This window comes from Trachurus trachurus, assembly GCF_905171665.1.
Source record: "Trachurus trachurus genome assembly, chromosome: 21".
Taxonomy (NCBI): Eukaryota; Metazoa; Chordata; class Actinopteri; order Carangiformes; family Carangidae; genus Trachurus; species Trachurus trachurus.
The window spans coordinates 28410554-28482642 of record NC_139899.1 but is presented as its reverse complement, the minus strand read 5'-3'; the positions used below and the strand labels follow the sequence as shown (position 1 = coordinate 28482642).

Sequence of the window (72089 nt, the reverse complement as noted above, 5' to 3'; positions counted from 1 at the left end):
CGCTGCACATGGAAAAATCATGCCAGCAGTATAACCCTCCACCCCCCCCACCCCCCGTCTGTCCGGCCCACTCATTTGAGCTCCATTCATCTGCATCAACACCTCCTCCGACGACAAAACGCATGAATCAAAGAAACAACCAGTCAGGGATCCTCTCCAACATTTGTGCACATTTCACATTGGAGCTCACTCACGGCTGTTAAGTGGCTGACGACTCAATTACTGAAAAGAGTGGGTTGTGAGTGTGTTTTTTATTCTTTTTTTTTTGTGTGTGTGTGTGTGTGTGTGTGTGTGTGTGTGTGTGTGTGTGTGTTTGCTGGCCTTGACATCAAGTGCTCATTCCTCCATCAGCTGGCAGCCGTTTCTGAACACTGAGCAGGGTTTCCCGCAGCGCTTTCCTGTTAAGGCGGCCGCCTTAACAACAAAGAGCTGCCGCCTAAACTAACGTCTTAAAAAAATAAAAATGTAGCGATATTCACAGCACACACACACGACGGTCACATTAACGCGCGCCGCCACGTCTGCTCATAGCGCAGCAACAATGCAGCAGCGTCAGGCCGTCACTGAAACGCTCCGTGGAACCGAGACATGACACGGCGCGCCCGGTGTAAAAGTTCTCAGCCCCGGTGACCGCGGCGCTGACGATTGGGGGTGAGTCGCGAGCGTCATGGTCTTGGTAGAGCACGGCTGCTGCAGCGACCCTCCGACAGTCCCATCGCTGCGTGTCAATCCCCCCTCTCACTTTCTCTCCGCGCCCCCGTCTCTCTCCAGCTGCCCTTTCAAAATAAATGCATAAAAAGCCAGAGAAAAAAACAAAGTAGGGGAAACACTGCTTTGTTTTCTCTGTCTTTTTATGGTTTAGTAATTCTTTCATTGGTGTAGTAGCAGCGTTCAGTTACCACGAGTGTAGTTGTGACCTGTTGTGATCATAGATGGCATGGCATATGTTTTTTCCGAAGTCCCTTCGAAAAGTCCCAAGACCAGCCAAACTCCTAAAAAAAGCGTGATTTATAGTTCATAACATGGTACTTTTGGCATATGGCACCAGGGCCGTTGCTAGGAATCCTTGGCCCCCTGAAAGTATACTAAAGTGGGACCCTGCCCCCTGACTTTTCCACTTTTACGTATCTATTATCATTTCTTATTTAGCCTACTTTGTTTTGATGCTAATGCAGCATTACTATGAGTATCAGTCAGGGTCTTATGCAGAATAATTCAGTCATACAAAGATTAGACTACTGGGGTTTTTGTGGGCCCTACTGGGCGCTGGGCCCCTATAATGATCATCACCTTTCTCCCCTATACAACGGCCCTGTATGGCACTACAGGACCAGTTAAATATAAAACACAATTTTATACAATATACTGTATATAAGTAGGGGGTCCCCGCTCCATCTCTCCATCAGTTTGGGGGTCCTTGGCCTGGAATTCGTTGAAGACCCCTGCTCTACACACCACAGAGAAGCGCATAACAGCAGCGCGCATGGTGAAAGCGAAACTTAATACGGCACACCCTCCCCTCGCCAATCAATCGATCCGCTCGCGCGCGCACACCCCCCCCCCCCGCCAACAGGACAGACACCACCTTAACTAACACATTTTCTGGGGGAAACACTGCTGAGGATTATTTAATACGTTTTTCAGATGAAGTGAGTTTGACTAAAAGCTTCCAGCTCTCAGGGTCTCTGCAGAGGAAACCTTTGAATTCAGACGAATATGAGGCACAATGTTTTTTTTTATTTTTTATTTTGCTTCACAGAACTGCACTTGCAAGATTTTTTTTGGTCCTTTTGTCAAAAATACAACAGAGGAGAAGCTGATGTTCAGTTTACAGTCGAACAACGTGCTCTCTGGTTGGCTGGATTTTCCATTCGGGCTGCCGTACAAAGACACTCTATAAAGCAAGACCCTTGCTATATGTATAAAAGAATAATTATAAGGCTACGAAAAGCAAACAAATGTTATTTTATAGCGATTATACACTTATATGTTCATGGGTAGTAGCTATATTCAGATTTTGCCAATAAACCTTGACAATTATTACACACTGGACCTGTAAGTCATTGGGGGCAGAGCAGAGACAATGCTCAGCGACAGTAATAAAGCAGGTAAATTCATCGGATCGCTTTGTTTTCACCAGCTGAACCAGCTTACTCTCGGTTCATCCAATGCTTTTGATTCTCTAAGCCAGGCATGGGCTAACTAAGTTCGCCAAATATTGGTACAAAATTATCCAAATTATTACAAAGACCGCAAACTTTCATGCACTGGCAAGAAAAAGAGGGAAAACAACACCACTGCTCCCACTGTAAGCTTTCTTTTACCTTTAGGTATTTGGCTTTTCCATGTAATTAATCTTAGTTCACACAAACACGATCCATCTATCTCAAAAAGTTGGTCCACCCCCTGCGTTAGGCTGTTTCACAATAAAAGTCCCTCCTTCTTTCACCAGTTAAAGGAAGCAGCAGCAGTGTGAAATGTACAGTTAAGTCAGTGTGAACAGAACAGAAACACTGAGCCGGATATTATATATTAATTAGATAAAATATATGAATACAAACCTTTCTATAATGCTGGTAGCTAATATTCGTAGGTGTGGGGTAAGAAACTGTGAAGGTTAACACTGACAGAAATATTAATCTGCTGTCGCCTAATGACTGTTTAATTATCCCACACAATTGATCTGTGTGCTGATGTACATTAAATACAGAAGTGGAGACTTCAGAGTGAAGCTGTTGATGGTCACTTGTCGCGAAAAGTAGAAGAACCATTTTTATCTTTATATATTTACCTCATTACATGAAAATGTGGTCACATTTAATATGAACAGCTGATACTGTAACATATAATGCTTATGACGGATAATAAAAAACTCATGACAGGTCTCCTTTAAAATCACAGCTGTACAGACATACAGTATACTTCATATCTTGGTCACCAGAGTATTTTATGATAATATTTTATTACCTGTCGTCTCATCAGGTTAGTAGGCTACAGATGTTTCCGAGCAGCGACGCTCACTCAGGCTGATGACATTCAGCCTGTGAATGTCTCGGCCTCATGGGAAACGGTATTCACTGAAAAGGTTGCTACAGCATTAACATGGTGGAAGATCACTCCCATAGGAAACACCGGAAAGTGAGTCAGCCTCTTTTCTAACATCAGATTTAATTGATTTGTAAAAAATCTCAACTGAATTTTTTGTGCGGTTTCTATGGCTCATAAAAAAAATACTGACTGTTAATACTAAAAATCCAGATCTGAGAAACGATCTGGGAAAGGAAATATGATTTTTTTTCTTAAGACCTTTGCAAGAAAAGAGCTGCCGATGCTGTGACGTATGCACATCCAATAATATGATTGATGTGGAGTATTGATCAGCCTATGGGCTTTCTCTGGGGAGATGAGTCAATGTCCAGTTTCAATCTGAGCTCCCACAATGCATCTGGATCTGATCTATTGGATTGATTAGAAGCCAGTGTGATAATTGTTCTATATTCTTAACCGTCACACTTTGCCAATAGTGATCAGAAACATTGTGGAGATGAAGTTGTTGACTCCTCCAGGGCTAAGTAGCTATAGTTCCTGCTGGTTAATTAACTCACAGACTGTCACCGCTTCAGCTGTTTATCCCACGCTCAGCTTTGACCGAAAGGGGACAAGGTGAATCATCGAGAATCAATCTATTGATCGGCTTCGTCTTACGTCGTGGGCCCCTGACATTTGCTGTCCCCAATTATATGGCAGCCTGTGCCTTTAATGTGCCAGTAACAGCTGATATGAACTTCAGCTGACTGTAGGTCACCACGAAGGAGGCAATTAACTGGTAAAGGACAGTGATATAATGTCACAACAGCTACGAGCGCAACGATAAAATGAAATCTATAGCCTAATAAACTGGATTTATCTTCCAATGTCGCCAAAGATCAATTTGATTGATCAACATGGTTTTAATGTGTTGTGTTATTGACTTTATGTGCTTCTGCTTTGACTCTATCCATCTTTTTTCCGAACGCCAAAAACGTAAGCCGGTTTTGCTCTTCCGGTAGAATTTTGTGTTTGCGTTTCCATGGTTTCGGTAGTCGCGGTAGCTAAATGCATGCGTTTTTTTTTTCTTTCAATTAAAATCTGTAAAACGCATGGATCATCACACCTGCTTTTAACAATGGATATCACACAAATTGACATCCGTGTTAAAAGCCAGCGTTAATAGATCCATGCGTTTACCGCAACTATGACAACGACTGAAAACCATGGAAACGTACAAAGCCGGCAAAACCGATAGATCACATTCGGAAACTTGTGGATATAAAGTCAAAATTCAAATGTTGGCTACTAAAAAAACTAGAGTGATAGCCTACAACAAAAGCAGACAATCGTTAGCCTACCTACAGTTAAGCTAACATAGCTATGTTACTGTAGCTAACGTAACCATGGCAACACAATGTAGTTGTGTCCTATGGGCTAGTACTCTCACCATCACAAATAGTTATCATCTAACCTCAAACCAACAACCTCTGTCGTCAATCCTCACCCAGCAAGTCCTCCAATCTTGACAACCACAGCTGCACCATAGGGGGCAGTAATGAGCCGAAAAGCACTGTTTGCCTACCACCAAATAACAATAGAAGAAGTGTGTTTTTTTTCCAGGAGCTATAGCCACTGGTGTGAATTTATTAAAGGTTTTTTTTAACACTGCCGGGAAAAAAAGGATCATTATATCCACCATAACAGCTTTACTACAACTCATTTTTCATTTCCTGTGTAAAAAAAAGGAGTTATACCAGAGCCTCAATATTAGAAGTTCTCTGGTTATACTGAATTATACTTAAGAACTGATCAGTTCTTTTTCATGCCCTTCATAACTAATCTCTATGACTCATTCTATTGTAATAGTGACAATTATACAGTCATGTGAACTTCTCAATTTTAATCTGTAATATAGCTGTTGTATTTTAATGAAGCTGCTGAGGAAAGCTTGGCCTACTGTAATATTTAATTTAAAGAACTTGGTGATTTTTCACAGTGGATCCATTCATAATAATGTGAAACAGTGAGATGCTGTATATTCTAATATAAAAGCTCAGACTTTTACATCAGCTTCATTCAGATTTAAAACACCCAAAATTAGCTACTGTATGTGTGTGTTGTGTGTTCCTATAGATGTGAAGGTAAAACAACGGCGTGATCTCATTAATCTTAATCTGGAGCACTCTCTTGAAATCATCCCAGATGGCCGACTCGTGTGGGTGGATGTGGGAGCTGTCGGGGAGGAAGAGGAGGCACTGAAGGACACTAATATATGAAGGACGGCTTTGATCCTACGAGGTAAATCCCTCTCTGATGCCACTGAGCCACTCGTCTCTCCACACACGCCTGACTGTTAATGAGAAAACACACGGCGAGTTCCTCAGTGTGATGACGAGGAGGAGGAGGAGGAGGAGGAGGAAGGAGTTTAGCTGTTTGTTCAAACTGAGAATGAATGTGCTTTATGCAAAAAGAGTCAAACTAGGAAAATATGACTTTATTTAAAGACTTTTATTTCAGTTTGTGCAGGTCTGAGGTGCATCTTTTTCTGATAAAGGGCCATAAATAAATAAATGTGTGGTTGTTGTGCCACAGAAATGACCTGATAATGGTGAGTTTATCTAATAATCAGTGAGGATAAATGAGAAAAGTATATACTGTATATAAAAGGTTGAGGTATGACTGTTTATTTGAGTTAAAGGGATAGTTCAACATTTTGGCAACTGGCCCATTGCCATAATCGCTATAGTCATAGCAGTATAGGTTTGTTACCTTTAATTGTCGGTGCAAGCTATTTTTAGAACGGCGGAGCAGAGCCGTGAGCTGCTCAGAGCTACACTACGGAGGCTCATGGGATTTCTTGGTTTCCCTCATCAAACTCATCAAATACACAATCCAACAACTCCACAACGCTCTGGTGGACAAGTTGTGACCTGCACATTCACCACGCTATGAGATAATAACAGAACGTTACCAGACAGAGTTGTTTTAGAGGGAAATTCATGCAAAACCGCTGATGCGTGTTGCATTCAGGGACAGTTTTTCAGCAAACAGTCTCTGTATTTACCTCGTGAACGGCTCCGTTTCGTAACGTTCTGTTATTATCTCATAGCGTGGTGAATGTGCAGGTCACAACTTGTCCACCAGAGCGTTGTGGAGTTGTTGGATTGTGTATTTGGAAAACCAAGAAATCCCATTAGCCTCCGTAGTGTAGCTCTGAGCTGCTCGCCACTCCGCTCCGCCATTCTAAAAATAGCTTCCACCAACAATTAAAGGCAACAAACCTACTGCTATGACTATAGGGATTATGGAAATGGGCCAATTTGCCAAAATGTTGAACTACCCCTTTAATTTAATGAAAATATTTACAGTGTTTACACTGTTATTTACATATTTATGTTTCTATTTATAACCATCTTTACATATTTACCAGGGTTAGAGTCACATTGCTTCAAGTGTGATCCAAACTATCACATCATGAATCCTCACATCACAAATATAAAACTAAACAACTGAAATAGGATCATAACAAATGCAAAAAAATGTCTGCATATTAAAGCTGCTATATTCAATGTTTTTTTAATGACAGTGAATGAAATGTCAAAGTAATGTATCTCTATTAAGCTTTATGTTGAGTTACAGTTTCCTACACCTTCCATGACCTTCTTTCACACTTTTTTTTTGCAGGTTTTCCATGACGTATGTGTGTGTGTGTGTTTTTTTTACAGTGTCACATGTATGAAGCATGCACCACAGCTGTTCCTAATTCCAGATGTGCGTCCTTTTCCTGCTGACCTCAGCAGCCGCTGAATAATTAAAAAATGTTCACTTCAATTATTTAAGTTTTAATTTTAAAAGAAAAAATGTATGAATTGGATTTAAAATATTCAAATGCATTAGAGCGGCAGAGATGAAGCTGTTTGGATTATAAGAGGAGGAGGAAGGTTGGAGGCAGGTGGAGCGGGCGACCATCGATACCTGCGCGCTGTACACACACACACACACACACACACACACACACACACACACACACACACACACACACACACACACACACACACACACACACACACACACACACACACACACACACACACACACGTTACACTCTGTTATAAGCTGTGTAATAATGGTCTGTCAGTCACGGACTCCTCTGGTTTCTCACCTGTAACTCCACCTGTCCTCCCCTCCACCTGTGTGAAGGTGTTAAAGTTCAGACGCGATCGAGCTGCTCGACGTGAAAATGAAGCGAGACGAGCAGATGCAGATGTTTCACTGTGACATTAACATCTGGGCAGAGACACATGAGGTCATGGCTCCCACATGGAAATGTCGCAAAGACCTTTGTGCTCACAACTATTTGACATTCAAATCAGTCATTTGCCATTTTTCCAAACGATGATCCCCAGTGAACACACACACATGCACACACACACCAGCTGTGGTACAAAGAAAGAATACAACTGATATTTTATATGTTTGTATTGAGCATTTTATCCGGATGTGTGTAGAGATTGAGATCAATAATCTTGAGAGGGTGGATATTGGATAAACGTAATAAGAAGATAATAACCCTTGGACAAACAACGTCAAATTACAAACAAGACACGATTAAAACAGGAACAAACAGAAAATGTATTCTGACTCTAGAAACTATTAAAAGGTTTCACATAATTCACTCTAACTGATTGTAAATGTCTTGTATGTGTTTGAACCTACAACAGGGTATATTTGATATTTTGAATATGGGTTTGCTTATATAATTTATACATTTTTAAATGAGATAACAAAACAATTCCCAATTATCAATTCCTCTGATGTAGGCTATTTCTGATTCTGGCTCTGAAACCAATCTTCAGCTTATTAAATATTTAATTTCATATTTAATTTCATGATTCTGAATGTTTTTTCTTATTTTTGTTTATTATAATGTATGTTCATTGTCTTCTGTATCTACTGATTCCTTGTGTTTTATATATCTTATAATGTCTGTGCTCTAAATTGAAATTTAGCTGAAAATGAGCAGCTAAAATGACAAATGTTAAGATTCAGTTAGAAAAACGTCACTGTGTTGAAATATTCTTCACTGAATTGAAACCTGAGGCTTTATCATTTATAATTTAACCAAAACTTGAGCTTTAATGTAGGGTTTTACAACTTTTTACATTTCATTTTAGAGGAGTTTTGTACTTTTTGGAGGATTTTAAATTGATGAAAATCTACATATAAAGAGAGAGAGGGGGTGAGCGTGGGTTGCTGTACTTTTTGTTGATCGCTATATTTTTGCCCTTTTTCGTTGTTTTAGTTGATCACTGGGATTACTTTGCTTTAGTTTGTACACTTTATTATGAGTTAACCTATTTTGTTTGGTTAATAAACACTGTGATCTTTAGTTCTGAATCTCAGTGAGTTTCTTTTTGATAGCGCGTCTGACAATCCGGCCCATATAGCCTTTATGCTGAAGTCGCTACAAGCAGAGTCCTCATCAATATGCAGAAATTGAGTTTTTGTTATCTCCTTGCATCTTTGTTAAGGTCTCTTGCCACATTTCTGTCATTACTGTATCTTACAGTAATGAAGCATTTGATCCGAGAGTTTTTTCGGCCCTGACCGAGCGCTGCCCTCTCTCTCTCTCTCTCTCTGCAAACACATCAAGACAAATCACTTTTTCCAACTCTGCAGAAGTACGAAATAATTAGACTGATGTCAACCCAAAACATTAGTGAAACTCCCTGTTCCTCAAATCAGAAGCGAACGAGCTGTGTCGTTAGAAAGAGAGAAGAGAGAGAGGGAGAGAGGGAAGGCCGAATGGGCAATTAGCGGATTAGCGAATCCCCAGCTGAACGGTCATCTGATTAGTTCGGCCCTTGGAGCCTTATGTGATCATCCTGGAATCATCTTCCTTCATTTCCGCTGCTGCTGCTGTTCATGGATGTATTCCAGCTGCTTCGAGTAAACACACTGATGTAGCCTACTGATGTTCCTCCATCACCAAAAAGCTGCTGCGCTCTGAACGTGATTAGCATGCTGTGGTGTAGCTACTGTACAAGCCCCAGTGTGGACGTCTCGATAACCAATTACTGAAGAGAAGGAAACCCCATGGAAATACTCCTGCAAGCTGAAGAATTGGAAGAAAAAAATAAAAATAATGATGACATAAACAGAAACAATGACACTTTTTCTCCTCATGGTTCATGTTGTGATTCACAACTTTGAAAATAAATTACAAATAAATAAAGCTGCAGTTTATTTTATACTGAAGATGACAGATGCATCAGTTTGTTTCCTATCCTCAGTGGAGACTCTGCTCTCTCATTAAAACTCCTCTCTGCTGCTGCTGCTGCTGCTGATGAATAAGACGAAGCCACACGTGGTGAATGTCCAGCAGGGCTGAAATGAGCTTCCTGAGATATTTGAGTTATTTAAAAAGTATAAAACACTCAATCTGAAAATCTTTTCTTGAAAGCTTGATGATATCCTGGGTGTTACTGCACGAGGACGTCATCTTTGTGTGGGCATTTGGATTATTTAGGTGGCACTGGGCAACAACAGAAATGTTGGGGGCGGGGGCGCTTTAAAGAAACATGCAGCTTGCAAATTAAACTGTGAAACTAGACAAGACTACTAATAAAAAAAAAAAACAGAGAAGAGAATGAACGAGAATCACAGGTTTTAAAGGGATAGTTCACCCAAAATTCAAATTACACTCACCCTCATGTTGACTAAGGGCTGGGAGAAGTTTCAGAGTCCTCCGTGGCTTCTCTGAGTTACAGGGGGTCTCGGCGTAGCAGTGCATGTCCATATGACGGTTGCAAATGGATACCACTTTTCTTCGTAACAAAAAGACACACCAAAAAACATCCAAATACCTCCATGCTGCTCGTATGTAATGTCCGTCTTGTATTGAAGCCCCGAAATGCGAAATTGTTCCGAAAAAAATTAAGTAAGTCTATATTTCAAGCTTGTTTGAAGCGGAAGCTCCTCTTCCCAGTTCGTCCAAATTTGACGGACCAGGAAGAGGACGGACCAAATTTGACTCAGTATTGGAAAACGACAGAGCTAGCATGCTAACTTCAGGATGAGTGAAGAAGGTGAATGGAAAACCAAGAATTAATATTTGCTTTGGTTTCACAACATTGTTTATGCTAATGTTAGCTATGTAGCAATAGCAAAATGTACAAAAAGCTCCTATTATCAAACTTCTTCAACCGCCTCAATCCGTTTGATTGAAGTGACTCACAAACATAGAAACCTCTCTGACAAACAACCTCACACAGAAGAACCCATTCCTCATGTTTCAAACACATCAGGGCATCAGTGTTTCTCTTGGCAGCTCATTCACAGATCAGAGTTCAACAAGTTAAACTTGATCCTGACCGGAGACGACACCGACACAGGAAGTGCATCCGTCAATTTACCAGTTGTCGGCGCTTCGACTGAAGTGAGACGTGGACGGAGTGACCGTTTGAACAAGGCTGCAGTGAAATGTGAGCGAAGCTAAAGTGGCTTGGTATTAAAGAGAGAGAGAGGGAGTGAAAGCTGTTTGAGGAATGAGGCACTTTGTGAAATCATGTTACACTGACTGAAGCTTTTCTGTGGCCCCGCTAAGTGCTGCACTCATAATTCATATCAATGTTGACTTACAAACAAAAAATTACTCTATATATTATAAGTACGGTTTGATTAAAGTTCATGGAAGAAATAAACACAATGAAATCAGTTAATTAAATGAGAAAAATGTCTCAAGGTTGTTTGTTTTTTTCACTTGTGTAGTTTTAGTTTGCAAGTTTCAGACAATAGAAATGAAACAGGAAGTTTATTGGATTTAGATCGAAGAGAACAAGCTTGTTTGAAGTGATCATGACTGAGGGCGTTTTCACACCTGACAGTCTGAACCAGTGTTGGTGTTTCTGCTTCATCATCTACATTTGATCCGGTTGGTTCTGGTTTCACATCAAAGAACTGTTTATGGGGGCGATGCGTGGCGCAGTGGTTAGAGCGGCCGCCCCGACGCTAGAGCACTGGAATAAGAGAGTAACGACACCACCATGGACTCCCGTGGTAAGAGTTATGCGCCCCGAGTGGCAGGATATGGGTATTGCAAAAGCGCCCAGAAAACCCATTCACTCCAATGTACAGTACTGTATGTGTGTTGCCCACTTGCTTGTAAATTGATGAAAACGGCCGTATTTTTTTTTTTAGGTGTCTTGGTCATATCAAATTACACTTGTAATTTCTTTATTATAAAATGTATAAAAAAAATGTTTTTACTCGCCTATGTGTTAATATTTATCTGTAAAGGATCCTCAATGATGCTATTAACGTGGGTGATCTATAAATGTCCTTAAATTATTGAAAATACCACACTTGCTCATTCACCAACAATGCAGAGATGTCAGTTCTTGGGCGCTTTTGCAATACCCATATTCCGCCATCAGGAGGCGCCTCCATTGGACCAATGCGTGTCGTTACTCTCTTTTCCAGTGCTCTAGTAGAGGCTGCAGTCCTCACCGCAGGCGGCCCCGGTTCGAATCCCGCGTCAGGCAGCCCTTTCCTGCATGTCATTCCCTCTCTCTCTGCCTCCCCCTTTCCTGTCTATCTCTACTATATGTGCTATCAAATAAAGGCAAAAAAAGCCAAAAAAAGAGAACTGTTTATGACACATTGACGTCCTGTCCCCATCAACTACGCTGCATCTCCGTACACTTGACATTGATTGGCTTGTAAACAGCTATGCGTATGACGTAGTCGCAAAGTTACTAAGCTCTCCTCAAATTAGCTTGTTAGTAAGGCAGCAATCTAGGGAAATGAATGAATAAGTTTGTGGCATAGTGGCAAGAAAAATGATCCTGTTAAAGGTAAATCCCAGCCGTGACCACCTCTTTTGGTCAACACCAATTTTGGGTCTTTGGTCCAGACCATAGTCTGAGGAGTTTTCACACCTGTGAATTTGGTTCAGATCAAACGGTATAGTCCAAAAGTCTGGACCAATCGAAGTTGGTATTTTATGGACCTACAAGTAGATATAATTATCATCACATGTATATACATATTATACATACAGTATATGTTGTAATATATAAGATTTATTTATGTGTGCATAGATTAAGAGTATATTATGGTGCAACCTCATATGTGGACAATATATCCAGGTTTATTGATTCCTCATTGAGTTTATCTTCACATTCTGTGAGATGGACTCACATTTCTTTATTATATAAACATGTTTTGACAGACTTTTGGATGGATATACTGTACTGTATGTACATAACACATTATTCCAGTGTTGGACGTCTCATCTGTGACGGTGGTGGTGACATGTTGGACGTGATATAAAAACCTCATCAGAGTCCTGGAGCGGTGAACACCTGTCGGACGCCGTCAGACCTGTAACGGCCCGAAAACAACCTGAACGGACATCAGAGATGATGAACTCTGGCTCCCTGTAAAGAGAATAACTGGGCTCCTGTTATTGGTTTTTTCTCCGACTGAACGAGGCGCTCCGTCACCAGCTCGCTGCCGGCTCCACGCCGTAGGAACGGGAAGACTCGGCGGCGGCTGCCAAGTCGTCCTCCAGGATCGCTGTGTCTCAGCAGTTTTTAATTAAAATGCTCCATTTGTGCCACCTATCCCCAGCTGCCTGGGAGAGAGAGAGAATACAGGAGAATAAATGACTGGCTCCATGGCTGCTGGCTGGCTGCAGCTCTGCTGGTTCACAGGATTTCATTAGGACCGATACGAAGCTTTTTAAAGCAACATCTGGATCTGCCTGTCGACTGCCACTGACTCTGCATCTGGAGTGTAAATGACCTTTAGTATGAGCAGAGTATCTCTATAAATGTGTTCTTATGTTTATTTATTAACATTCTTTAAGGCCAGGCTTTTATTTCTTATATATTAAAGCAGAAGTAAGCGATCCGGTGGTTTTGTCTAACTTCTTGTCAGCAGATGGAGTTAGCAGTCCCCGCCCTCGTCCCTACGTCACCACATTCACGTGCATCCCTTGGCTGCACACACAGAGAGGACCGCCCCTTTATGCCGTTCTCTCTCCTCATTGGATAAAGGTTGTAGGATACAAGGAAAGTTTTCTCCTCGGCTTACAGCAGAGCAGAGTGACTGACAGACCCGTGTTTCGGACCAAACACTCTATAGAAGTGATTGCTGTTGGAAGATATAACTATTTAAGACTTACATTAACACAAATATTCCGCTTACTTCTGCTTTAAGCAGACGTTATATTCAGTGCTTTTATTTTGAGGGTGTCTTACCGAGACCTCGTAAACATCCTGTGCTTCGGATTTTACCGCCGGTGTCTTCAATGCTAAAAGTGTGCCTAACTTACATGAAACGCTGTAGCACCTGGCTAATAAGGGGCACAAGGTTTGTTTCGTTACCTTTTCATGCTAATATTTATGTCCGGCTCTAGTTTGGTCGCCGTTGATAGTTATACGGAACGTGTTGTGGTTAGCGGTAGCTACTATTAGCATTTGCCGAGCTGCCGTGTTGGTCTGTATTGAAGTAAAATTGAGCTAAGCTAACTCGTTGGTTGTTTTATTAATGCAACAGGACGTATTTTGTCTGTTTTATGTGAGGTCTGCTAAGGTTAAAAACTGGATTAAAAACGAACGGTTAAAAATACTTATTTCATGGTAATACTGCACTCCATTGGAGATTGTCTTTTGATTAAAATATATAAAAAGGGAGTAAACTTACATGATTGTTGATGTGATAAAAGCTGTTAAAAAAGTAAAGATAACTGTATTTTATTTAATTTTCTCATAGCTCTTACGGTGTGTTTACAATTACATGGAGGAAATGTGAATCTAAAAGTTGCAAAAACTCTTCTAAATATAGTGGAGGTTGTCTCTGACCTTTGACCTCAGCAACAAACGCTCATGTCGCCTCTCGGTGCAGCCACTTGCACTGAGCTCACACACACACACACACTTCTGGTGTTTAACGGCCACATAACACCAGCGTTCACACGCCTTCTGACAGGAAGTTGCTGAAGTCATTTTCTCAAGTACATATTGTGAGTCGGAGCCTCGGTGCAGAGCGAGACGTTGGAAACAGTTTCACCTCGCTGTTATTTCTAAGCACGAGTGTGGGGTTCAAACGGCTCACGGTTTAATGCACCTGAACGCACCGTCCATAGTAAAACACCAACCGCCTCACATCACATCACATCACGACGCCCACACACACACACACACAAGTAAAACCTGAGTGATTGACAGGTGGGTCGCACACTGTCGACATGTTGTTTCATGTGTTAGCATGATGTGTTAGCTCATTAGCACAACAAATGACGTGAAGGTCGTTAGTTTCAGAGGCGTAATTGACTCAGTGGTCTGAGCCAGATATCATGGTGATCCGTGCATGACGCAAAACTGCATGCTGGGAAATAAACAGTTAAACAATCTCGAGCATGGTAGAAAATAATAAATTGAAACTACAAATGTAACATGTTGAATTTCTATAGAAGTCATGTAAACATATTATATATAAATCTTGTTATATAAACTGTAATAATTTCATATGTATGTGTTTTTCGTACTGTAAACTAAGACTCTCAATATATTTCTTTATATTATAAACAAGAGAGTCTGAAAATTTGAGACACATTTCTCAGAATGTTAAAACGAAACATGTTTTAAACACTATTAAGCATTAGTTAAGCATTAATAAATACGTAATTCTTCATTTATGACGCATAAATACTCATTAGTATGTAGATTATAAACACAGTTAGTGCTTATCAATGATGAGTAAAACATTTTAACTGTGTTTTTAAACATACTAATGAGTATTCATGTGTTATAAGTGATGAATTCATTCATTCATCAACTTAACTAATGCTAGTGTGTACGTATTATAGAGTGTCACCATTTTAAATGATTGAAAATTAAGTAGCATACACAGATTTTTTAAATAAACCTGCAAATATAGTTAACATACAAGGCCACAACATGTTATACCATGAAAAGCAAATCAACATATAGATGTTTTTAACCAAAGTGTATATGTTATATGTGATGATAATATTTGCCCATAGGTGACATGTCTGGAAACACATCAACGTCACATTTCTATATGGGAGAGGATGAGAAAACCTGTGTAAAAAAATGAAGTGTAAATATAAGAGAAACTTATTCTATATCTAAAAAAAACCAAAAAACCCAGTGTCCTAATTTGACATCAGTCAGTTCACAGCGTCATCGTCTGCAAGATTTAACCTCTAACTTTTACTTTCTTCAGCTGTAGGATTTACGACCACGTCTCATCTTTTTGCATCTTGAACTCTTGTTGCTCCACAGTTTCTCCATCCATCAGGACAGAGAGAGAGGAGGCGGCAGCGGCGACTCTGTCCGTCACACTGATGCACTTGGCCTTGTGAGAGGACGAGACAGGAGCTGTGTCCTCGTCCTCGTCCTCTCACGTATTTCCTCCTCGGGGACCATGACGTTACAATCTGCTGTTAATGTGACACAGTGAGAAGCAGCGTAATTGTCTTGTTACACTGCAAAAATTCAAAATCTTACCAAGAATATTTGTCTTATTTCTTGTCAAAATGTTTCATTTCTATAGTCCAAACTAAACTCTTTCCACTTAAAATGAGACTCATCACCTAAACATTACCTTGTTTTCAGATAATTTTCACTTGTTTCAAACTAATTTTCAATTGAAATAAGTAGAAAAATCTGCCAGTTTTTTGTGTTTGCAATAAGAAAGAAAAACTTGCTCCACTGTCAGATTTTTCTACTTATTTCAAGTGAAAAATATGCTTGAAAGAAGTAAAAAGTGTCTAAAAACCAAGCTACGCTTTAATGTGATGAGTCTTATTTTAAGTAGAATTAGATTTGATCTGACTAGAAAAGACATTTTGACTAGAAATAAGACAAATATTCTTGGTAAGATTTTGAGTTTTTGCAGTGTACGGTTGTTGTTTGTCTCATGTGAAATTAAAACGAGCCTCTGAAACGTCTCAGCTGATCGTTGTCCAACAGGTTCAGAGCAACCGACCGTCGCTCACCCTCCTCCTCCTCCTCCTCCTCCTCGTCCTCCTGGACCTTATATAAACACACGCCGGCCCTCGGCCCTCTCTCTCCGCTCCGTCTGACTCATTTGCTCTGGCTGAGCGCGTCCTCACACCCACTAAATCCATTTCACCATACGTTCTTCAAACAAGACGAGACACAGGACATGGAGGACAGAAAGCAGACGCTCCGAGAGCCTGAAATATTGATGTTAGGAGAGTAGAAAATAAAGGACAGTAATGAGCAGAGATTCGTCTCTATTGTTGTGATGAAGAGAAGAGACGACGTGGACAGAGACAAAGGACTTTGTTTTAACCTCCTCACCTCAGCCTCCGTCTCTCTCAGAGCTATAATAAGATCAGCGGCTTCTTCGGCAAATGGAAACGTTACGACCTCTAGTACATCGACTTCATTCACACATACTGAATATAACATTACACAGAGTCTGAGCTGAGACGTGGAAACTGTGGTGGGAGAAGTTTTAAAGCTGCAGTGAAAGATATAGAACATCAGATGATATGACGTCACATTTTTAAGGTGGTATGATAAACATTATCATTAACTTGTGATAGTGTTTCCCTCTGTTTTAGCTCCATGTTTGGGCTCCACCACCTCCTCTTTAGCAGCACCATCGGTCTCATGTAGCGCAGTGATGCAACGATGGGACTTCCTTCCATAAACTAATTAGATAAAATTGCACTGCAAAAACTCAAATATCTTACCAAGAATATTTGTCTTATTTCTAGTCAAAGTGTCATTTCTAGTCAAAACAAATCTCATTATACTTAAAATAAGAAACATCAAAAAGCAGCTTGTTTTTAGACACTTTTTACTCCTTTCAAGCATATTTTCACTTAAAAATAATCTGATAGTGGAGCAAGTTTTTCTTCTTATAACAAGCACAAAAAACTGCTTTCACTGGCAGATTTTTCTACTTATTTCAAGTGAAAATTTGTTTGAAACAAGTGAAAATGATCTAAAAACAAGTTAATTTTTAGGCGATGAGTCTTATTTTAAGTGGAAAGAGATCAGTTTTGACTAGAAATTAGACATTTTGACAAGAAATAAGACAAATATTCTTGGGAAAGATTTTCAGTTTTTGCAGTGTATTTTTCTGTTGCACATTGTGTAGAAAGGACTTACCTCCTTATTTACGGTTTATTTATTACTTCTTCTTCCCGTGCTGCTGTAACAGGTGAATTAAAGTTAATCTTATCTCCTACTTAAATATCTGTAGCTGCTAAACGCTGCAATGTGTTTCACTGCAGCTTCTCTCCGGCTGTGGAGAGTTGGATTTTCACACCTTTTTTCACCAGTGAATACAGCAAAAACACCACCTCTGTCATTTTAAATAATGATGATACTGATTCATTAAAGGGTAAGTTGCTCTATTTGCAAATTAAATCAATGATCATGTCACAAAACGACTCATCAACATACTGTACTGTAGGTGTTTTCACTTCTGCCTCATTAGAGCTGTTGTAGGTGTAAAACTGTGTTTGTTTTCCCTGTTACGGTAGGGACAACTTAACTGTCAATCATTTTCTCCATTACATTCAGTTGATGATACCTGATGGAAAAAACAACCCTGTATGGCTCCATAGGGCTTTGAATTGGTTAAGTATTTGTGTGCTAAAGCAATACAATCATTGTAATTCAGGAAAATGTTGAACATGTACAGTGGCATCATGCAAAAGTTTGGGCACCCCTGGTTTAAAATGTCTATTAATGTGAACAGTTCATCAAGTGGAAGATGAAACAATCTCCAAAAGACATAAAGTTAAACATGAAACACTCTTTTATCAGTGTTTTATTTTAGTTTTCTACAGTTTCAGAGTGAAAAAGGGAAACAAAGCAGCAGCCTGCAAAAGAACGGGAAACCCATGAGACTTGAGCTCTCAGATAACTTTGACCAACGTATCAGACAAGATATTTACTATTTACACACTGGGATAGTTTCCAAAGGGTCATTTTGAGAATGTAAAAGATGAAAATAGAAAATTATATTGTTTAAAATGTAAAGGGAATGTGTCATCTGTAACTTTATGCCTTTTGGAGATCATTTTGCTGAACTGTTCACATTAACAGACATTTTCTAAACATTTGCATGCCACTGTATTTATATTATATGGAAATGCATCAAATAAACGCCTCAAACTTGCACTGTGAAGTATGACAGGTTTTATTTCATGGTGTTTTCTTTCTGTTTTGTTTTATCAGTGTGAACTTGTTGATCGTTGAGTATGAGAGTCTCCATATCTCCGACCAGCTCTGACAGCTTCTGTGTGGACTAAGATCAATATTTAAAAAGGACGAGCGGCGGCTGCGGAACAAAACTATGGCAACACTGGTACCATCCTGTTTGACAAGAGACACATATACATCTGTCCAACCCACCTGGCCTCAGTCAGGAGGAGACACCTGAGCAGAGTTTTAAAAAAAAAGAAAAAAAAAGAAAAAAGAGAGACCTTGACTTATTTCTCAGGAGATGGAAACTGTGGGCCGAGCATCAAAGCCGCTGGCTGCTTCTGTCGTTTCTCTCTCTGGGATCTCAATTACTGCCCCGGCCTCTCTAAACAAACCCCACTGTGCTGCTTCGGAGCAAAAATCCAGTTTATATTTCCGGGAATAGACGCAGTAACGACCGTTTAATGCTGATCCGGTGACGTTTGAGAAGAGCTCGTTTTGCCCCGGAGTTACGGAGTTAGAGAGGGGGCTGAGATTAAAGGTTGGAGAAAGGAAAACACAGCAGTTTATCCCAGATATGTCCGTTTTCTTCCAGGAGCTATCAATAGACCTCGCTTTGGGAACCTCTGATTTCCATTATGAGCTTGTTGCTGTTTGGTCTCCATGACGACGACAATGATTCCCCCCCCTTCAAAGGGAAACGCCACAGAAAAACTAATTTCCGAAAATATACACAGAGAGAAACCGGAAAGGAGAGACAAGGGGGTGGGAGGGGGGAGGGGGGAAGGGGGGCAGCCGAGGTCTCCGGGTTCAAACCTCATTTCCTGAGGATCAGAGAGTCTCTGTCTGTCTGTCCCACGTTGGACGGAGCTGGAGTCAGGTGTCCTCGAACGCCTCACACCTGGAGCACTTCACCACCAATGCCTTTTATTCACTAATACTCGTGCAAACATTTCATATTTACTGTGGACTTTACTGTTACCAGCTTGTGACGTCAACAATGATGTTTTTTTAACGCATCCAACAGACAGTAAAAGGCAGAATAATCAGTCAAGTCAAAGTTGTGTTTTCTCCAGTTTTGTCTCTTTGAGCTCAGTTTTTGGTCTCCACCAGCTCCTGAGGGAAAAAAACCTTTAAAGGGACAACAAGGAGTTTGTATTTGGTTATAAAAAAGTCTCACATTAATGTGGATGAATCTACGTTACCCACACTTGTTAATGGCTCCATTTTCGATAAATATATCGTTTTGTCTCTATCATATATTTTGTTATTTTAATTAATGGTGGAAACGCTGGGCGAGCCGACCAGCGTTTCCTTAGCTACTTTCGGTTTTGCGGACGCTGCCCGGCGAGTCATGGGAATAACGCCGCCGAATCGCCGTTTATGGTCGGAACTACGACGATATCTGATCGTCTTCGAACATCCGACTTTAATTCTTGATGAATGAAAACATTCTTGGCAAGACGTCCATCTTGCGCCGGTCCAAGAATTTCACGGTACGCGCAGAGGCTCATGGTAAATGTAGTATGAAAACACTTCGCTTTCCAAAACTCCTCGTTGTCCCTTTAAATATGTTTTTTTTTCACAAAAATCAAAATCGTTGATACAAATCCATAATTGTAAACAAATAAATCCGATCAACAAGCAAAATTAAACCAAAAAGGAAGGACAAAAAAGAAAAAAAAAAAAACACAATACATTTCAACAGCTGAAGCAAGGAGCGACAAAAACCAGATGAAACATCAACGGAGACGGAAGCAGGACAATAAAGTTTTCATCTGAACGAGGAGCTGCAGCTCTTGAATACAACACAGAGTCAATTGATCTATTGTTGAAATAAAACACGTTGATTAGTGCAGCTTTAAAAGATCAAGACCAGACTCAGCAGCACCGAGGAGGAGACCTTGATGTTCTCAACCGTAGCCCGAGGGCATCAAAGAGACGACGCACAGATCTGAGATCAGTGCGTTAACTTCCTGTCACAGAGCTGTTTCCATTGGCTCCTATTGTTTGTATGAAGCGCTGGAGAGGAACTGTGCAGGATTTCTACCTTAATTAACCAGCTCCAGAGTAACTGAGATGGTTAAATGACTTGTAACTTGTATCACATGCCATCACACTGTATAATAACAGCTGAAAAACTCTGGTCATAACTTACAGTCACTACGCACTTTATTTTTCTACACAAGTTACACACATTGCACATTTTCTATGTGTCAACGCTGCCAATTTGTTGTTGTATATACTTTTGTACATCACATTTTATTTGCTATGGCTATTTTATTATGTATAGTTTGTTCTTTATATTTTACTATTTTATTATGTATAGTTTGTTCTTTATATTCTTATTCTTTATATTCTTATACTATATGTTGTTATCGTCACTGTGTGTCTGTGTAATGCTGCTGCTGCACTGTAATTTCCCAGCTTGGGATCAATAAAGTATATCTATCTACACAGATGGTAACATGGTAGATGATAAATAACGTTATCCACCGCTCCATGGATTGATTTCTCACCGACTTCGTTGAAAACAAATGCACATGGAGGAGAGGAGGGTTAGAGGCACAGAGGAGGAGGAGACACCAGAGTTGACTGGTTCCCCTTTAAAGGGCGACAGAGGGAGGTGTGTGCAGGGATCTTATGCAATGTAAGGAAGGAGGAGGTGAGATCCCTAAGGGTTTGTTGTGGCAACCCAGAGAGGAAACAGTGGAGGCCGTCATCAGTAGTTGTGTCTGTTAACATTCATATCCACCATTACTACAGCGCCACAGGCTCAGGCTGAGTTCACTGCCTGGTCAGGTCAAAGACGTGTGCAGCAGCAGCAGCAGCAGCAGCAGCTCATGTAAATTTAACTTTGCTTCACACAGCAGTTTTTTCTCTATGTAAAAAAAAGAAAAAAGAAAGAAAGAAAGAAAAATGACACTGAATAAATAAGAGAGGTAAAGGGAGTCGCTGCGACGCTTCAGCCGTTTGTGTGAATCTTTTAAAAGCTGTCAGTTTTTCAGCTCAAGCTGTGGGAGTCTCTCTCTTTCTTTTTTTATTTATCTGCGTGTGCGAAGCAAACAGAAGGTGTTTTACTGCCATCCGCTCGTCTCTTCATTAGGATGCAGCAGCAGCAGCAGCAGCAGCAGCCTGCAGCTGCACGCACAGCGAGCGGAGAGAGAGGAATGATGAAACCAGAGCTAAAAATAGCTGCCTCCCAGGATCCCCCCTCATACGGCACTGTAAACACTCAGAGAGCCAGAGACAGCCAGCAACTCTCTCACTCTCTGTGTGTGTGTGTGTGTGTGTGTGTGTGTGTGTGTGTGTGTGTGTGTGTGTGTGTGTGTGTGTGTGTGTGTGTGTGTTGGGCACACTGCAGTCCTCCTCGCCCTCCCCACCTCGTCATAAACCACTGTTTGGTTTGGCAGGCATGCATCATCGAGCTGCTGTACAATTAAAGCCATCTGTGGGCTTTTTTCTTTTTTCTTTTTTCTTTTTTTTTTGTACTCGAACAGGTCCGGGGGAGCGTCACTCACTGCTGCTGCTGCTGCTTCTCAGCTCTGCAGCCAAAAACACAGAACAAGTCACCTTGATGAATCTGAGCTATACAGCCACGATAGGAAGGTACAAATGTGAAATAACGCACCATGTAAGGATGTTAAGAAGACGCACACCTTTAATCAGGAGCTCTGTGATGATGAGTGTCCACCTTTTTACACACTGAGAGCAATTGTCTTACCTGCTTATCTCACTGTAAATGAACCATAAACATTAAAAAAACAGGCCGATATGAAGCTGTGTGAAAGATCTCGGTCCACTTGGATCGTCCAGTTCAGGTGTACGCCTTCATGTACTGTGTCTGAAATCTGGAGGATGATGACGTCATCCATCCCAAATATCCTCAGAACAACAACAGCAGCAGCAGCAGCAGCAGCAGCAGCAGCAACAACATCACATCACATCACATCCATGTGACCGAGGGGGACGCCACGTGAACCTCGGCCCGTATAACGAGCCAGACGAACCCCCTCAGGAGAGATAAACCGTATATTTGAAGCCAGATGAGCTTTTAACAGCCGCAACCAAAAATACCACAGAGCAGCTTCAACACATGATGATAGAAGAGGGAGGAGGGAGGGGAGTGGGAGGGGGCTGTTAGGGCTGAATGCTAATTCAGAGCGAGCATCGATAGCTGTGATCAATGACACCAATTCACCGAGGAGTGAAAAGGTCTCGATCGATTCACCACCACGACTCAGTGAATAGTGAAAGAAGATGCGTTGTCGTTCTCTCCCTCTGTGTGCGACCGTTGAACTGTTGGTGTGAATGTATGTGAATAATAATATGAGGAACTCTCCTCCTCTGTGTCTCTAACCCTCCTCTCCTCCATGTGCATTTTGTTTCCAACAACGAAGTCGGTGAGAAATCATCAATCCATGGAGCGGTGGATAAGGTTATTTATCATCTACCATGTTACCATGTGTATATCTGTGTAGTCTTATCTGTCATAAACGAAGAGAGATTACGGGTTACGGGGCGCGTTACGTTTGTGTGGCGGTGCCGCAGAGACGAGAGCCTCCATTCTCCCTGGAACTAGTTACTAGTCACTGGTTTAACCAGAACTAGGACTCTGGAGCTGCTTCATTAAGGTAAAACATTTTTGCATAGTCCCTATTTAATGTTACCAAAACTAATAAATACCAACACTTTTTCACACTTGTACCCCCAAGAGTCATTTCCAACCAAGAGCTTTGCTGCAGGAGATCTGATCTGACGTTGTGTTTTATTGGTGGATTATTATGGTCTTGTCCACAAGGAAATTGAGCCTCACTGAAAACGATCTTTTTCCTGTTTGTTTTGAAAAAACCTCCATAAACATAAAGAAATATCTGATCCACTGAAAACGACTCCAAACACTGTAGTAGGCTACATCCACCAGGCCTGTGTGTGGCGCTGTAACATTGTCTCATAAAAACACCAAATACAGAGAAGAAAACTTTGTGTCAGAGCAAATATGACGATCGATGACAATTTAACGGACGTGATTCAGCCGCAGGGACCGACAGTAGTCAGCTGTTGTTGTTGTTGTTGTGTTACGTGCGTGTAGCGCCGGTGTGGCTCAGGTTAAAGGTGACAGCAATGGGGGGTATGACATCATCGTTTTACAAAATATCTGTTTTGGGTGTCTTCATGAAAACGTTGAGGCGGCATTTTCAGATTATCCTACTCTGGGAACCATTTCCCAAAAAAACAGTTTTAAACCCCTGAAAACGCCGTTTCTGTCTGGACGAAACGCTAAAACGCTAAAAAAAAAACTATCCATGTGGACGGGCTGTATATGTGAAGTAAAAACCCAACTCAACAGATAGATAGATAGATAGATAGATAGATAGATAGATAGATAGATAGATAGATAGATAGATAGATAGATAGATAGATAGATAGATAGATAGATAGATAGATAGATAGATAGATAGATAGATAGATAGATAGATGAGTTTATTTGTCCTTTCCAAGGAAAATTGTTTTCACCATTTCGTACAGAGCGGCCTCGAGAAGTGCAACTTACATACATTAACATACATTCCCACATTTCATACACCACAATTACATAGAGACATAAGAACATGTGTTTTATGTTCTTATGTTTCAATGGAAACAGAACATCTGTAATAATTCTTTGTTGATTGATTGATTGATCCACGTTGTGAGACCATGAACAAGACTCAACCTGCTGCCAATCAGGAACTTGTGAACCCCCCTAACCCCAACACACACAGACACACGCACACGCACACACACCTGTCGTCCTCTCTCTGTTCACACACACTGACCCGACAGGATCGTCGTCTCACTCTGCAACAACAACAACACAGCTTCATGTTTTTTCACATCCACGATGGATCAGAGATCATAGAGGGAAAAAACTGAGGGAGACAGGTTTCCATGGCAATACTGTCCCACCACCCCCCCACCCCTCCTCCTCCACCCCTCCTCCTCACCCACCAATTTGACGTCACGACGGGCTTCCTGGTAAACCTCCAGCACAAAGGTGTGTGTGTGTGTGTGTGTGTGTGCACAAAGAGCAGAAAGAGGGAATGAATGCAAAAAATGGGTGAAAGCGAGACGACATAAATCCATATTCACTGTGAGAGGGTCGTGAGTCATGTATCGACCAATACTCAATCTGTGTGTGTGTGTGTGTGCGTGTGTGTGAGAGTGTGTGTGTGTGTGTGTGTGTGTGTGTGTGTGTGTGTGTGTGTGTGTGTGTGTGTTGCATTTATCTTCATCTGCAGCCAGTTTAATCTACAGCCGCTCTAATGAAATAATTTCCCTTCATCTGTGCAACACAATCAAGTCAAACTAAGAAAAATAAACTCAATTTGTATTCTGATGTTTCTCTAAAGAAGAGGCTGTTTTATTATTATTACAGTATTATTATTATTATTATTATTTTATTTTATCATTATAACGGCTGTTTCCTCAGTGATCAGCATCAATCAGCTTCTTCACATGATTTGGTTTCATAAACTGAGCCTCAGCCCAGTTTAACACTCTGTGGACAACACCGCCATCTAGTGGTGGACGGTGAGAACACACTCTCCAGACTGACTAACTGAAAATTCATTATATACATGTTAAAATTATGATATAATTTAATTTATCTGTGAAACTGTAGTGCTTCTATTAACTTTTTAATATTTTTTTGCAGTATAAGGAGTGAGTTGAGACTGAGACATCTGGTGAGGACGTCTCTCCGCTCGTCTCCAGGCTGCTCCAGCTGGACGGAGGCCTCGGGGCCTTGACACAGATCATGTTGGACAGATGAAGTGTCCCATGTGGTTTGTGAACGCTGCGTCGTCCCGAGGGAAGAGCTGGAAAACTTTGAAGAGAAGGACGAGGTTTTGATCCCTTTGCTTGACCTGACGTCTAAACGACCTGACCCCAGATCAGCAGGACAGAGCGTTATATAACACTGCAGATATGTTGCATTACATCGTTTATATTACGTCTACAGTGCATTATAATACCGTTGTTAAAGGGATAGTTCAACATTTTGGCAAACTGGCCCATTGCCATAATCCCTATAGTCATAGCAGTAGGGTCGTTACCTTTAATTGTCGGTACAAGCTATTTTTAGAACGGCGGAGCAGAGCCGTGAGCTGCTCAGAGCTACGCTACGGAGGCTCATGGGATTTCTTGGTTTCCCTCATCAAATACACAATCCAACAACTCCAAAAAGTTGTGACCTGCACATTCACCACGCTATGAGATAATAACACAACGTTACCAGACAGAGTTGTTTTAGAGGGAAATTCATGCAAAACCGCTGATGCACGTTGCCATCAGGGACAGTTTTTCATCAAGCAGTCTCTGCATTTACCTCTAAACCAACTCTGTCTGGTAACGTTCTGTTATTATCTCATAGCGTGGTGAATGTGCAGGTCACAACTTGTCCACCAGAGTGTTTTGGAGTTGTTGGATTGTGTATTTGATGAGTTTGATGAAGGAAACCAAGAAATTGAGCTCTGAGCAGCTTACAGCTCTGCTCTGCCGTTCTAAAAACAGCTTGCACCGACAATTAAAGGTAACGAACCTACTCCTATGAGTATAGCGATTATGACAATGGGCTAATTTGCCAAAATGTTGAACTATCCCTTTAAGTGTTGCAGTAACATATTGTGGTGCTTTATGATTTAAATTTCGTCCTGAGAGGAAAGTTTTCATCTATTTTATTTTATGACTGCACCTCATGTGATCGTCAAAGCACACAAACTTCAATTATTATTTGCAAATTTACAAAATAAAAGCTCAATACCTACACACCCCTCCCCTCTCCTATACAGTGTGATGGATGGTTGGTTTCCCTGCATAGGTCCAAATTAAGGTCCCAGCAGGTCCGTATGTGGGCCAGGTGCTCGCTGCAGAGGTGTGATCACGGCTGTGTGTGTGTGTATGTGTGTGTGTGCATCTTGAGTGACAGGTGTGTGAGAGTGAGGACGTTGGCAGACGGAGGAGTGTCACATCACAGAGACACGACCTCTCTGCAGTGGGTCTCCTCAGAGGACGAGAGGGTGACAAGAGACCGAGAGCAAATATATCTGCGTCCACCAACCAACCAACGCTGCAGCAGAGACGTCGTCCACCCTGAGACAGCTGCTGTGATGTAACTTTCATTTGACGTAACTTCTCACATGTCACTGCCTCTATTTCACTTTGCACTTTGCAGCTTTTTTTGGAAAACTGCTCTTTAGGATCCTCATCAGAGACTACGTCGTTAACATGGACAGCAGTAATCAGACTATTGACCTTATTATCCTTATCTAAATAAGACTATATTCTGATTAAGGTGTTTACATGAGTTGCTTTTAGGATATTTTTATACATTCCTTCAGGTCAGATTCAGATTTTCAGACCTTCAGATTCCTTATTTCGTCATTCTACATGTTAAAAACACAGAGAACGAAAGGTGTTTCTCAGGACTAGTCAGATAAAAAGATAAAACAGAAGACAATAAAGAACCTAAGAACCAATATTAGGAACTAAAAACCTACGTAATAAATAAATAAATAAAACACACTGTTAGGCAGCGACATGTTGAGATAACTGCTTCATCTGCAAATAGGCCTACTGCTTTGTCATGCAATACGTGCACAAAGATGATGGTGTCGTCAGGCCTATTCTGTGCTTTCATCCGGCAGCATAAAGTGCAAGCTATTTTTAGAACGGCGGAGCAGAGCCGTGAGCTGCTCAGAGCTACGCTACGGAGGCTCATGGGATTTCTTGGTTTCCCTCGTCAAACTCATCAAATACACAATCCAACAACTCCACAACGCTCTGGTGGACAAGTTGTGACCTGCACATTCACCACGCTATGAGATAATAACACAACGTTACCACACAGAGTTGTTTTAGAGGTAAATACAGAGACTGCTTGATGAAAAACTGTCCCTGAAGGCAACGCGCATCAGTGGTTTTGCATGAATTTACCTCGAAAACAACAACCTCTGGTGAAAGTGCAGGTTACAACTTGTCCACCAGAGCGTTTTGGAGTTGTTGGATTGTGTATTTGATGAGTTTGATGAGGGAAACCAAGAAATCCCATGAGCCTCCGTAGCGTAGCTCTGAGCAGCTCACGGCTCTGTTCCGCCGTTCTAAAAATAGCTTGCACCGACAATTAAAGGTAACAAACCTACTGCTATGACTACAGGGATTATGGCAATGGGCCAATTTGCCGAAATGTTGAACTATCCCTTTAATTTGATTTGTGTTAAATTCGAACCATAGATTGAGGTAATTCATGATAGTTTCTTCAGAGTATCATCTCAGATTAATATCAGACTTTTGTTGACCATAAACATACTCAGAGATGTTGAAACAGAGATTTCTGGTGCGTTCAGTTCTCTACATGTCGGATCAGCTCCTCTGACCCCACACACACACACACACACACACACACACACACACACATGGTGTTGCAGCATTAATAATAACACATGTTCCTCTGTTGGACATGGAGCCGTGGTGGGACTCACTCAACGTCCTCCTGAATCAGCTTCAGGTGAAACTGTTTCTTCCGACAGGCCTCGAACACATCGCAGCAGCCATCACTTATTGAAGAGTCCATTAGGGATAAAGAACACTCACTTCACTCTTCACTCATCACTCATCACGTTGGATATTATTATTACTCCTGTGAAACGACAGACCGGCTCTTCAACTGTCTTGAGTGTTTTTAATCAGTTTGAACATATACACACCTTCTTCTCTCTGCTATTTATAACTCTGTCTCTGTCTCTCCTCTGTCTCACCACATAAAGTCCATCTCCCTCTCTCCTCTCTCCTCTCTCTCTCCTCTCTCCTCCGTCCATCGCTGCCATACAAGGTAACTGCTGCAGCCAGAAACCACATTCTTTCCCTGGGATTAACATAGTTCCTCTCAGCCGCTCAGACCGATCTCATCCACACCGGTTATAAATAACCGAGCCGGAGGAAAAGTGGAAGAAGCAGAGATGTCTGAGGCCTGAAGCTGCTGCAGTGTCACAGCAGGTTTAATACACATGCTACAGATTTATTATTGATTATGATGTCAAGTAGAATCAGCTGATTCGATCAGGCATGAATCTATAAACCTGGAGATAAAAAAATAACTGATGAGAAAAGTTTGAATGATATGGTTTTACTGAACCTGAACATAAACTAGTACCGATTTTAAAACTTTATTTGATTTAAAAAGCTCACATGATCAAAGACACTTTCACTTTTTTCCCCAAAAAGCTTTTATTTCTGTTCTGAATTTTAAATTTGTTTCATTTTTATTTACTGTTGTATTGCTGTTCTATTGTTGTTTCTATCTTTTTGCAAAGCACCTTAAGAAAAGACGATTGTGTTATTCTGACTATTATACAGAGATAAGACAAAAGACCACAATATTATAAAATATTCTTCATTCATAACTTTTTTTGACCCTCAATTTATTTATTTACATCAATAATGGAATAGTATTATATATATTTTTTAGATATAAACTATTTATATAATGAAATATGCAGAGCCATTGTGTGTCCAGCGTTGAAAATTTCAAACGAATGAAACGATATTTGTACATTAACAGATTTCAGATTTTTCCATGAGTGACAAGCTGTGGATGTGGAGTTTAAAATGTTATTTTATTACCAGTAATTCAACTGGTAATAAAACCTGACAGGCTCATTGTAATTCAAAGCTGTGTAACAGTAGAGATAAAAGACAAGAACTCAATTCAATTCAAAAAACTTTATTGTCTATCACAAGGACAGAAGATTGTCATCAGTTTGGGCTCCGAACAGTTAGACATACAAACACCGATGTAAAAACCCACGTTAAAAAATCTCAAAAGCTATAAAATCCTCATTGACGCTGACATAAAAGCTGCAACAGCAGATAAATCTTGCCCTAAAAACAGGTACCTATTTCTTTTCGTTTAAAATGTGCACTGCACTGGAGATAAAAGAGTTATTGTAAGTCAACAAAAACAACAAAAACACAATGATTTAAGCAAAATAAAAGTGCACACTGCAGGTTTTGAACCTGCTGCTGGATTGGACCAAAACCGAGCTCACAGTCAAACTATTTTCTTCATGGATCTGACTCACTGTTCATTATTATTATTATTTTTTTTTAAAGATTTGTTTTTTATTACCAGAATGTCTTACAGGATGTTTATGGTGCATAGCAAGCATCTACAGTTTGTTACAATGAGATAGATCGTATTTTACAGAGAGAACATACTGTACATAATCTTACAAATACACCACAAGGATGATTTCTAAACATCAGAAGAGATAATAAGAAAAGAAAAAATAATAAACAGTTCATTATTTTAAAGGTAGAAGGAACATTATGATCTGCAGCAGCACTGAGATCTGCAGATGGAGCGTCGGAGCTTCTGGACTGCAGTTCCACAAGTTCACCACAAGAGGGGGCGCTGCACACCGGCTCCATGTGTGTGACTCCCCGTGCAGCCACATCTCTCTCTCTCTCTCTCTCTCTCTCTCTCTGTCTCCTGTTGTCGGGGTGACGGGGTGCTGTCAACAAAGAGGCTTTAGAGGTGAAAGCCTCCAGCTGGGAGAACGTGCTGGCTGGACTCCCTTTGTGTTTTCGGGGTCACACTGGGCCGAGCGTCAGCACTAACAGCAGCTGGCAAACTCCGGGCTCTTACCGATAAATCCCACTGAGTCATCAGCAGCCTGCTCCTCTTTGTCCACAGGTTTAGCTGATCTCTGTGACCCCCCCCCCCCCCCTCACCCTCACCTCACCTCACCCTCACCTCACCTCACCCCCCACCACCCACCACCCACCTCCTGACTGACGGACAGACTGCACCACGGACAAACACACAGCAGCGCTGAGGAGCGTCCACACACCCACTTGAGGAAGTGAACACATGCATATAAAGATCAATACCTCAGTGATCAATACTCAAGTTTCTATTTTCAGATCATCTCTTGTTTCTTGTATTTTGGTCTTCTGCTATTCATGCATCATAATATTGAATATTTGTGCTGCTGAATATGAAAAAATCCCATAATGCACCTCCAACAGGTCTCGGACTGGAGTTTATATGAAGTTTATTGAGTTCAACCGAAAATAAAACTGTGATTTTATATATTAGATTTTAAAAAAAAATCAAACACACACATATTAAAGCAGAAGTAAGCGGAATATTTGTGTTAATATAAGTCTTAAATAGTTATTTCTTCCGACAGCAATCACTTATATAGAGTGTTTGGTCCGAAACACGTGTCTGTCAGTCACTCTGCTCTGCTCTGAGCCGAGGAGAAAACATTCCTTGTATCCTACAACCTTTATCCAATGAGGAGAGAGAACGGCATAAAGGGGCGGTCCTCTCTGTGTGTGCAGCCAAGGGATGCGCGTGAATGTGGTGACGTAGGGACGAGGGCGGGGACTGCTAACTCCATCGGCTGACAGGAAGTTAGCCAAAACGACCGGATCGCTTACTTCTGCTTTAAAAAAAAAAATCAAACACACACATATTAAATGTTTTGTTATCACTGATGTTATTTCCTGTGATTATATGATGATGATGTGAGGGAGAAATTCTGAGGTGATGCAGGAAGCAGAAGCACCAGAGTCCTGGATGTCTTATACCGAAGAAGTTTGTGAGGCTCGATCGATCAAGGAGAACAGAAGAGTCATCAACACAACATGAGCACCTCAATTCTAAGAGGGCTGGACCACAAAGTTCAGATTCTTGTACTAGAAAGGTGGACCGAGCCTGCAAGGGTAAAGGATCCCTCCACTGTTGCACACTTTGAGGTTTCTCCAAATTTTCCCCTGTTGAAAGGGTTTCCGGGAATTTTTCCTCAGTCGATGTGAGGGTCTAAGGGCAGAGGATGTTGTTATGATGCTATGTAAAGCCCTTTGAGACAATTTGTAAAAGTGGGCTATACAAATAAAATGGCCTTGCCTTGCCTACTGGCTATTGTGCATAAACATTGAGATAAATGGAAGAGAAACAATGGTTTCTCTCTTCCCACCCAAAGTGTTACCCAGTGACAGTGACCGTTATCATCTAGCTCTACTGTTGTGTCACGAAGCCGCCAGAAAGTGAGACTTCAGATGCAAAAGTATGTAACATGGCCTTGGCATGTTCCTGGGAGAGAGTGCAGGGCAGATTACTGTCTCTAGCAGTATATCCCACTCAGAAAGGGGCATCTAATTCTTAGCTTTAAACTATAAACACAGAGGGATTGACCTTTAACCACATAAACTACATATAGGAAAGTGAAATTCTTCTCCAACAGAGGATTCATGATCTTCTTCTGGACAAGGCATCGGTGTTTCCTCATGGTTGTGAGTCCTGAACGGGACCAACAGACATGACAGGCGTTTATTATATGACTCACAATGGTTATGAAAATTTTGACCAAAGTCAGATTGTAATATTTTAATATTTTCACATTGTGGATTTTTGATTTTCATGAGCTTTGAGACATCAATCATTGAAATTAGCACCAAAAAAAGCCTTGAAATGTTTCACTCTAAATTAATGTAAACATGAGAAAGTTTTCACTTTTACGTTGTGAAAAAAAACTTTAATTAAAGAAATTATAGTAATTGATCTATATTATGATTGTCAGTCCAATTTTTTTTTTAAAAGAAAAAGATTTTTAATCAAATATTTCTTTTTCCCATAAACATATGTTGTTAATATATGGTTTTGTCACATTTCTGCCTGATCAGTGGAAAAACTTAGAGGAAGCCAATACATCAAACTGTCACTACGGAGAGTCTGCAGGGACAAAAATGGCACTTTGATTTAGAGATTTCCTTCATGTCTTGTAGTTGTGTGTAGGAATCTTCACAGATCTTTATGAAATTGCTGTAAATTGACACCTGGTTGTCTGGCTGTATCTTGAACCTGTATGCAGCCTAAATGTGTCTAAAGCCAATTAAGGAGCGTCCAGAGTTGATGATGTGCTTGTGCCGTGTATTTAACAGTTTCCTGTTTCCTAGCGTAACTCACAGAATATGGAGGAGGGATGAACGTAGTGAGCACAATCCTTTTTTATTAAATGTGCAACGAACAGTCATGTAAAACGTGAACTCAGAGAGAAACAGTCTAAAATTCGTGGATGCGGCGGAAGGAGCCCACGTTGGGGTTCATGGCCGCCCACTCGTTGAAGCGTCGGTACTCTCCTCTCTCCAGCAGGTACTGGCGGCCGCGGTAGTTGGGCAGCTCGTAGAAGACCCAGGCGCCGTCATGCACGTGGGCGGAGTGAACCTCCCGCATGTGCCCGCGGTCGGCCAGGTTGTTGACGTCGTCGGAGCTCTCCAGCATCTGACCGCTGAAGTCGGGACGCTCGTACACACGGATCCTGAACACGTTGGAGGTCTGAAACACAAAGGCCAGAGAGGAGACCAGCTGAGGAACTGAAGAGGTAACATCTACACTCTGAAGATCCAGGTTCTTACTGGGTTGTTTTAGTCACATTAAGGTTAGGGGTTGTGTTGGGTCTGTTTCCTGTAACCAGAACAAATACATTGACTCAAGAACTCTTTATAAGGGTTTCTAAAGGTTTCTAAGTTTTCAAGGTGTCTCTAAAGGTTTCTAAGGGTTCTTTAGGTTTCTAAGATTTTTGAGGTGTCTAAAGGTTTCTAAAGGTTCTAAACATTTCTAAAGATTTCGAGGTTTTCAAGGTGTTTCTAAGGGTTTCTAAAGGTTTCTAAGATTTTTGAGGTGTCTAAAGGTTTCTAAAGGTTCTAAACATTTCTAAACATTTCGAGGTGTTTCTAAGGGTTTCTAAAGGTTTCCAAGTTTCCCAAGGTGTCTCTAAAGGTTTCTAAGGGTTCTTAAGGTTTCAATGTTTTCAAGGTGTTTCTAAGGGTTTCTAAAGGTTTCTAAGATTTTTGAGGTGTCAAAAGGTTTCTAAAGGTTCTAAACATTTCTAAACATTTCGAGGTGTTTCTAAGGGTTTCTAAAGGTTTCTAAGGTTTTAGAAGTGTTTCGAAGGGTTCTAAAGGTTTCTAAGTTTTCAAGGTGTCTCTAAAGGTTTCTAAGGGTTCTTAAGGTTTCGATGTTTTCAAGGTGTTTCTAAGGGTTTCTAAAGGTTTCTAAACATTTCTAAAGATTTCGAGGTTTTCAAGGTGTTTCTAAAGGTTTCAAAGGTTTTAGAAGTGTTTCGAAGGGTTTGTAAAGGTTTCTAAGGTTTTCAAGGTGTTTCTAAAGGTTTCTAAAGGTTGTAAACATATCTAAAGATTTCGAGATTTTCGAGGTGTGTCTAAGGGTTTGTAAAGGTTTCTAAGATTGTTGAGGTATCTAAAGGTTTCTAAATGTTCTAAACTTTTCTAAAGATTTCGAGATTTTCGAGGTGTGTCTAAGGGTTTGTAAAGGTGTCTGAGGTTTTCAAGGTGTCTCTAAAGGTTTCTAAAGGTTGTAAACATATCTAAAGATTTCAAGGTTTTCGAGGTGTTTCGAAGGGTTTCTAAAGGTTTCTGAGGTTTTTAGGTTTTCAAAAGGTTTCTAAGGGTCTAAGGTTTTGTCGTTGAGGGAAGATCCTGCCGTCATCAGGTCAGGAGTTATAACCTATAACCTGGGTAGGTTTTGAGTAAAGCTATATTGTACATTAAAGATAAACAAAGAGTTATTGACACTTTTAAAAAATATGTTTTCATTAAATATCCTTGCTTCCTAGAAACAATATATATATGCTACTGATCTGTTTTCCCAGTTCTGTGTTAGGAGGTGCCACCTGCCTGTGAGTTGCATGCAGTTTGAAGGTGGTTGGGTTCGATAGCTCACGATATTAGACTGTGAGTTCACAGACGTCTGAGAGAAATATGAAAAATAATCATGATTATGACTTACAATCACTCACATCATCACCGAGGACAACGTGTGAGACTGTTTAATATCATATCCATTGAATTTGGATTTGATTACACTGAGCGAGGCAGTTTGAGTGACTCCATGTTTGTTTTTGTTTTTCAGATGCTGTTAAACAGGATGAAACTTATTGATTCAATAACTAAGATAAAACCCCGATTCCTATCTGTTCTTCAATCAACAGACGCACGTTTGTAAAGGTTGAACAAAGTTTGTAGTTTTGGTTCTAGACGTCACAATAGAAACGTAGTAGATACAAGTGAAGCTGACATTATTTTGAAAGAGGAAGTTGTAAGAAAACACATTTAGGATCAACACTTAAGTTAAATTAATAGTATGCTAAACTTTCTGCAAAAACTTTCCCTCAGAACAATGTTTGATGAGTAAACATTTAAGTTTCTAGGAGACAATGATGGAATGAAAACCCTGCGTAGCTTTAACGGATGGACAGGTGTGTGTTTCAGGTGTTTCAGCTTCAAGGCGTCGGATCATCACTCACATTTCTTACGATCCTGCACGACCGGATGCTGTCGTTGTAGCCCATCCAGCGCTGGTAGTCTGGGTACTCCCCCCGGGTCAGGATGTACTGGTAGCCCAGGTAGTTGGGTCTCTCGAACAGAACCCAGGCGCCGCTCTCCACCCGGATGGAGTTGCAGCGGCTGAAGTGGGTGTTGAGCTCGGGACAGTCGCTGTTGCACTCATAATAGCGACCCTGGAAGTTTCTGTCTTCATAAAACACGATCTGTGGAGGTGGACAGTGAGTTAGAGCAGAACATGGAGGCGGACGGGATGGATAGATCGTCTGCTTTCCTACCTTTCCTACACGGTCCATGTTTGGGCCTCACACCACAGTTTGATACCCGTTTGTTTATCTCACCTTTCACATACACAACACCACTCACAGGCCTGCTCCAGATTTATATATACAGTGTATGTGCTCGCACTGAAATGTGCTGCCAGGAGCATCATTGTTATTTTAATTGCCTCAGCATTTATATCCGCACAATGGCTGATGCTGCAATTGTTTTAAACATGCTCAGTGTTTACTCCCTCCTGCGACGGCTGACCTTTTGATCCGTCAACGCCCGATTCCAGAAACAATTTATTGATCCAATTAAATTGTCTCTGCTGTCCGAAGCGGATGCGGTGAAGTTGGCTTGTGGCCCACGTGGAGCTCGGTGATGCGGGCTTTAACGTAGACTAACGGAGGGGACAGGTGTATCAACATCTACTCATGCTCCACCCTCCGTCTGCACCCACACCTCAGCCCACAGTCAGCTGACGAGGACAGACGACTCATATAGCAATCAGCCTCTCGCTGTGTTTACATCCAAATCACCAAATCACAGCTCAGTTCAGTCAAAATTCGCAGAAATGAAAAGTTTCAATCTCGCCACATCAGTATTTTCATATTATAACAGATGACTGGAAGTTTCCTACTGGCGAAATTAACTAGTTAACCAACTACGGCAATCTTAAGCATCTACGAGGATGACAGGTGAATTGTTTGAGTCTTTTTCAACCAAACATGAGGAACATTTGATGTTTTCAGCTTCTGAAATTGGAGATTTGCTGTTTTTCTCTTCAAGAGACAAATTTGGTACTTTGAAGGCACCAGAGAAATGTTTTATCTAGGCTACCATATAGGTCATATTAGTCGGAAATTAATAGAGAATATATGTATTTAGAAACTTGAAGTCCTGTATGTCCTTATGTCTCATTGTTGCTGTGGTTCTGGTTATGGGGGAGGGTTACTGCACTTCTGATTGAGATGCAGTCTAAATTACTGATGTGTTGAAGATGTTATTTCCATTGCAGGAAACAGAATAGACCTGATCCTTGAGACTAGAAACGTTCAGAAATCTGTAAGTTAACTTTACCACAGCTCCTGTGACTGAACAGACAGACACTGAGTTGCTGTGATAGATTATATGACCAAACAAAAACCCATAGTTTCCAGTGCTGCTCTGTAATCAGCACAATCATTTATGTCCGATCCATTATTAGGAAAAAAAACAAACAAACCCAGATTAACAGAGTACAATTCAACCACTGGGCTTTCTGCAACTGTTTAACACAGTTTCAACACAAATTTAACATTATAGCTTTGATGATGGAGGATATGTTGCAAAACCTGCTTTAGTATCATCTAAGTTGTTTCTAATAAAGATTTAAGTCAATGCTATTTTATTCATAATTAAATTGATTATTTTAATATTTTCTAGTTTGACACGAGCAGTTTTGAAAAGCAATTACATATTTTTATCATTTGCACAATAGAGATTGTATGGCACATATTTGTCATTAATTGTATCATTTGATAATTTGTCTTTATCTCCCTTCAATTTTAGAAAATTAAACTGTGAATGAAACGTCTCAAAAACATGAAGCAGCATGAGCATCAAGGGAGTTTATTTTAGAGCATCACATTACAGGAAACATGAATTGAATTGTTGCATTTCAGATCTCCATGATCTTTCTGATGGAGCCCACGATGGATTTCAGAGCCCCCCACTCAGAGTGGTGCCGGTACTCCCCCTTCTCCAGCAGGTACTGCCGACCACAGAAGTTGGGATGTTCGTAGAAAACCCAGCAGCCCTCCAGGACCTTGCAGGACTGGACCTCTTGCCTGAGCCACTTCTCCTGAACCGACTTCATGTTGTCCGTCAGCTCCAGAGACTGACCGTCAAAGTTGGGCCGGTTGAAGAGCTTCAGCTTGCACGGTCCTTTAGCCTAAAAAACAAAAGAGCCATGCACAGAGTTGTGTTCAGTTTGATGCATGAGGATCACTATAGAGTCTAAAGGAGTGTTTACATTCACTAGGCCACTTACATTTTTGATGATCCTGCAGGAACGGACGCAGTCGTTGAAGCCCATCCAGTGGCGGTAGTCGTTGTACTCTCCTGGACCGATCACATACTGGTAGCCTGTGAAGTTGTTGCGTTCATACAGAACCCACCAGCCGCCCTCCACCTTGACCGAGTTGCATCGGCGAATGTAGCCGTGCAGGTCAGGAGAGTCCCCTTTGCAGTCGTAGGACTTCCCCTGGAAGTCCCGGTCCTCGAAAAACACAATCTGGAACAGAAACAGACACAAACAGAAGGTTTTATCTGCATCCACATTTACACATGTTCAAATCCTTGTTCACAAAACCTCTAAAGTCTTGCACTAGATTTAGAGAATAATTAGCTCCTGCAGCCACAAGGTAATGGAAAATCTCACCTTCTCCATGACTGGGGTTTAAAATGCTACACCCAGCGACCAGTGCAGAACTCTTTATACATGGCAGAAACAATACGGCCAATTCCATGTTTAGCAGTGCACGTAACAGTTATTACAATTCAAATTCATCTAGATTCTGCCCATTGTTCTTACTCACTGAATTGCTTTTCCACAAACAATAGTTGTTTGGCGTTGCCAAGTATCGAAACCTCAGTCACTGCTCAGTCCAAACTGATCTGAGCTGCTGCAGTAAATGTCTTTTGTTTGGTCAATTTCATGTAAAGCTTTTCTGTACACTATAAACACTAAGCTTTGTTTTATGTGTGGAAAGTGCCATGGAGATAAAGTTTTATAGTGTTATCTATGTAATTTCTGCACGTAAGCAGTGCACATGCATCCTTTACAATATTACTTCTGCATGAATTGAATATGCACCAACAGCATTTATTAAATTTGACAGAGAGTCGATAGTTTATTCACAACATGATATTAAACTGCAGTGGTGAAAAGTGAAGTTGCCATTTTCTATTCATATTCAGTTTCTTTAACCTTAAAAACAACTCAAATATTTTATGCACCAGAGGTGAGTCATGTTGATAGTGCAGAGTTGTCCTCTTTTTCTGTTGTTCCACAATCTGCAGTAACTACACAGTAAATACACAGTGGTATCTCTAAATACGCCACTTACAGTTTTTAAAAATAATGATGAACACAGTAAGTACAATGTGACCTGGTCTGTGAAGTATTTTAAGAAACAGTTTTGACCCTGCCCACAGAAATGAATAGTGATCCATCATTAAATACGTGCAGCACACTTATGTAGTATTTTGACAACCTTATCTGAATCTAATCTGTCTGAATGCTCCTGTTATTGTTTTGATGTTTTATATGAATCCTTACAAAAAAGTTCAGCATTGCCCTTTAGCTCCGATGTGTCCCAGGATGATTCGCTGTGATGAAAAGGCCTTTGCAAAAAGCTGTTCAACATTTTATAAATGAGGTATTAAATAGTTACAGAAAATGTTATCACAAACAATATTGCAATTAGTTGTGCTCAAAGGTTTTGTCAATATTGTGTGACATTAAACAGCGTGGAAGATAGAATAATAAGCTGCACTGTATCCCTGTAACCCTAAGTATTTCTACTTTCTACATTTTCATTTCACAGATGATAGTTTTTGATTTCCTTTTGATTAATAAAAATGACAAAAGACAAGTTTCTGTTGTGCGCATGTAATAACTTTACACATAAACCTGTTTTTCATGGCATATTGAAGTCTATATACTTGCCAAAACATGAAGTGTGAAGAATGTTTGTGGCTCATCAATGACAATACTGTATGTTCCGATTGAAATGTTATTTCTGTCTTATGTTGTCATTTACCTGTGAACTTGTAAAGCTCTTATGAACCTATTGTATAGTTTCTTATTACATGATACGTGTACCTGTCAGTGTTAAATCAGTCTGTCTTGAGATGTTTGTTGTGTTTAAGAACTTTACAGGTGGACACATGAAGACTGGTCGTCTTGCAACGTCATGGGAGAGAACACACAAAGCTTTGTTATGCGTCAGAAATTCTTTTATTCATTTGAGTGCAATGCTCAGGGTTCTGGGGAGAAGGACAAGATGCAAAATGGAAAAACATGTGAGAGACTGGTGGTGTTCTCAATCAAATCACTGGTTCTGTTCTGGAACTCCAATCTCCTTAAGGGCTTAAGGGCTAGAACTTTCTCACGATTCCGGAACTTTGATGCGTTTGAGTTTGTTGCCTTGGGGCTTTGGAACCTTGCGTTGGTTCTTTAGAATTCTAGAACATTAGTGGCATCTAAGTAACTCTTTTTGGGGGGGGTTATGGTTCTAGAACTCTTTAATCATGCGGAAAGATCCGACAGCAGGGGAGGTGGCGCCCCAGTCGGTGTAATTGGGGTATTCTCCACGTTCCAGGAAGTACTGGTGTCCCTGGTAGTTGGGCTGTTCGTAGAGGACCCACGCGCCGTCCATCACCACGCAGGAGTGAACCTCCCGGAACTTGAAGGCGTCGGAAAACGATGGGCAGTCTTCAATGCACTCCGTCGCTTGACCTCCGAAATCCCGCTTGTCGTAAAACCTGATCTTCCAAGACTTTCCGTACACCTTGGAATAGTCACATTAGAGAATTAAAATTGATGAAATCTCGTAGCTTTTTAGTATCTGCATCGTTTGACTTATTCGTAATTCCTCGTTTACTCTGAAATCACATCTACAAATGTGCTTCTTGGCTGTTTTCCTAGTTTCCTTCAATAATTGATGTGCATGGGCATGGGCATAAAGCACCCTGCTGCCAAATCATGAGCCTTTTATCTCTCCTTTTTGTCTGTTGGCCTTTGACTGATTACTGCTTGGTTGGTGCACTCTGTGGTATTTCACTGGAGCTGGGCTCTCTCTTGCACAAAATTAACCCATAAATGTTTTTAAATGATACTGTTGTATCCACTATTTCAGGTAATTTACTATGCAACCTCACTTCGTTTTTATATTTTAACCTTATCTTGATCTTGGTGTAGAACGTTAATTAACCTCGCTTAATGGCGCTAGTGCTTTCTAATAATAAGACAATCAGTGGTAAATGATGACTTTCAAAGGTATGTTACAAACAGCAACTACTGGTCATTGAGCTTACATTTTTGATACAGCGACATGACTTGATGCTATCACTGAATCCCATCCACTGCTGGTGATCAGGGTATTCCCCGGGACTCAGGACGTACTGGTGGCCAGTGAAGTTGGGGAGCTCGTATAGCACCCAGCAGCCACTTTCCACCTTAATGGAGTTGCAGCGATTGAAGTAAGAGCGCAGGTCAGCGCAGTCGGTGCTGCACTCGAAGCTTCCACCTTGGAAGTTCTTGTCCTCGAAAAATACAATCTGCATGAAAAGAAACAGAGACAAAAGCGAACTCTCAGTCCAGTACGAACAACAATAGCAGACTGTCATACCTTTAAAACGACCAGAAAGAGGACAGAGGACAGTTTAGATACATCACGACTGTCTGAAAGATGCTGAAGATATCATCTGCTCCTTACCTTCCCCATTGTAAATGATATTGCTTGCCTCCCACGCAGCTGCAGCTGTGTTGTGGTTTATATTGAAATGCAGAATGTGCAGACGAGGGAAAGCTATTGTCATCTAAATTAGGTTGATTTGCATATCAGCAAAATGGTTTGGTCAAGTTTGATTTCCCTTTGTCCACATGTGACGACCTCATATCAAATAAGTGCCAAAACTGAGATGTTAAACTTCTAAAAGCCAACTGTCATACTTAATGGTATTTGTGTGTGTTGCTTCCATTCAGTTCTGCTGTATGAAGGGACGGTTTATTAGTTATTTCTCAGTTGGAACAGGAAATTATTTGTTAAACTGTCTTAATTTAGCTTTTTTGTAAGTTGATCATCATCTCAACAGCAACAAGGAACGAGACAATCTTCAACTCTAGGACAATGGTTGGCAACAATAAATCTTAGACCTGTGATTTACATCATAGTCTTTGATGTCAATATTTCATATTCATAACTTGGTCTGGATACTTTCAGTATCCTGACTTTTGACAGGTATGTGTCTTGTTCTTGTTAGCAGTTCACCATGATGCTACTTTGCCCATGCGTTCTTGGGGGGAAAAAAGTGCACAATATGTTGCTATTACTTAATAAAAACTGTACTACATCCCTCATTGTGTGTCATGGCATTAAAACTCAACATCTTGTTGAACCCAATGGTCTCCAGGTGAAAACAGTGTGATACCTAATCACCTCTGAATCCCTATACCTGAACCACAGTTGATACAAGTCATTAATAAAAGACTAGAATAAAGCCAGGGTTGGCTCCAGCATGCATCATATCGCTCATATTTTAGTTGCTAACGTTTTGTTAAAACATCTGTCGAGAGTCTCATTACAGCTGCCATGCTTGAGTGTCACTGAAGACTCATTTGTGATAAGCAAATGGAGCTCAACACAAAGAATTAACAAACCTCAACGAAATCAGGGACTTACAGGAGCAGCTGATGTTCCTCTGTTTGTATATGTTTGGGACGTCATCGTCCACCTGTGGAGATTTAATGACTATAGTCACTAATGAAAAAATAGGGACTAATTACTACCACATGTAAGGTTGTCTAAAATGTATTAAGAAGCTTACTTTCACATTGTTCAGAAACACTGCACACAGAGGAGATTAAAGTATCACTGAGTCTATTTGAAATGTTGTGATCTGAAGAAAAATATTCCTCTGAATCTTAATGACCAGTTCTATTCTTTGTTATTGCATTGGTCATAACAGTAAATATAGTTTTTTCATGTTATACCTTGTTTTGTTTATATTATGAATCAGACATTCCAACCTGTAGTTGGTTTCATGCTGAGATAATAACACGAACTTGCTAATACTGATGCTAACACCAACAACTGAGTAGATAGATATTTGAAGAGGAAAACACAGGAGTAAATAATAAAAATCCAGGACTGCCGGATCCGCTTAGCTGCTTCAGTTTGAGGGTCCTGGTCTTGGTTCTGTTGGATCCCTGTCACACTGCCATGCTCCACTGGGACATCTGGACAGAACAGGACCAGGAGCTTTTGTTTCCCTTCTAGATACACGACTGAACAGAGTGAGTCTGTCAAGAACCAAACCAGAACATCACATTTACACTGAAATGATTGATGATTAATGTATCATTTATCTGCCACAATTCTGATAATCAACCAACAACTCATTGGTAAAAAAGTGTGAGAAGTACCTTTTTTCCCTGTTTTACAAGAGTACAAAGGCAAGGCAAGGCAAGGCAAGGCAATTTTATTTGTATAGCCCGTTTTTACAAACAGTTTGTCTCAAAGGGCTTTACATGGCATCGTAACAACATCCTCTGTCCTTAGACCCTCACATCGACTGAACAAACAGTTCATAATACATGTCTTTATTTTGGGGGGATGTTTAACCTTTTTTATTGGAGAGTACAGTGGAGGTTTGATAAGCCACAAGAAGGAGGAATGGGGAAATGTTGAGCACAGTTGGGAATTGAACCAGCAACCTTCTGCATGGGAGGCTGAGAGCATCCCCACTCACCCACCAGAGCGCCTCATCTCTGCAGTTCACTGGTTGTAAAAGTGAACAACCATATTTGCAGTGCAGGAAACGTTTTGTCTCTTTCTGACTTTCTAAAGACCAAACAATGATCTGATTTTAAAAAAAAAATTGAAAAAAAAATAAAGCTCACTGGCTGGTCAATCAATGATTTAACAAAATCACAGTATCAGACTTTTAGTTGAAACACTATTCTCTATTAGCTTCATCTATTTAACCGCTGTGGCTTCCAGAGCTGGTGGAATTAAAATAAACAGACACACTACTACTTCACTTTGATGAAAAATGACATTGCTTGACTTTAGGATAACAGCTCATAATAAGAGATCAGTGGACAGGAGGTCATTTAGGGCATTTTAACAGTGAAAATGTGGAGTATTCAATGAATAGACCTGTATTGTGCTTGTTCTTGAGACATGAATGGTCAAAGGATGATAAATCTAATCAGACAACCAGTTTAACAGGGATCAAACTCAGACTTTCCTTGTCCCCCCCCTCCCCTCCCCTCCCTCGGTCTGAGAAATGTTAAACCTACAGCTCAGTTCTTCTCCCTCCTCTCCCCGCCTTGTGTCTTCCGCCCATTTCCCCTCCTTTTGTTCTGGATCGTGATGGCACAGATGAAATTAACAGCGATCGCAGAGCTGCTTATTCATCAGCTTCCAGATAATTTGAATAACAAAACCGTGTTAGAGCGCGTATAAAGTATAAAAGCCGCCTGGCAGCCACAGGTTGTTGGACAGATTCCCACAAACACACAGATCATCAAACATGGGCAAGGTATGTAGAGAACAGACCAGAAAACAAGCACCTCACACCTCGACAGACACACACAGTGTAAACAGGAGGGAAACACAGAATACAAGAGGAAACACTCTAAGCTAACTAAAGTCTATTTAGAAATGGACAAATCAAGATTTTTTCTCCAACTCCGTACTCCGTTGTTTGTTTTTCTTCTCTACAGATCACCTTCTACGAGGACAGGAACTTCCAGGGTCGCTCCTATGAGTGCATGAGCGACTGCTCCGACATGTCCTCCTACCTGAGCAGGTGCCAGTCCTGCAGGGTTGAGAGCGGCTGCTTCATGGTCTACGACCGCCCCAACTACATGGGAAACCAGTACTTCCTGAGGAGGGGCGAGTACGCCGACTACAACTCTATGGGCATGAGCGACTCCATCCGGTCTTGCCGTTTGATTCCCCAGGTAAGCAAAAGAGTTTGAGACAACTGAGACGCCACATATAGATGTTGTTGTTATCAAAATAGTGAAGAAATGATTGCTTATTTCCAAAATATGTGGAGTTTAAAGGTATCTCAGCATCTCCTTTTTGTGTGTTTGCATCAACAGCACAGAGGTCAGTACAAGATGAGGATGTTTGAGAGAGAGAACTTCCAGGGCCAGAGCCACGAGCTGAACGAGGACTGCGACAACATCCAGGACCGCTACCGTATGAACGACTGCCAGTCCTGCAACGTGATGGACGGCCACTGGCTGATGTACGAGCAGCCCCACTACCGAGGCAGGATGATGTACCTGAGGCCCGGAGAGTACAGGAGCATGAGAGATGTGGGATACAGCGGCATGAAGCTCAGCTCTGTCAGGCGTATAATGGATTCCTGTTGAAGCAGAGTGCGAAAAATGTGCTGTCGAATAAAATGAAACTCAATCAAATCAAACGCCACCTTGTCGTCGTGTCGTCTTGTATCACACACAAGATTTTGCGGTTGTCGGTTTTTTTTAGATAAACTACATCACATTGATCCAGCACTGAGTGGCAGTGTTACAGCCTCTGTACCATTGAGCTGTAAGGATCCACACTGTACAAGAGCAGAGTCCTTTAGTTATCTATACAGGCTGTCACTCTTTCTACTGATAACAGGTTCAGTTTATTTCATGTCCCAAGGGGCAATTTGGGTTGCAGCTCATAGGATCACATAAAGGTAAAAACATAAAACACAGAAACATATAGTGACATGCAACATGCATCAGTATAAATAACAATATAAAAAACAATATAACCAATAACACATGATTTCCTCTATTAAAACATCACACTGTAGCTGGAGGTAAACACATCATCATGAAGGTTTAAAGCACCTACACAGATGACTTTCACTGCTATTCACACACATTAAAACAATTTAAAAAGAAATATCCAAACAATTGTGTGTAACACAACAATTTGAAAAAAAAAAAAAAAAAAAAAAAACAGCTGAAAAAAAATCCAAGTGCATTGATAAGTCGATGAACAACGTAAAGTGTCAGCTTCTTATACTGGGACTGAGTAATTGTGATTCACAAGCTGAATGATCTGAAACTGAACAATCATCCTGACAGATGACACTAAAAGTGTTTATGACAATATGAATGTGTTAGTGTCTGAAGCTCAGCTCCTTACAGGTGATCCAGTAAATAAGTGAATAAAAGGAATAAACAACTAGATCACTGAGTTTAGTTCAATCACAAACACATCATCAAATCATCACATGTCTTCTAAGGATCTGAGATTATCATTTGTTCAGTTAATCTACTGGATTAAACTGTGCACTCATGCATCTTAGATTTCAAGCTTTTTCAATACAAACTAATTCATCAGCTGTGCAACATGAAGTCCGACATACACAGAGGGTTAAACATCAGTTAACTGCTACTTATAAATACTTATACATTGAGTTTGGCCATTCAAATACATTAAGAGAAAGAAATTCACATTTCAGAGTCTCAGGGCGTATTCACACCAGGAAAGTCCGATAGTTCACTTGCTTTGGTGCGGACCAAATTATTTCTTACTTGGTGTGGTTTGTATTCACATTGCATTTATTTATTTTTTACAAATGGACCAACTGTAAATAAAATCACATGTGTCCCACAGTCGCCCAATGATTGGATCTTCCACGAAATGTACAATGGAGGTCATGAATGTGTTTCTTGCTGCCCTTTTAATTTGGTATTTCCAGTTGCACCTGTCCTGACTCCTGTGCTAATTTGTCACTTGGACAACTTCCTGACTGTACATCGTCAAGGACAAAGATGTGCAAGACGGCTACTAGGGATGTACACCGTTAACTGATAACAAGAACTTTGCCTTCAGTCATGTTTCGCAGAAAAAAATAACACAGGATTAGGCTGCTTCGCCTACAGTAGGCTATGTGCCCGTTATGCATCAGTCCCCGTGAAGGACGGTCAGACAACTAACACACAGATGTCTGCATGTGCATCAGAAGGATGGTGCGCTGAAAAAAAGAGGACGGCTGCACAGCTTTAGCAGCATGTGTGTATTATAACAGCAAGAATCAGTTAACGGTCATTAATCGAATAACAAGCTTCTGTTATCAGTTTAAAAAATATTAAGAATGTGCATCCATAACGTCTGAGGGTGCGTCCTCCAGCATCTGATAAATGTTTTCCTCTGACCAAATATCAAGGAGGCAGCGTGTCTCCTCTGTGCTCCATGTCGACCCAGGGCTCATTGTTGATAATTTCCACATTTTCTGACAACAACGGAAGCCTGTTGAATCCAAAAAGTCTCTTGGATTTTGCATTTGGTTCGAAAAAGGTTCGGACTGCATTCACACCATACACCAATCGCACCAGGGTTCCTTTCGGACTCTCTCGGTGTCAGGTTTATTTTCATATTATTTCTATTTTCCCTGATCATGTTTAAATTTGTGTAGCCTACAGTATCCTACAGTAGATAGTTGTAATAAATACAACATTGTATTGCTAAGTACTGCTGCCAATATACTTGGGGCATTGTTTATTTCACTGGGTAGAGCAGGCAACATACAGTATGCAGCGGCCCTGGTTAGATTCCACTAGCGGCCCTTTGCTGCATGTCATTCCCCCTCCCCTTTCCTGTCTCTCTGCAGCTATCCTAACAATTAAAAGCCACAATATACATATAAGAGGGCACTTGAAACTTAGTTACAAACCCAAACTTTACTTCTGAAATACGACTCAATGGAGGACATATTAAGATCTTTTACTTACAGGAGCTATTAGAAACGTCTTCAACACATCAACACATAGCTAGCATTAGCAATATAGCAACGGCTGATCACTTATCAGTCAAAAAAAGTGAGCTAAGCATCAAACCTCATTCCTTTACTCAACAAGAGCTGTGTGTCCAATTGCTATGACCGGCAAGCTAAACAGCTAGCCCCAGCCTAATGGGCCCTTCCCGCCATTTTCCGATGCCGAGTCAGTGTATTGTTTAGTCTTTCTTGAGGAAGTACCTCTGCTGCTGTACATAACCTTGTCTTGTATATGCAATGATGGCCTAAGCCCTAGCTAAGCCAAGTAGCCTAACTGCTGTAAATGCTAACATTAGTCTGTAAATGCAGCAAAACGTACAAATTGGTTCTTTTTTGTTAAAGTAACAATGTCAGATTGAGTTAAAATATGAATTGAAGTCCTTAAGGTAAACATAAACATAAGTAAAAGTATTATTACCATATATTTCTTTACATAAAATGGAATAACTCCATTTGTGCTTAAATATTTTACTTCTACTTGTAGCCTACTTTTTTTTTTTTTTTTTTTTTTTTTACATACTTTGCATTATTTCATATTAAAACTATTGCCAGTGAACAGCAGAATTCTCTTCGGTGACATGAAGTCAATGGTAAGACAAAGACGTGGACTGATGAGTAACCTGTGAATGCAACAAAGACCCAGCACTGACAGCACAAAGAGTCCCAGCTGATACACTCAGTGCTCTCACCCACCTGTACCCCATAGGAGAGCTGCTGCTGTTGGCACTGCCCCAGATGCATGCAGTCTGGAATAATAACCATTTACAGACCGATTTAACAAACATTATAGCCCTGTACGCAACGCTGCTGAGTAAGATTTTCAAAACAATGGCTCCATAGATCATTTAGCTATCATGATGGGTATAAATGTGACACACAGTTTGGCTTGGCAAAGTACGAGGGCAATCAGGCTTAGGATCAAACACCAAAATGGGCAGAGTAAGAGAACATTCATACGCTCAAATTTAATCTGATATATATGTTAAGTTTCCGAGCATGTGATAGGCCTATTTATGAAGGGGGGGATTTAAAAATGTATACTTGTTTGTTTCCAGATCATCTTCTACGAGGACAAGAACTTCCAGGGTCGCAGCTATGAGACCAGCAGCGACTGTGCTGAGCTGACCTCCTTCCTGAGCCGCTGCAACTCCTGCCGGGTGGAGAGCGGCTGCTTCATGGTCTACGAACGTCCAAACTACATGGGCCACCAGATGCTGGCGAGGAGGGGAGAGTACCCCGACAACCAGCGCCTGATGGGAATGAGCATGAGCGACTGCATCCGTTCCTGCCGCATGATCCCCATGGTATGAACGGTATCATTTATATAGATAGATAGATAGATAGATAGATAGATAGATAGATAGATAGATAGATAGATAGATAGATAGATAGATAGATAGATAGATAGATAGATAGATAGATAGATACATTTATTGTCTGCCCCAAAGGGTAGCAGAAATTTGTCTTTGACAGGGCTCATCACTTTACATACACTCAATAAAAACACAGTAAGGCAATAAAAACATTTGCAAAAAATAAAAAGCACAATAGCAGCAAGTCATTTTTTGGTTGTTTGTATATAAGGTCAAAGACAAAAAAAAGAAACCATTTTTGATTTGTTGAATAATTTTCTGTTTCCTTTCGTGTCTTTTTTTTTTTTTTTTTTTTTACAGCACAGAGGTCCCTTCAGGATGAAGATCTACGAGAGGGAGAACTTCGGCGGTCAGATGAATGAGGTGATGGACGACTGCGACTCCATCCAGGACCGTTACCGCATGAACGACTGCCAGTCCGCCAACGTGATGGACGGCCACTGGCTGATGTACGAGCAGCCCCACTACAGAGGCAGGATGATGTACCTGAGGCCCGGCGAGTACAGGAGCATGAGGGACATGGGCATGGGTCCCATGGACATGAGAATCGGATCCATCAAGCGCATCACGGAGTCCTGTTAGAATCAAATTAAAATGTAAAATCAATAAATACAAATGCATGTCAAACAAAGATATCGTCAATTTATCTTCTGTGTAAAAGATTCCAGGTGGACATTTTGGACACTACTTCAAAATAAAAGAAAATTTATCGACAAATTATCCACATCCAACTGTTTCCTTTTTATAATCATCACATAGTGAGGTTAAGGTTATTCTTATAATGATATATATATGATATGATAATGGAAGTTGTGACATATAGTTCATGAGTTTTCAGAGGTTTCCTGATGATACTTCAACAGATATAAAATACAATAAAGTTAATGATGCTGGGGAAATAAAGTCAGAAAAAGAAGAGGGAGTGGCCTAAAAAAAAAATACTGATCATGTTAATTAAGAGTCCTGAATCTAAATGTTGAATTGGGTTAATGAGGACTGTGGACAAAACAAACATACACCATACAAACACACAGGTGATAGTTTAATTTAATTTAATTCAGTTTATTTGATAGGGACAATGCAGGTTAACATAGTGACCCTTCCACTCGTTACAAACAAGTCAATGTGACTGATGTTCTGCATACAGAGATTATTTGAAGACACAGTTATTAAGTAGTAATAGATTCAGTTTTGTAGGAATGTCTTCACTCCGTTATATTCTTTATTAATATACAGCTAACACTGAAAAATAAGGACAAACTTCATAAATCCTTACTTTGGCAATTTCTTGTTCTCCACTTCCACTTCAAGTCCACAAGAACATCTCATGAGATTCTGGTATCACAATAACTTAAACTCATTGTTTCCACATAGGAGGGATTTGTATGTGATAATCTATGTAGTTCTTGGTATTGGGTCATAGATAGAGAAGGTGCACAGAATATTTGCAGTCACAAAAAGCACTGAAAAGAAAAATTAAAGAATAATAAACGTGTCAAATGTGAAAATCCAATTCAAGCACATCACTGTTAGTGTCTTAAATGCAACAATCAATAAATATCTACAACACAATGACGATGAACTGTTCATATTCTTCCCACTGACTTCTGATTAAAAAAACATCCAAAATAAGAATGAATAAGTTACAAGTTAAGTAACAATAAAGTTCACTTGTGTTAGTACCAGTGCTCATTAGAGAGATACAGGACATCAAGACGTTACTTTGACCTGTGTCCCAATGCAGAGCTAGACCACTGGAGTCTTTAGATGCACGCATGAACCAGTTAATGGTGGAATATTCGTCAATAACTGTGTGATTGGCTTTTATCTGTGTCCAGTAAAACGTAATAATAAACAATAAAAACTAAATTTAAACCTTTCTTTATTTCACTTTAATTTAATGTTAGGGGCTGGCTCAATGTCAATTTAAATTACTGTAAACTGATTTGATTTCACTAACTTTACCCAAACACAACCTTACGTAAAGCCAAGGTCAAAAGCAAAAACAGATGTAACCCTACATATGGTATTAACATTATTTTTTACGTAATCCTAATCATGTGTAGGCCTAATAATAAACTCTATGTGATTATGAAATGATGTGGCCTTGCAATCACAGATGTGTGGATTAATTTATCTAATAACTTGCTGTGACATGTGGGTTATCTTAAATGAAGTTACTGATATTATATTTATTGTATTAGAAAGAAGTATACATTTCAAATCTAAAGAAATTAAAATGCATTTTCTACATCCATCATATTTTTTATGTCAAATAAATTTATATTGAATCATATTTCGAATAAAATCTCCTATCATTTAGTTACTGAATTATCCCATACACTGTGTGGGACAGGATATTACAGTTAGAAGCTTCTCTTTATTTTCTTTATGTTGGATAACAATGTACAGCAGCAGCAATAGCAGCATGTACAGTACATGCATTTCCACCAGAGTGGTATAGTGTTAGATAATAACCCTTTAGAGCCCTGACTGCTCAGTAGGCTTCTATTACATGTTGCTGAGTCACGAGTTTTGCACAATAGAAGCCCCACATACGTTTTTCACATTGAGCGCATATAAAAGTAACGGTTACCACCGACAGAGATTCACAGCAGCCACAGCTCAGTCCTGAGTACCAACCAAACAGTCACCATGACCATGGGCAAGGTAGGAACTGGGAACCATCCATCCAAAAAAAATAATTAAACAAAAAAGTCCAACTCAATTTCAAATTATTGATTAATTCTTGATTAATTAATTATCACTCTTTGTGATTTCAGATCATCTTCTACGAGGACAGGAACTTCCAGGGTCGTCACTATGAGACCAGCAGCGACTGTCCCGAGCTGACCTCCTTCCTGAGCAGGTGCCACTCCTGCAGGGTTGAGAGCGGCTGCTTCATGGTCTACGACCGCCCCAACTACATGGGAAACCAGTACTTCATGAGGAGGGGCGAGTACGCCGACTACATGAGCATGATGGGAATGTCTGACTGCATCAGGTCTTGCCGTCATATCCCCATGGTAAGATCTTGCTTCTTCTTCCTCTTCTGGATCTTGTCTTTGGACTGTTCTCTCTTCTCTCTTCTGGTTTTCTGACCTTTCAAACTTTTTTTGTCCCTCTACAGCACAGAGGTCAGTACAGGATGAAGATCTACGAGAGGGAGAACTTCGGCGGTCAGACAAACGAGCTGAACGAGGACTGCGACAACATCCAGGACCGTTACCGCATGAACGACTGCGGCTCCTGCAACGTGATGGACGGCCACTGGCTGATGTACGAGCAGCCCCACTACAGAGGCAAGATGATGTACCTGAGGCCCGGCGAGTACAGGAGCTTCAGGGACATGGGCATGAGCGGCACCAGGTTCATGAGCATGAGGCGCATCATGGATTCCTGCCACTAAACTCTGCATACTGCTTTTTAAATAAAAAAGTACAATTTGTAAAATTTGTTTCAAGAGTCTTATCTTGTGTTTCCAGTTTAAAGTCCCCCTCCCGCGCCCCTTTTTGGTTATTTTAAAGGGGACATATTATGCTCATTTTTGCTTCTTGACTTGCTACCTTGATGTCTAAAAGTAATGTTAGTGACATGCTTTGGTCAGAAAAACCAAAAGATTGAGCACAGCTGGGTTCTCTACACACCAGTTTCACAGCCCTGCTCAAAATGGTCGGTTTAGAAGCTTCGCTCTGGTAGCTGAGGTAACCATGGTAACCATGGGAGCGAGGGCTTGAATATTCACATCACCCGGCTTGTGATGTAATATAAGCCGGGTGAAATTAAAACGGCTTGTTTAGAGACACATTTTCTGACTATGGCAGTTTACAAAATGTTGACGTAATTGTCAAAACTTACGTTTAAGGGGTGAGGAGGCACTCTGGATACGCAAATACACATACTAAAGCAATGAAAAAGTGAGTTTTGCATAATATGCCCCCTTTAAAACATTCTCTGTGGTCTTTAAATTGTGATTATTAAGTGTTTAGCCTATTTATTTTATTTTATTATTATTTTTTAAGTATATTTTTTGGGCATTTATGCCTTTATAGATGGTACAGTTGAGACAGACAGGAAACGGGAAGGCAGAGAGAGGGGGGATGACATGCAGCAAATGGCGCCCGACGCGGGGCTCGAACCGGGGCCGACCACAGCGAGGACTGTGCCTCTATACATGGGGCACCCGCTCTAACCACTACGCCACGCGACGGCCCTATTTTTTATTATTTATACTATTTAGTTTTAGCATTATTTAGTGTTTAGTTCTTGTTGCTGTCTTTCTTATGTGTGTACAAGTGAGCGCATAAACCGGAGTCAAATTCCTTGTATGTCTGTACATACTTGGCAAATAAATCTGATTCTGATTCTGATTCTGATTATTAAGTGTTTAGCCAAAATCACAAAACCTGTGCCGTTTCCCAGGGCTCTCCTTCTGCACAGCACCAGCAGCTCATTAGCAATGCACCTCTGAAGGCTGGGCGGAGACTGCACTGCTCTGCACTGCTCTGCACTCTCCCAGCCAACCCCTCGCTGATCACTGACAGCTGGACATTGTACAATTACTGATTCAGTGCATTTAGCGTAAATCTGCACACTGGGATTCGATCCCAGACTGGAATATAGTCCTGTTCACGGTGCAAGCTGCTCTACCAGGTGAGCTATACCTATTATACCTTGACAGCTACACCGAGCTATCAAGCCTTTCACCTCTGAGCCAGATGCAGAGCGGGGTGGGAGCTTGTAGCACTAGTGCCCTCCCCTGGGCCCTTGTGACACGTCAACCCCAGTCTCCCTGAAACAGCCAGTTTGCGTCTGCCGTTGGTTCACAGCAATTTGAAGGCAGAAAAACTCAGAAATACAATTTTGCACTTCCTTTTCTGCTAATATGTCCTTTAACACAGGAAAAATGCCACAGGAACATGTGAAAAGGACGGAAAACACGATTTTCATGGGAGGGGGTCTTTAAATATTTAATTCAAATTCACAGAATTTAGTAGGCCTACTTATACATTAATTAATACGTTATATTATTTAATATTAGTATTATTATCATGTAAACTGAAAGAGTAGCAACCAGTCCAGGGTTTACCCTGCTCTTGCCCTATGCCAGCTGGGTTTGGCTCATGCCCCCTGTGACCCTGAAAGAATAAGCAGTATAGCTCATAAATGGACGGCTGGATCAACGCTTTCTGCTGCACACAGGTCACCCTACAGTATGGTATCAATCTTTTTCAATAAAAAAGAGCTCAATCACTTCAAGTACATAAAATTAATAATTGTAACATACAAGTTGTTTTTTTTAAAGTACATTTTTTGCCTTTATTTGATAGTATATTTGAGAGACAGGGAGAGAAGGGGAATGACATGTAGTAAAGGGCTGTCTGATGTGGGATTTGAACCGGAGCCTCTGCACATGGGGCGGTTGCTTTACCCACTGCACCACACGACACCCATAACAAACTTTAACCCAGATGATTAGATGAATTAGTTATGGAGTAAGTGTCGCTCTGATGCTATTCCCAGATCAATACCCAGATCTCCTTCATAGTAGGTATCCTTTGTAGGACAACATATCCCAAGATTCATTGCAAAGTTGTAACAAAATCAAACAAAGCTCGGCAGAAGAGAAGAGCACTTTTGATTTGATTTATTAATTCATGCTTGCAGTGGTGCCAAAAAGACCAATTAAAAAAGAAAAAAAAAGCAGAATTGTATAATAAAGTTAAAAACTTTACAAAGTACATAAATGACAAACAAAATCATTTCAATTTCAAGACAGCAAGCAATCAATCAATACAGCAGTTATATTGTTATGAACTTTCAAAGTTTTGAAATTTAGAGGCATTCTGTAACGCCACCATCTACTATCTATTGTCTTGAGTTTCCAATTGAGGACATCTGGCATTTTGATGTGTCATCATCATCACCCTTGCTGGGGCTTGAACTCACAACCCCTGACACCAAGGACCAGCTCCTAACTCACTGAGCTAATCGACTGGAAGTGAATCCTGGTATGTGGCTTGTCAAATAGACTCAGGGAGTCACAAGCCAGCCAGCAGTTGTCGAAGCAAAATTGTCAAAATGTCAGAAATTCTGTTATCTAAACAAAAATCAAATTGCATCTTGACATCATGGAAATATTGGTGATTTGTTTAACGATAAGTGTTTTGCTTCATAAGAGAAAATATGATGTTTTAAATGCCATTCTTACATTGACTGTAGAATTCAAAATGTTTTCAAAAATTCAGTTTTTGAGATTAAATTCTGATATTTGCCAAACTTCATCAACCATGACTCCAAAAAAATGTCATTTTTTTTCAAGAAGATTGAGAATGTATTCAGCAAGAATTGGATGCTATATGTTTACAGTACTGTTTACAGTCAAACGTTTTCATGCACTGTAAGCTCAATTTTTGATAAATCAAAAATCTGTATGGATTGTTTGTGTAGGACAGTCTGAAGATGCTCTCCAGCAAGTTTGGTATCAATTGAGCAAAAACTGTGGGAGGAGATAGGTTTAATACGTTTTACAGTTTTTGAAAAAAAGTGATAGACTTGATAATAATAATAAATAAATAATAAACTGGACCTTTGGTGATTTTTCCGTGTAATGGCGAACAATACTGGTGCATAAATCCTTGACAGACCAGACTAGACCATCTCATATCAGTACAGCCTTTCATCAACAGAGGCTACACCATGTGTAAGTACACCAGAAATCTGCCAACAAATGTCAAAATTTACAAACTTCACAGGTTGGAAGCACATTACACTAATCATAAAAAAAATTAGTTGTTTTAGATCGTCGTAGATATCGTAAGTTAGTATCAATTATTACATTTAATATCTTAAAGGAGCATTATCGCAAATACAGCAGTAATAGCATAAAATAAGCTGAAATATGCAAAAGATAGGTCGGGGGGAGCCATAACTAAATTTACAAAAAAAATCGCCAACAGTGTAGTGTCCGTGGGGCAAATGCAGCATTTGTCTTTGTTATGATCCAAGCCGGCCCGGCGCTTGCTGCGTTCAATTGCACTCGGAACTCGCAAATCCGACCCCCGAACCGGACAAATATGCAGGGGTGGAAAGAGTACCAAAAAAATCTACTCAAGTAAAAGTACTGTTACCTTGATGAAATTTTACTCAAGTAAAAGTAAAAGTACTGGTGTAAAAATCTACTCAAGTAAAAGTAAAAAGTAGTTCATTTAAAATTTACTCAGAGTAAAAGTTACTTAGTTCCTTTTTTTTGGGGGGGGGGGGGCTTAAAGGCCAGAGATTGGCCTAACATTCTCCGTGCATGTCTCTGTGTTTCAAATTATTTGTCCCTTCTCCATCGATACACTGGTCTCCATCATCTTTTAGCTCCTGTGGCACCAACTTGATTCTGACCTGACACTGCAGTTGTCCAGAGCCAATCAGATGGACAGTTGCAGTTACTGGCCTAAGGTTGTCACGATCATGATCATGATACTCAATACCAGTTTCAATACGGATAAAAAAAGAAAAGAAAAATCTCTCTCCCTCTTTCACTCACACACACCTGTTTTTTTTTACTGTCTTTCCTGTCTGCTCTCAAGGAAGGGGGGGTGGGGGGGTATTTTACTGTAGGTTCTCTCTCTCTCTCTCACTCACACACACACACACACTTGCCTCTTTACTGTAACTGCTCTGAAGCAGCGGGCTGCTTGTCTGTTCCTCTGAGCATGGCCATGGATCTGACTGGGCTCCTACTAGGGATGGAGTGATTTTCGATCGGATCGTCTATCGGCGATCGAAGGGACGATCGTGATTTTTTTCCCAAATGGCGATCTTTAAGGCGATCTTTAATTAATTTACTGCCATAAGATGTTAAAGAAATAATCTCTAGAACCTGCGCTCTACTGTGTACTTGAAAAATGTTTCGTGGAGCAACATGTCTGCATACAGAGCCCTTGGATCTGTGCAACAGAGGAGTGAATATTAAACTCTTAATTCCTGATCTTTTTTTTCCCTTCTCACTTTTTTTCGGAGGTGCATGCCGCGGACGCAGGCTGTGCGGGGTGGGGCGGGTCATTAAAAAAACTGATGAAGAAGTCCAGAGTGTGTTATCAGGGGTGCGCTGATGTTGACGAGAAAGCCGGCGGAGGTGTGAGGGAACCGGTGAGACGGCGGCTGGACGCATCAGCAGAGCGGGGTTGAAGCAGAGAGCAGAGCGGGGAGAGGGAGAGGCGGCGACCGCGGCGGCTGCTGCACGCGCTGCACTGTGACTCTCCCACTCCTCACGAGCCCCACACTGACAAGCTACGGGCAACACAGCGCCTCTGTCTGCCCTTTCAAAGTAAAAAAAGCCCGCTGTCTGACGTTTAATAGCGGCGGGGATGGTTGTGAAAATAGATGCGGTGGTGTGGGGCGGGTCAAAATACTTCATAGATGCGCGCGTCATGCATGCGCGCTTGTCTGTGTGTGGACGACAATAACGGAGAGTGAGCGCTATGCGGAGATGAATGAACGGAACTATATAGCAAGTTTTTTTTTTTTTTTTTTAAAGCGCCCCCCCCCCCCCCCCCCCCCCGGCGATTGGATCGCCTATCGGCGATCGACAGTGTCCACGATATATATAGGGACGATTTCCCATCCCTAGCTCCTACATTTAACTCAAAGGACCACCGGTCCGGCCTTCAGCCCCGGTGTGTCTAGTCATTTAATCTGGCAGGGTCAGCGGTCCCGTTACCGAACACAGCCGGACATGTTCATGAGTTCATTAAAAAAAAAAACCCGGGCGCCCCGGACAGGACGTGAGAAGTGGACATGTCCGGGCAAAAGAGGACGTTTGGTCACTGTAAACGCAGCCGAATAGATGGACATGCCTGATAACGTTGTCTTTAATCATTAACGTCAGCTTTTAACCGCTAGCTGTGGCTAATGGCTAATATTAAGAGGTCAACATAGCGACGAGCCCTGTTATGCACAAACTCACGTAGCGGTGGGGGGGTTGGGGGGGATGTACCTAGAGAGAGAGGCGGCAGCGGCGTAGCTACTTTTGACAACCCACACAGACGCAGTGCAAGTTATATATTTTTTACTTTGTAACGGAAGCTATTTAAAATGTAACTAAGTAAATTTCTTCCAACAATATGTACTCAAGTAAAAGTAAAAGTACTGATTTTAAAAATTACTCAAAAAAGTACAAGTACACAAAAAAGCTACTTAATTACAGTAACTTGAGTAAATGTAACTCGTTACTTTCCACCCCTGCAAATATGCAACAGTAAATTGTAATGTAGCAGTGTTAGGCTGCTTACAGTCACTGAATCGCTCGGTAGAACACTTTGTCTCCACGTCCCTGTGTCTTTCTTCAGCTGTCCTCTCAGCGTTATTAAGGAGGAGGAAGTTGCAGTTGCTGTTGTTGTCGTTGTTGTGGTTGTGCGCAACGTAGAGCTGCCGCTTCCACTAGCGAGTTTTCTTTTTCCCGCGATTGCACGTTCATTCAGCCTGGTGAGGGAGGAGGAGGAGGAGGAGGAGGAGGAGGAGGAGGGGGGGGGGACTAAGCGCGGCTGCTCTCTCGCTCTGACAGCTGCCCACTTGTTTATATCTGATAAGCTCCGCCTGGCTCCATCTAGTGGCCGAATTAAGAATTTGGATTTGCGATAATGCTCCTTTAAGTCTTTCAGTAAATACTTTTGATTGGTCTTGTCTATAATTCACAACAGTCTGCTCTTCACCCCAAAAAGTTTTAACGATTTAATCAACACTTTAGTGAACAATCCCTAAAATGTTCTGATGTGCAGTGTGGGGGAACAGCTCTCCATTCCGAAACACCTCCGCTCCGAAACCCCCCCACTCCGAAACACCGCTGTTCCGAATCCCCCCTGTAGCTGTCCATGGTGCTGAACCGTTTGACGTTGAACTTACACTTGTTTGTGAAACGTGCACTGCTCAGAGGCTGGGCAGATCTGTCCCACTTGCTTTCTCAATAAATGGCAACACTTAATTTTCTATCAAATGTCCCGTCATTCCGACCATTCTTGCCTCGTGTGGTTGGAATGACGCAATTTTTTTTCTTTTTTTAAACATCCTGCCTTTCTGACAATTCCTTTAGTAGCGTATTTTCTTCCCCCAAAGATTTTGCACTGGTTGGGCTTAGGCAATGATGAAAGGAGTTGGTTAAGTTTAGTAAAAAGACCAGGTAGAGGCTAGATAGGCTAGATAAAGAGAGTCCAGATAAGTAGGAGGGAGTCACCTGTTGAGTAACGCACATTTCCCTATATTGAAAGCCTTGTCGGAATGGTGGGACGTTCGCATATCGGAATAGCGGTATGTCGGAGTGGTGGGATGTCGGAATGGCAGCATGTAACCAAACGTGAGCCCTCAGCCGTGAGTGACACAACATTTATTTCCGCTGCCGGCCTACACGCTCGCTGCTGAGCTCAACTGAACTGAGAAAAGAACGAACCAGGTCAGGAAGTTATTCCATTCAGTTCGTTCACTCAATTTGTTCCTTTGAATTAAAGTTCGACTAAATACAACACCAGAAGACACGACGACCCTGAAGGAGACGCTGGAGATATCTGTGAATCTCATTAGGGGTTCAGCAACACAAGCTGAACTCCATTAGGTGTATTTGCTGTTTTATTATGGTTATTTGCGATGGTTAGGCTGGATACACAAGGGACAATTTTCTTCAGATTACCTTCAATGGAAAATACCCACCCACCCAGTGTGCGTGTGTGTGTTCAGAGGACTATAATGTAAAAAAAAAAAAAAAAAACTATTAAAACTTCACTCCAGCCTTAACTCTTTCGCGACCATTGACGAGTAAACTCGTCACAGCCTGCCGAACGTTCACGACCATTGACGAGTAAACTCGTCAAAACCGTTTTTTTACAGATTACGATAATAGACACTCTGAGGTACCCTGTGTGTGAATATGGTAGTCCTCTGATATGTAAAACTGTTTTAAACTAAAATCAAAACATAATGTTTTTTATAAACTGTGTGATCTTGGTTTTGTTTGAGTAATCGTTCTCCTTGAATGCTGCTCTGGGGACAGCGTGCAGCGCTGTGCGGCTGTCGGCTACAGTGTTGCGACTTTCTCGCTGAATCTGGCGACTTTCCATCCCTCTTTTGACAAAAGCGACCGACGACAAATCTGGCGAGTTTTTCCGGTGCTGTTACAAACGTTTCTGGTTTGGAGACTCGGATCTGAAAGCCCGTTATCACGGCTGTTTTCACGGTGCAGCGGAGCGGGCGCTGAGCAGCGGGGGCTGTGACCGGCCGCCCCCCGCCCCAGAGCACTCATCGCCGGCCAGTCACACAGCAGTGTCACGGAGCTGCTGCGCTGCGGCCAGAGACCCACACCGCTGCACCGCTGCTCTCCACGCTGCCACACCCCCCAGATTTACCTACAAATATATTTATTTAGCCGTAGAAATGATTTGGGAGACATGCCACACCGCAGGGTACCGGTAAAATGAGCAGATTGCCACTTGACACAAAAGTGCGTTTTTCTCTGAAACTAGAGCGGGAGCTCCGTTTTTGGAGAAACCCAGCTCTCTTCTCCTCCTTCGTACTCACGAACGAAACGGCGGAAAAACTCGCCGTTTTTCGAGAAGCACGTTGTAAAGTCACTCTTCAACCAAGTGAAGACCGTTTGTTTCTAGGTGACGTACATAGTTCGGTTCGACGTGAGATAAAAGGTAAACAAATAGCCAAAAACACGTGGTCCTGAGCGGATGTGCTGAAGAATTAGTGTGGTCGCGAATGAGTTAAGGGCCCATCCTGGATGCAGAACCTCAGGATCCACTCGCTGCAGCAACAGCTCAAGTAGTTAGGCATACATAGGGATGCTATTGCATGACCAGCCACCCAACATCTGGTGATTGTGTCCTGCCCACATCGGGTGCTTTTTCCAACCATGACAGGCAGAGTTTAACCTTTAATTAATAGAAACAGATCATCCCAAAACACCCCACACCAATATCCACAATCATGCCTATACATTTTTCATTCCTTACCAGTTTCCTTCAGTAACACACCAACCCAAAGGCAGTCTGAGTGTGTGGCATTTGGCTTCATGGGCTAACAAGACAATGTTTCTATAGTGAGTTTGTCTGAAAGCCCCTTTGTCCACTGAAGATTTTCTTTATTGTCATTTAGCAGAATCATCAAAGATGCAGAGCAGAACAAAATTGCGACCATGGCTCTATAGAAACAGGCTACAAAGTGCTCAATAAATACAGGGACTCAATAAATACCTATCTATATCTGTATCTATATCTATATACAGTATATAAATAAAGGATAAAATGATCAAGTTATTTCACAATATTTTACAGACAAGGAATAAAGCAAGGGGAGATTATTGCAGAGATGAATGTTTAAGCTTTAATAAAACGTTGGCTTGTTGAATCCTGTTGTTTTAGGGGAATCAAAAAGCATAACTGAAGTAACTGCGGCTTTTGAATAGCTGACTAATACGTTCAGTTGTATTATGCAACATTTTTAAAGCTATACATAAAATGTTCATATGACAAAACTCCTACACCATTTGAAAAAAAAAGAAGAAAAAAAAAAAAGGAAAATTCTGTGTGGAGGTTGTGACCCTGACCCTCAGTAAGCAACTCAAAACTCTATAGGCTTCTATATCGCTTGCTGGGTCAGGGCTTTGACAACAACAATAGAGTGGCACACAGTCTTTGTCTCTGTCCAGGTATAAATGTAACTTGTTCACAGAGGGAGGACATCAGTTCAGAAACAGCTCTCTCAGAGATCTGCTAAACCACCGCAGTCAACATGGGCAAGGTAGGAAGAAAAATTAAAAAAAAAAAAATGTATATATATATATATAATTATTTTGCCTACAGAAATGTAATCAAGATTTTGATCACTAAAACCATTACATGTTTGTTTTTTTCCAGGTCATCTTCTACGAGGACAGGAACTTCCAGGGTCGCTCCTATGAGTGCATGAGCGACTGCGCCGACATGTCCTCCTACCTGAGCAGGTGCCACTCCTGCAGGGTTGAGAGCGGCTGCTTCATGGTCTACGACCGCCCCAACTACATGGGAAACCAGTACTTCATGAGGAGGGGCGAGTACGCCGACTACCAGAACATGATGGGAATGACCGGTGGCATCAGGTCTTGCCGTATGATCCCCATGGTATGTATTAATCACAAATAATAATTTATCTTTGGAAAAATGCAACAACAACAACAACAAAAAAATCCTAATACTAATCATTTTGTGTTATTCACGTAAAACAGTACAGAGGTCAGTTCAGGATGAGGATCTACGAGAGGGAGAACTTCGGTGGTCAGATGCATGAGCTGATGGAGGACTGCGACTCCATCCAGGAGCGTTACCGCATGAACGACTGCATGTCCTGCCACGTGATGGACGGCCACTGGCTGATGTACGAGCAGCCCCACTACAGAGGCAGGATGATGTACGTGAGGCCCGGCGAGTACAGGAGCTTCAGGGAGATGGGAATGAGCGGCATGAGGTTCATGAGCATGAGGCGCATCATGGACATGTGCTAATTGTACAGTTCAATCTCAATAAATGATGTAACTTTCTAACATCTGGTGTCATCTGGTGTCATTATGAATATGTTACCAGCTGCAACAATACAAGTGTGGTAATGTTTTCAGCTTGTGAGGCTGTGTTTGTGTCTCGCAACAGAGTACTCATGGGTGTACAGTAACAGTTAGCATAATAGTCTCTATTTCAGTTTTATTTCTGCATCAAACCAAACATTTGTCCCACAACTCATGGGTCTACAGGACAAAGCTTAACATAAAACACTTTAATCTAAAAATACAACAAGATATCTTCTTATGGTATCATGGATGAAAGCTGAAACAAAGATACTGATCATAATATTATACTTACACACCGGTAGGGTGTGTACCATTCAGTCTTTGTAGTTAACATAATCCCCTCTATCTGACATTACTATCTCACTATGCTTATCACAATTAGGCCGACCAATGTCAAAAAATGACATAGGCTGATGATAGTTACAAATGTATTTCAAATTTATTACGTAAAAAAAATTGCCTTCCTGACAGTCTCAAGGTAAACTTGAGCAAGTGTCAGTGCGACACTTATTGGCCGGGAGGAATTAAACTTGTAGCTAACACCTTTAACTAATTTAAGACATTCTGATGGGCTTGACAATGACTTCCTATGTACCTCATACCAATAGCCGGCATTGGGGGTCGCCAAATAAGTTACTACCAAGTAGACTGCGTGTGAGATTCATTTCAAGCCATTTAGCTACAGTCCGTTCACACATCTATTCTTGACTTGGGACCAAGTAGAGCTTTAATATCTCTATGCTTGAAATGGCAGAGTCTGGAAGTCCTGCAGCTGGTTCAAAGCCCCGGCAAACGGTGCACTATTTGTCCCAGCTGAGTGACTGGAGAAGGGCCAAAACTAGAGTCGGTCAAGCCTTTGCTCAATGGACTCAGCTGAAGGATTTCCATGGGATCAAAACACACGCCAAAGTGGCGACTTTTCTCCTAGATCAGTACAGCTAACTTGCTTAACTTGCTAGCTACCTAACGTTAGCTATCTTACCTATCTAGAAAACATTTAAGCTACCAAACGTTTTGACAAAGAGGTCTATCACTGCAAGCCCCTATGAAAATGTAACCTTTTTGAAAGTAGCCTATTTCCCATGTGCTGTTAAACAGAGCAAAGATTTTTACCAGCTTTTTCAAACATCATAGCTTTATTTTGGATGCTTGCACATTGCACACGGAAACTGATATACATTCCACAAAAGACAAAAACTACCAGGGTCAAAATTATGAGCCCCCCTGATGCTAATGGTCTGTTGTGTATCCTTTTTGCTGGATAACAGCCTCCAGTTGTTTGTTTTAGTTTTCAATAAGTCTCTGACACGTCTCCTGTAGAATCCCAGCCCATTTTCTTTGGGAAATCTCTCAAGCTTCTCGAGATTTGATGGCCTTCTGGCATGGACCTTGGTCTGCAGTTCGCCAAACAGATTTTCAATGGGATTCAAGTCAGGGCTTTATGTAGGCCAGTCAGTAACATTCACTTTTATCCTCTGGAGTTAGTTCTTCAGAGAAATTGACCAATAGGAGCCATGCACTCCACATGGCTCCAATTGGTCAATTTCTCTCTTGTACCCTCCATCCAATCCCCTTGACTCCCCTGCTCCTCCTCGTCCTGAGACGTCCCGCCTTGTCCCCACCCCCTTCCACTTTTGAATCTCCAAGTGGTTCCGCTCTGAGCAGCTCAGCCACAGACACATTGAATCCATGAATTCACCGCCTGCTTGCCCCACCGGTTTAAAGGTAGGGTCTGGAGTTTTGTTCGTTCCAGTTTGTAAACAAAACATTGAAACTCGGCCCCTCCTCTCGGGCTAAGCTGCCCCAGACAGCAGTCAGGACCGCAGTCCAAATGAAGCGCTTGAGCCTTGGGCCGATAGCCGACCATTCGCCAACCACGGGAGCCGCCATGTCATGTTGTTATGCCGTTGTAGTGAGCTGGGATGGGGATTAGCGGATGTTACCGCTAGCCGAAGTTAGCATCAAGCTAGCTCACTACTGCAGTCACCACGACTGCAGACAGTCACCACCACACAGGACTAAGCCCATAGGTGATGATTAAATGGATTTCATTTTCTAATGTTTATTTTTGGGTTGAAAGAAAGCACAGGTCTGCCACTGCAAGCCCCAAGGCTGGTAGGCTGCGTGGCCCAGCACAGGGCGCTGGTGTGTGGGTGAGAGAAGCAGGGAGACTCGGGCTCTGGAGCTCAGCTCAGCGGAGCTGCAGTGTGCAGCAGTTTCCCAAACGCGACCCTGTTCAGGCTGCAGCGGCAGTACCATTCATCCCATTAGCCATTTTCTATCATTTCAATGAGTTTAGAAACACTATTTTAAGGTCGAAAAACTACATAGTGGGGCTTGAAAAGACAACGAGGAAGAGGAGATGCGACAAAACAAAAGTAAACATCGGGTCATCTTTTGAGTGATAGAGAGAAAGCTCCGCCAAAATATGAGCCTGAGAAGCGAAGTTTTTGTTGAACAGGTAATGTTTGGTTTTTATTGTGGAAGATGTGACTGTGAATCCGACATTGTTACTCTGCATTCAAAGCTGGCGCCGTGTTTGGTTTCTGCTGGCAGGCTTGTTGCTCTGCTGTGCAGTAGGGGGTGTGTCGTTAGGAGGCTCGGAGGGGAGGGACATACGAGCTCGGAGGGGAGGGGTGTGTGTGTGTGTGTCGGGGGGTGCTATTTTCAAATCATTCTCACCGTCTTTCAAATCGTAGACCATAGTTTTAACAGCACTTGAAAAAGTGTCATTTTCATAGGGGGGCTAATCATTTCATCCTCAACTGTAGGCTACATGCCACACACTATTTCAGTCATACACAAAATAAGGTCTAAACTTCCAGCACTTACTTCGTATATTACAGAATGACTGAAATAGTGCGTTATGGCATGTATCTAGCTAGCTAGCTAACTAACATTTGCTAATGCTTGCGATGATAGACCTCTTTGTTTGTCAAGCTGGTGCATGCTTTGAATGAATGAACCTGGCAACCGACTGCTGGAATTATTTTTCTGTTGCTGCAATTCCTATGTTGAGACACTAGATGGTGATATTCTGCGCATTCTCCATTGACTCAACATATTTGACCTTTAATGGTGTTTGTTGCCTTCCTTAATTGGCTTTTTTGAACATTTCTTCTTCTTTTAATTTTTTACTGTTTTAATCAAATCAACATACAGTAGCCTACACCACACAGCAGACAAAAGAGGGAAAAAAACAAAACTAAATTAATTAACTATTTATTCCTATTTTATTATATTTCTACTCAATAAACTCTATTATATTATTTTCCTACCTGCAGGTGGTTCATTTGACTTTCTTTTCTTATCTTTTTCTAAAACAATAAATCAATCAATCAATAAAATGCTAACACAATAATAAGAAGAAGATCAACACATTCTGCTGTATCGATAAAAATCTGAAAATAATGATGATGATGATGATGATGATGATGATGATGATGATGATGATGATGATGGTGCAAAAGAATAGGGTGATGAAGAGGACGATGAACAAAAGCATAACCAAAAATTAAACAGATCAGCTAGCGCTAATGGTTTCTTTTCTGTTTCTGCAATTTATATTTTCATTCAAAAAATGTTTTCACCCAATACTGAATGTTCAAGATCACAAGGAGAGGATGACTTAATAAAGTGCATTTATTGCTAAAAACATGTATCTTTACACTACATTAGCATTTCATCCACACAGTGTGCATGGTTCAATGCTGAACTTGGCTTTGAGAAAAATTTCACTAAGGCATCATGGTAGTGAAGCTTTGCCACATGAGGACCATTTATTGAGATCTTCATGCAGGCCCCCAAGTGCACCCCCTGCAGCCTGTTTCTGAGGTCTGTTTTCACCTGCCAAAAGTGTTTCCGGGACCCCTGACAATGGGACAGGAATGACGCCTGCTGGTGTAACGGATGTGCACTCACTCCACCCAAAAAGGACGTGCTAACCAACCTGCTAAGTGGTTGTCAACCTCTTGGCGAAGAGGTTAGCATCATCGCCTCCGGTGCGGGAGGTCGTTGGATCGAACCCCACCTAGGGCAGGCCGTGAGAAACACAACGCAGAGGGCCAGATATGACATCGGCTACACTGGGACCCCCAACGCTGAAACAGGAATGGCGGCTGCCGGGACCCAAAACGCTGGAACAGGAGTAGCACCCAAGGGTGGCTGCAGCTTGGCTGGAGAGGGGATTGGAGGTGGCTGCAGCCCGGGACATGGCACCGTAGGAAGCTGCAGCCAGGGAGGTGGTGCCAGAGAAAGCTGAAGCTCTGAGGAGGGCACTAGGGGATGCTGCAGCACTAGAGTCATCCAGACTGGCGACAGGGACCGCCAATGGGGCTCGGGGACAGGAGTCAGCCGGACCAGTGACAGGGCACGGGAAAAAGGAGCCAGCCAGACCGCCAACAAGGTTCAGGGAGCAGGAGTTGGCCCAACAGACATTGAGGCACAGGGAGTAGGCATCAACCGTAGCAGGCGTCAGCCATTGGGCAGCAGGGGCCTCAGGTACTGGGCTGATGAGTGCCGCACAGCAGGTAGGGGACATGGAGTGTGCAGCACGGCCAGAGAAGGGACTAGAGGCAGCTGCGGCTCAGCTGGTGGGGGACGTGAAGGCTGCAGCCCAGGAAGAGGTTGCAGCAGAGCAGGGACAGGAAGGTGACTTGCAGACTTACTGCTAGAAGGTCGGGACGAGGATTGTTCTGCCTTGCAGGCCTGTTGAATAGAGCGAGATCCCCAGAAAGGGTTGGTCTCTCCTGAGTATAAGTTGGTTGCTGGGGACAAGGGTGAGACTGGGGCTGCTGCCGGCGGCAAGAGGAGCCCTTCCTGGAGGGGCCTTTTCGAAGGCAAGGCCAAGGCTGATGACTCCTTTGCAGTAGTCTTCTTTGCAAGGTATGCAAAATACTCAAAAAGAGTCATCATACAGGGTCCATTGTTGGTCTGATCATACTGTCTGGTGGTGAGGAGATTGGACCCAAAAACCCCAAAAGGGTTTAGTTCATTCACAACCCTTGCAGGGGGACCACTGGCACACAGGGAAGGACATGGGAAGAAACAACGACGATCAGATAAAGACAAAGGGAGACACTGAGGCTAAATACACAAGGGAACAGGAAACAGGAACACAACAGGGAACAAAAGACACAGACCATGACACAAAGGAAAACAGCAACATATAACACCTAAAAAATTGGTAAAGGACGTTTGTCGAGTCTGTGATGCGACTACAAACATGGGTTGGTTAAACAGGTGAAGCCTGACTACACTTTGTGCTCTGGAGGAGACAACAGGTTCAACAGTCAAAACCACAGAAGACATAATACATGTCTGTGATTCCTGCAGAACTTTACTAAAACAATATCGCAGACTGACCTGTGAAGTGAAAAAGATTGTCACATTGGTCAAGTCAATGGCACTTACCAATGTTGCAGCTAGAGTCAAAAAAAAGGTGCCAAATCAGCTCCCACCAATGGTGATCGTGTAAGAAAATGAGACAAGAAAGAACTGACAGAAAAACAGGCCACTGAAGCCAGCAGGGTCATGCATAGTCTAAGGTCCTGGGCCTTGGCCAGTTGGTACATCAGCGCTGACTGCAGGCACGCAAACAGTATACTGTTAGGGAAGGCAATAACTGCTCCGGTATGGAGAACTTTGGCATTATCCACCTGGAAGTTGCCCACTACGATGAGTCCAGCAGCACAGATCCAGCCTGTGGAGAGACTCATGAGCATATCGGAAGAGCACAATCACCATAACCATGAATGAGCCTGTGCTGCAAATAAGGCTGAAGAAGCAGCTATGAGGGGGAAGAGTACCACATTTAGGGATTAGAGGTCTGCAAATACAGCTAGCTCCTCAACCCATGATTGGTTGTACAACCAGATACCCACAGGGCAGACATACTGGTTGTACACAGCCATGGCGTACACAACCAATATCCCATGGTCAAATTCACGGGAGTAAATTTGATTTGCGTCCGGTATGAATGCACCATAACAGGCAGTATCATCCGCAGAGACATCTTCCAGTACCTTGAACAGTCTTTTTCTACTTTATCCTATTCGGCCAGCCGAGTGATACGCTCAAATAGGACTAGCATACCCAAATACGTCCTTTATTTTCAAACTGTTATTTATTTTTTTCAACCTTTATTTAATTTAAGAATCATTGAGAGCAAGCCCTCATTTTCAATGATGTCCAGAGTACAAGATAAACATTTACAACACACAATACAAATAAGACAACAACACAGCACAAGTTAAAGAAAGAACACAGAACAGTTCCATCCATTAAAAGCAGTTACATTCATCGACAGAGTAGTTTGTTATCATAGTTTTAAACTAACCCAGAGAGTGTTAGTTGTAAATTCCAGGTGGATGCTACAGAAAAACTAAAAGCAGTTCTTCCAATTTTGAGTGTCAACCAGTTACGTGAGCGAGTTGATAATGAGATTGATTTAGCAAGGAGGTAATATACAATGGCATTTTTCCAATTAAAGCTTTATTTTAAAAAAAAAGCCAATGCCATTATTTCTGTCGCCCTTTTAATTTCACTAAGGTCCAAGATGTTTTACCCATACACTAAAATTTAGCAACTTCCCCTGACAATCTTAAAGACAACCACAGAATAGATACAGTATTTCACAAACAATAAAGACAACTTAGAATTAATCAGGTTTTAGCTACACTTATTTGATTATTGACTCAGGTCTTATCTGATATAAATGTGACTTCCTGACTAAATGAAAAATTTGAACATGGATATACATTTCTAATAAATGTTGTAATGTTGCTAAAATGTCATACACTGTAAAACTAAATCTGTGTTAATCTGCTATATCTAGTGCAGACGTGAAATACAGGTAGCTGAAGTACCAGTCAAGAATGAAAATTAAATACAAAATAGAGAACACCAATATAGTAATAAAGCCTTTGGAAAATGACTGTAAATTGCCAATCTTTTTTTGTGAGTGTTTAGCCAGATACGTTGTAATGGATGGTACAGATGTATATCATATACTGGCAGGTCAGGCTATTGTGTTTACACAAAAGACACTGGTGTCTTTAACTTGTCCACTTGTCAAGCGGAGGGCCATACAGTGTGTTTGGAAATGTATGAAACAGACAATTGTTTGTTATTCTGTATTGTGACGCGTTCATTGTATTTACTTACCTATGGAAAAATCCATTCTAAAGTCTTCTAGGGGACCCAGTCACATGGAAATATCACAAATGCCCCTCAGCCCTCTATAGGCCTCTATACCATGTTGCTGGCTCAGGGCTTTACACAATGGGAGCCACAGATTCTTTGCGTTTGGTCAGGTATAAAAGTAACGGTTAACACAGAACGGACATCAGTGTTGAGCAACGCAGTTCTCCAAACAACCACCGCAACCATGACCATGGGCAAGGTAAGCACCCTCACCTCACCAGCTGTTTTAATTATTACAAATTATATCAACATTATTTTTACTTAAATTCCTGTGCCTTGCATTGTTTTCCCTCTTTTTCAGATCATCTTCTACGAGGACAGGAACTTCCAGGGTCGTTCCTATGAGTGCATGAGCGACTGCTCTGACATGTCCTCCTACCTGAGCAGGTGCCACTCCTGCAGGGTTGAGAGCGGCTGCTTCATGGTCTACGACCGCCCCAACTACATGGGAAACCAGTACTTCATGAGGAGGGGCGAGTATGCCGACTACATGAGCATGATGGGAATGAGGGACTGCATCAGGTCTTGCCGTCATATCCCCATGGTAAACATGAATTAAAATACTTTTTTATAGAAATTCTAGATGCACATTTAATTTAAGTTGTATTCTCAAATTAATCATTGTGTCTTATTCTCTTAAAACAGCACAGAGGTCAGTTCAGGATGAAGATCTACGAGAGGGAGAACTTCGGTGGTCAGATGCACGAGCTGAACGAGGACTGTGACAACATCATGGACCGTTACCGCATGAACGACTGCATGTCCTGCAACGTGATGGACGGCCACTGGCTGATGTACGAGCAGCCCAACTACAGAGGCAAGATGATGTACCTGAGGCCCGGCGAGTACAGGAGCTTCAGGGACATGGGCATGAGCGGCACCAGGTTCCAGAGCATGAGGCGCATCACCGACATGTAAAAAAAAATCTGTTGTACAGTATGTCTAACTAAGATGAAACAATAAAAGTTTTTAACTAAATATTTCTGCCCCTTGCTTCTTTTCACTCAAAAAATTGTGAGAGGTATCAGCCACCTGTATACCTGGCAAAAACAAACATTAAAGATGTGAAACTTTACAGAAAAATAAACAGGACACGTTTATGCAAAATAAATCCCTGGAATATCACATTCAGTCATTCTTTTCATTTTAAAATTTTCTTTAAAAGCAGACTTTATTGTGAGAATAAAATTCACTCTAAAGGTGAAAAACATATTCATAACAAAAGGGGAGTTGGGGAATTGGCCGAGGATAGTTGATTTCAATACTATAAATCAATATCACCACGGATATATCCTAAAATTAACATAAAGTTCTGGAGTCAACAATGTGAAACATAGGTACATGATTATAATGTGTTTAATGTGGGTGTTTGAAGGAAGATAACGTATCAGGACGACCACGGAACAGATCGCATGAGAGTTCACAGGAATATTCGTGATCCCTAAAGGATGAGCCCATTGGTTTTCATGACCCTTTGACCTTTACTGAGGGGCCATTGTCACAGTTCAAAATTGCACCTCACCATCTCATTGTCCAGCCTATGAATCCAAACGCTTTTGTTTGACCCTGACCTTCACTGACCTTTTCTATGGCACCACCATCAGTCCACAAGAAATATTAAAATCTATCTGGCCAACAAATGTACTGTAAATTCATCCAACTCTTTCTCATTTTACTTTAAAACATGTCTTATTCTTTTTTCTTTTTACCCCCCTTTTTTTTTTTAACAAGGCACTGATGTTTCTTATAGCACCAGCTTCAGAAACAACTGGAAGAAACATCAATACATTATTGTTTCACGCAGACTTTGAGCATCTTCAGGAGCTGCTGGACTTGTGTTGGAACTAAAAACAAAGATGTTTAAACTTGATGTAGCTGAAGTACATTTTTAAATCCTCTATGTAGTATTTACTCTTACAGTATTAAGCTACCCATGATTTACCCAAGGTTGTTGTCACAATTTGTATTTTCTTAAATTTTAGGATGAGAGGCTCATATGTACAATTTAGAGAAATTATTAAGGTTTATTTATTGTCTCTCTATATTAAATTTATTAATTGTATTCTTTTATTCAGTGTGTATTTTTTATTATGTATATTATATTAATCCACTGTAATTGCTCTGAAATGTTGTTTATTCTTGTATTTTGTGATGTTACTTTTTTATTTTCTACAAATCTGCTGTAACACAACAATTTTCTAATTTCATATCAATAAAGCACATCAAGTGATGTATAAATAATAGGATGGTGTCAGTCGTTTTTGCTCACACAGCATATGCAGTAGCCAACTCATTTTTTATGTCTAAAATATATTGACTCAAATAATACAGAGTTAACTAACATGTCGATAATACATATTTAAAAGAGACACACAACAAACAAGAAAACATGAATTACAAGAACAAAACTCAACATAATTATCTTAATATCTTCATGTGTTAGAGACTAACCAGTAAAACATCTGTTGGTCACTGTTAATTTTAGTGGCTTTAATTGTTTATACTTAAATAAAAAGTTATTAATAATTTTGGATATTGTTTTTTGTTTTCAAACATTTAATTACTCCTGTTTGCTTACGTGTACTTATATTTACTATATATCTACATATTTTCAACCGTTTACGTGTAATAATAGGCATCTATCAAAGCAGTGACTGTGACTGCTTCCAAATGTGTGGGAACAAAATCACTTTTGTGGATGTCGTCACACAAGGTTTATGACAATAGAAGAGAATAACATGGTTGTATTGTGAAATATATGAGACATGTTAAACCATAACAAATTATTTTATACTCCTTACAAACAAATTTAAGTCATTTTTCGGGTAAAATGGCCACTTCTGAGACACAAAATCCATCTGTATGTTAGCGCACTATTAATTCAATACAGTGAATTTGATGTATCTCAGAAGTTGACTGTACACACAAAATCAAACTTACTAGTTTTGGACCATGTATGTCTGTTAAATCAATTAAAACACCAAATCCTGTTCTAAATAACCAACCACAGAAAAAAATACTCCCTGGACAGATCATACATGGAATTCGTCGTCACATGATCTGGCCCATTCATACAAGCACAGCAGAGAATGCTTTCTGTAATGAGAGAAAAGGCCTTTCTAAAGACTGCGAGGTACCCAGTGTGTGTGAAAAAAAAAAATGGATTCAACCTCGATGCCTATAGGCTCCAATAGTAAGTTGCTGAGTCAGCGCTTCTCTGAGGGGGGGCACTGGTTCTTTACGTTCAGTCAGGTATAAAAGGAAAGGGTTAAACCAGGAAGGAAAGCAGCACAGGAGCAGCAACAACTCATCAGCAGCCAACATGAGCAACACCGGCATGAACATGAGGGGCAAGGTACTGTTAAAAATCTTTTTCTAATGAATGTAAATTTCCATTTAAAATAATAATAATAATACATTTATAATATTCTTCATCCT

General features: G+C 41.2%; 8 protein-coding genes across 8 annotated transcripts in view; 5 read left to right on the top strand and 3 right to left on the bottom strand.

Moving 5' to 3' along the window:
- Positions 1-32361: 32361 nt before the first annotated feature.
- On the bottom strand, positions 32362-34957 carry LOC311004820 (gamma-crystallin M2-like; the record flags this gene model as incomplete). Its single annotated transcript, XM_083996989.1, has 3 exons — positions 32362-32634; positions 34625-34867; positions 34940-34957. The coding sequence occupies 3 exons, from the start codon at positions 34955-34957 to the stop codon at positions 32362-32364; spliced, it is 534 nt and encodes a 177-aa protein (XP_083853115.1).
- A 1628-nt stretch (positions 34958-36585) lies between these two features.
- Positions 36586-37356, bottom strand: crygs4 (crystallin, gamma S4; the record flags this gene model as incomplete). Its single annotated transcript, XM_083996044.1, has 3 exons — positions 36586-36858; positions 36958-37200; positions 37348-37356. The coding sequence occupies 3 exons, from the start codon at positions 37354-37356 to the stop codon at positions 36586-36588; spliced, it is 525 nt and encodes a 174-aa protein (XP_083852170.1).
- Positions 37357-39205: 1849 nt separating this feature from the next.
- On the bottom strand, positions 39206-40417 carry LOC311004096 (gamma-crystallin M2-like; the record flags this gene model as incomplete). The annotated part of the gene is made up of 3 exons (XM_083996043.1): positions 39206-39481; positions 40008-40250; positions 40409-40417. The coding sequence occupies 3 exons, from the start codon at positions 40415-40417 to the stop codon at positions 39206-39208; spliced, it is 528 nt and encodes a 175-aa protein (XP_083852169.1).
- Positions 40418-43229: 2812 nt separating this feature from the next.
- On the top strand, positions 43230-48448 carry LOC311004816 (gamma-crystallin M3-like; the record flags this gene model as incomplete). Its single annotated transcript, XM_083996985.1, has 4 exons — positions 43230-43238; positions 43423-43662; positions 47549-47797; positions 48167-48448. 4 exons carry the CDS (start codon positions 43230-43232, stop codon positions 48446-48448), a joined length of 780 nt encoding a protein of 259 aa, XP_083853111.1.
- Positions 48449-50521: 2073 nt separating this feature from the next.
- On the top strand, positions 50522-51275 carry LOC311004817 (gamma-crystallin M3-like; the record flags this gene model as incomplete). Its single annotated transcript, XM_083996986.1, has 3 exons — positions 50522-50536; positions 50650-50892; positions 50997-51275. 3 exons carry the CDS (start codon positions 50522-50524, stop codon positions 51273-51275), a joined length of 537 nt encoding a protein of 178 aa, XP_083853112.1.
- A 9472-nt stretch (positions 51276-60747) lies between these two features.
- Positions 60748-61388, top strand: LOC311004818 (gamma-crystallin M3-like; the record flags this gene model as incomplete). The annotated part of the gene is made up of 2 exons (XM_083996987.1): positions 60748-61008; positions 61113-61388. The coding sequence occupies 2 exons, from the start codon at positions 60748-60750 to the stop codon at positions 61386-61388; spliced, it is 537 nt and encodes a 178-aa protein (XP_083853113.1).
- Positions 61389-68835: 7447 nt separating this feature from the next.
- On the top strand, positions 68836-69569 carry LOC311004821 (gamma-crystallin M3-like; the record flags this gene model as incomplete). Its single annotated transcript, XM_083996990.1, has 3 exons — positions 68836-68850; positions 68953-69195; positions 69297-69569. 3 exons carry the CDS (start codon positions 68836-68838, stop codon positions 69567-69569), a joined length of 531 nt encoding a protein of 176 aa, XP_083853116.1.
- Positions 69570-71973: 2404 nt separating this feature from the next.
- The window catches only part of LOC311004095 (uncharacterized protein), a gene marked incomplete at both ends in the record, with an annotated part of 13296 nt that continues 13180 nt past the window's right edge, over positions 71974-72089 (top strand). Inside the window, one exon of the mRNA XM_083996042.1 lies at positions 71974-72006. Coding sequence (XP_083852168.1) covers positions 71974-72006 — 33 coding nt within the window. The remainder of the gene's footprint in view (positions 72007-72089) is intronic.